The 72,089-nt window shown below is 37.2% G+C and overlaps 2 protein-coding genes and 1 long non-coding RNA gene across 4 annotated transcripts; 2 read left to right on the forward strand and 1 right to left on the reverse strand.

The window, feature by feature from the left end:
* The first annotated feature begins 9,023 nt into the window (after positions 1 to 9,023).
* Positions 9,024 to 45,439, forward strand: LOC126820440 (glycerophosphocholine cholinephosphodiesterase ENPP6). 2 transcript variants are annotated; one of them, XM_050548423.2, is made up of 8 exons: positions 9,024 to 9,094; positions 22,796 to 24,006; positions 37,908 to 38,056; positions 40,077 to 40,242; positions 40,799 to 41,094; positions 41,880 to 42,020; positions 43,669 to 43,783; positions 45,070 to 45,439. In XM_050548423.2, the coding sequence occupies exons 2-8, from the start codon at positions 23,760 to 23,762 to the stop codon at positions 45,297 to 45,299; spliced, it is 1,344 nt and encodes a 447-aa protein (XP_050404380.2). In that variant the 5' UTR covers positions 9,024 to 9,094; positions 22,796 to 23,759; the 3' UTR covers positions 45,300 to 45,439. The 2 variants fall into 2 exon arrangements, with proteins under 2 accessions (XP_050404380.2, XP_050404379.2); XM_050548422.2 differs by lacking the exon at positions 9,024 to 9,094 and adding an exon at positions 21,648 to 21,821.
* Positions 45,440 to 45,590: 151 nt separating this feature from the next.
* LOC126820453 (uncharacterized) lies at positions 45,591 to 49,160 on the reverse strand. The gene is made up of 2 exons (XM_050548453.2): positions 48,790 to 49,160; positions 45,591 to 48,252 (listed from the first exon to the last, which is right to left on the reverse strand). The coding sequence occupies exons 1-2, from the start codon at positions 48,808 to 48,810 to the stop codon at positions 47,167 to 47,169; spliced, it is 1,107 nt and encodes a 368-aa protein (XP_050404410.2). The 5' UTR covers positions 48,811 to 49,160; the 3' UTR covers positions 45,591 to 47,166.
* A 2,884-nt stretch (positions 49,161 to 52,044) lies between these two features.
* Positions 52,045 to 54,328, forward strand: LOC126820473 (uncharacterized). Its single transcript, XR_007679969.2, has 2 exons — positions 52,045 to 52,326; positions 53,161 to 54,328. It is a non-coding gene; the product is annotated as an uncharacterized LOC126820473 (long non-coding RNA).
* Positions 54,329 to 72,089: the final 17,761 nt, after the last annotated feature.

Here is a 72,089-nt window from a genome sequence, read left to right on the forward strand (position 1 = left end):
TCTAATCACCATCACATCACCACCACCGTCATCATTATTTATTAATATGTAGCCTATGTCTCTAGTTATAAGATTTTGAGATGTATTAAACCTGTTACCAAATTAAACAATATCCTAAGAGTTTTGGTGCATTGTTGTTTGTGCCCTACATCATTGACGTGTTAGCTGTTCAACATGCAATCTACTGGTGCTGGAGACCACAAGCCAAGTGACAGTTGTGCTGATATTGATATACATGTACAGAATCAAGTACTGGTAAATACACTGTTTAAAGGTTTGAAAAGAGGTGTGAAAGACATAAATCAATTGATTTTTGATAATGCAGAGATTGCAACTGTTAGAAAGCACTACTCTGAATGGATGACTCTTTATGATAAATACTTAAGCTGTCATGATGCATATTGTTTACATTTATCTAATGAAGATAGAGCCGCGTATTATGATGATTTCTTTGAAGATCGTGATGTGTATTTATCAAATTTTATGTCTTCAACTAAAAATTGGTTTGTTCAAACTGAAGGCATAGCTACACCTACAAAACCAGTATGTGCGAAAGAAAAATCTGTTCGTTCGAGTCATCGTTCTTCACATCGTAGTTCATCACATCGTAGTTCTTCACATCGTAGTGACATTTCCTCATTAAAGTTTCATGAAGAACAAAAGAATTTAGAACTCTCAGCTAAAGTGGAGGCATTAAGGCAAAGAAAAGACATTGAAGCTAAAAGACTAGAATTAGAATTTATTGAAAAGGAATTAGACTTGAAAACGGAATTAGCTATTTCACAAGGCAAATCAAAACTGTACGAACGTTATGCTCCATCGTCGAAGGATAAGGCCTCTAGTGTTGTAGGCGAAGTTAAAGAAAATACAGACTCTAATGTGAAAGTTAAAGATTCTAATGACATAATTTCTTCTGACGCATGTAATACAACATATAATGTTGACAGGACTGTTCGAGAAACTGTTAATACATGTAATGATGATAATTCTTTTGATAAACTAACAATTAGACCTACACATAAACAATGTGAATTTAATAAAGATGTTAGCCCTTTTGAAAACAGGCCTGACAGTGTTTCAGCAAACTTGGTACCTGATCAAAATTCGACGCCACATAATGCAGAAGGAGCCTTGTACTCTATGATTAAACATATCAAGAAACCTAATACAAGTATTCAACCGTTTGATGGTAATATTTTGGAGTATCAAAGATTTATTAGACAATTTAATTCTGTGATCGTAACAAATTGTGACACTTATGATGAGCGCTTGAACTTTCTTGATCAATTTACATCAGGAGAAGCAAATAAAATTGTTCGTAGTTATAGTTATCTTCGTGTTGACAAGGCGTATGATTGCGCTTTGAGTCAACTACAATCTAGATATGGTAATAGTGAACTGATAGCGAATGCTTTTATAGAAAAGGCCTTACATTGGCCAGTTATCAAGTCAGACAATCCTAAGGGTTTAGATGACTTTGCTTTATTCTTAACAGAATGTCTTCATGCAGTTAAAAGTATTGAAGCAGTAAACATTTTGGAGTACTCTGAAAATATTAAAAGAATTCTACAAAAATTACCCTATTTTATTCACGATAAGTGGAGAAACATTGTTCAGTCTACTAGAGATAAAGGACACAGTGTCCATTTTGATCAACTCGTGGAATTAATTAATACTGAAGCTCTGAAAGCTAATGATCCAACATATGGTAAAAAGGCCTTGCTGGGTGACCGGTTATTAAGTACACCAATCCGCAAATCACATGTACAAGTACATGCAAATAGACCAAAAGGATCATTTGCCATTCAACAAGTAAATTCAAGGCCCAATGAACAATCAACTTATACAAGACCTTATAACACAGACATAGCATTTACCAAGCCATGTTGTTACTGTAAGCATCCCTCGCATTCAATGTTTGTATGTAAACAATTATCATCTTTACCAGAGTCAGTGAAGAAGGACTTTGTTAAATCTAAACGTTTATGTTTTGGTTCTTTAAAACCAGGTCATATTTTGCAATACTGTAGTAAGAAAACTAAGTGCCCAAATAATGAATGTGATGAAAGTCATCATCCTGTATTACATGATAATAAGAACAATAATCAAACAAAAACTGATCAAAAACCTGTGGTAGCGAGTACTCTTAGTAACGATATGGAGGCCGGAAACCATAATGATAGCTCATGTACAATGGCAATTATACCTGTTATGGTAAAAACAAAGAATGGTCATAATGTTGTTGAAACATACGCTTTTCTAGATCCGGGATCTAACGTTTCATTTTGTACTGAAAATTTGATGCGACAGTTGTCCTGTAATGGTAAAAGAACTAAATTGACCTTTGACACTATGGGTTCTACTCATACTTTGAATTCGTTTGTTATTCATGGTATGCAAGTGTGTGATTTGACTTTATGTAATACTGTTGACTTGCCAACCATTTATACTAAAGACTGTATACCTGTTTCACATGATCATATACCAACTACTAATGACCTTAGTAAGTGGCCTCATTTAAGTGGAATTGACATTCCTGTTTTAAATGCTGAAATCGGGTTATTAATCGGCAATAACGTGCCCAATGCTTATTCACCAATAGAAGTAAAAACAGGGCCATCTGATAGTCCGCATGCTGTATTGTCGTCTGTAGGTTGGATTATTTGGAATCTAATTAGAGATTCGTCTAGTTTAGTAAATACTGTTAATAGACTTGATGTGCAAGCTGTTCAGAATTTTGAAGATTTGCGAGTATTGGTTCAACGAACAACTAAGTTTGATTTTCCGGAAAGATCGATCGACGATGTAAGGGAAAATTCACAAGAGGACAATGCTTTTATAAGAAAGGTTAATCAGACAATAAATTTTGAAAACGGACATTATACTATTGGTTTGCCTTTTCGTGACGAGTTTATTTTGTTACCTAATAACAGAGTGCAAGCAGAGTGTCGATTAAATAGTCTTCAGAACAAAATGCGCAGAGACACTAATTATTGTAATGACTATATTAAATTTATGACTAAAATTATCTGCAATGGCTATGCAGAAGTCGTACCAGATAGTCAAGTCAACAGAGATGATGGGCAAGTGTGGTATATCCCACACCATGGTGTGTATCATCCAAGAAAACCAGGCGAGTTGCGAGTTGTTTTCGATTGCGCAGCCATGTATGACGGTATATCGCTTAATCGGCAGCTACTGCAAGGTCCTGATATGACCAATACATTAACAGGTGTTTTAATTCGCTTTCGACAGGATAATACAGCTATTATGGGTGACATAGAAAAAATGTTTTACCAGGTTCGAGTACCCGAGTGTGACCGTGACTTTTTGAGGTTTCTATGGTGGCCCAATGGAGACACTAGTTGTAAGCCAAACACATATAGAATGGTTGTTCATCTATTCGGTGCTGTGTCATCCCCATCCTGTGCGATTTTAGCTTTGCGCCAAACTGCAATTGACAATTCCCATTTGTTTGATGACAATAAAGTTTCTTCAATACTTAAGAATTTTTACGTAGATGACCTACTTAAGTCATTAAAAGATTGTTTAAGTGCTGTAGAATTCGTTAAAGACATTTGCGCAATATGTGAAAATGGAGGTTTTCGCCTTACAAAATGGGTGAGTAACGAACGCAATGTGTTGCATGCTATACCCGTTAACGAGAGAGCCAAGGACATAAAAGAATTAAACCTCGACTGTGAACTTTTACCAGTAGAACACGCACTAGGCATTAGGTGGGTGGTAGAAAGTGATGTTTTGAAATTTAGTGTGAAGCTAGATAAGTTATCAGTAAGTTTTGTAATGTGTTATAGTCATATATTGTTATTATTCGATGATATTGACAGTCGACATGCATGACTGATTTATCACGTGGTTGTGCAGGTCGCAGAAAATTCCAGGCACTCATGCTATTTTATGTTTCTTTATTAAGATACTTTATTGATAATTATTGTCAGGTGCTTGATTGGTTTATTTATCCTTTTCAGTCAATCACCACCACCACCTCTACTCTAATCACCATCACATCACCACCACCGTCATCATTATTTATTAATATGTAGCCTATGTCTCTAGTCTTGAAAGATCTTCGATCAACTGTATAAGATTTTGAGATGTATTAAACCTGTTACCAAATTAAACAATATCCTAAGAGTTTTGGTGCATTGTTGTTTGTGCCCTACACTGGGCATACACCTAATGAATATCTGCAACATGTTTAATTATTCTATCTCAATTAGAAGCATGTATATTGTCTTCCAAAATGTGTGACGGGTGGACAGACGGGCGCAACCATTTTAATAATCCCCCTTTTGCTCTGAAAGGCGGGGAAACACAAAAATCTGTTATAGGGACCTTAAACACAGGATGTGCAAAATATTCTTTAAAGACTATAACAAGCTATAAACTTTCCATAACGTGTCGTTGTTTCTATTCGTGTGATGTTAACTGTCTGTAGTAAATCTACACACCACCAGGAGGATGCCGAAATGGTAGTGAATGTGTTTGGATTACCATCTACAGCTAATGATGAGGTACTAAAAGACGTGCCATCATTCTGGTAGGTTGGTTTGTAAAACGCCACGTTTACTTCTATTGCTTCAAGAAATTAATAAGGTAAACAATGTAAAAGCTAATTACCTTAAATGACATTGGATGCGGGGTCAGATCACAAAGTTAGAATTAGAGTTTGTTTCAGTAAAAGAGTTGACCTGAGCCGACTTAAATTGAGCCAAATATTTTTGGAAAAAAGATTAAATTTTGAACATGCTCAAAACAAACGCCGTGACTCGGCGATCATTTGCGACTTTTTTCAAGTTTGTAAATTTTTTGGGACATTTTCTCGCGCTGTGTTTACGTTTGCCGGCGACCTTGTGCATTTTCTAGTCGCTGTACGATCGTATCAGCGCAGTAAGGACGTCACCCGGTCTGATGGGGGCATTACAACCCAGGAGTTGCGGGGTTTAATCTCGGTGTTCGTCGAGAATGTTCAACCGGATAATCTAGCGTAGTTCCCACTTGTCAGTGGTGCAGAACGGAGGTCCTGGCAATGAACGGCGTCTGGTCGTTCGAATGAAAGAAAAACAGAGGTCCAGGAAAATGGTCCCTTGACAGTTGGAATTAGATGAATAATACACGGAAATTTACTTCATATCACGCTGCATGGTGTATGTCCGTCTTCAATAGCCCGGTTGGTGCAGAAATAATCGGACAACAAACTCGAATTACATTTCATTTTATTTCTTAACTGTAAATTATACACATTGGGTGAATCAAACTCTACTGTCATCTTAATTTCTTCTCATTTTCCGTTTTTAACATGGGTCCGTATAGGATAGTATCACCATTGTATAGGGGCTGACACTTTATTCAGGTCAAAAGTAAGTGTCAAGTAATTTTTTCAAAATGTGGCTATCCTTTAGCCAAATATAATTATTCTGGATTAGACACCTTAAAAGGTCTTAATCTGTATAACCATAAAGAGATCAACATTTCACATTCATCTGATAAATATATAGAAGGGTGTCGATCATCTTTAAAGGAATCTATAGGCTCTGTCGTCATTTTTGTAATTTTTGTTTTAAATTCATTTATTTTTTTTTCTCAGTTTCCTTCCGCCTCAAAATAATGGCTATTCACCAAAACCTTGCGGAAATGATCATGCAAACACTCATCATCAAGACCAACAAAGCCAACGTGCAATTGCAAGGAGTGGGGGGAGTTGAATAAGGAAGAATTGCTATAAACAGAAGCCCTACACGACATGTATTGAAAATATTGTTATGCGTTATTTTTTCGGGCAACTGTAAATGAAACATCTGGAAATGAATTGAAGGAACTGCCGCAGTCCTTCCATAATTACCCACTTGTAATGCATACGAAGCCATAGAAACATAACATGCTAAGTAAATCTTAAACGAAATTTACATTTACACATTAAGAACCAGTATGAGAGAGAACAAGCGCCTTAAACACAGTGATGTCTGAATTTCACAAAGTAATACAGCTTTACTGATTTAAAAATCTAACATTAACATATATTGAGTTAAATCTCACTGTAGCATATGAGGCTATGTTTAACAGTAATTGAATCTAATTCCATACATTGATCGATCTGATTTTATCTAACATAATGAAAACTTGCGTGAATCAAACTAGTCTCTATCATCCAGACAAATATTCTACGAACGTTAAAGACTAAAGGGTTCTGGGTGACCGAGACTAGAATCAAACTTTGTTTTGTTTAAAAAGTACAAGAGAACAATATAAGCTAAAATAAAGCAAACAATGTTTGTTATGTTTGTTTTATGTTTTTCAAAAAAAAAATAATATTATTGTAAAGCAAAGCAAATCTATCTTACCATTAATAAACTCCAAAAATAAGAAAAATGTTAGGCACATGAACTGGACCATGGTTATGTTCGCCATGCTGATACTCGAGAAAATGTCTTCGTCTCACGTGTAATAACGAAAATATAATAAAAATGTTAGCAACCTCGTCAAGTGGTGTCAAATAACTTTTCCTTGTGTCCAACAATATAACAATGAAAGCGGAGTAAAATGTTTGATCATGTTGAAAATATCTCTAAAGCGTGGCTCACACAAGTGCGTCACTATTCTAGTCTGCGTAACCCCTTGCGCCACGTAGCGTAGGTAAATGTGTGTTGTGAACCAAGGTAGCACAAGCCATGTGTCAGTAGTAAAGGTACAGCAGGTAGGTCGCAAAACCCGTGTCATTTTTTGAAAATGTTCAAAATTTTGCTAAAATTCGTGATACCGTATTGGTGGCGCGAATAATAGCTCCGCAGTTACATATGTATTGTTTAATGGTCGAGAGCGAGACATTAAGTAATATATTGTAACAACAAGAGGGCCGTAGGCCCGAGTGTTTTTACAATATATTACGCAATGTCTTAAGCTCGAGACCATTAAAGGATTTAAAATACAGACACTCCGCACGTGCTTTTATAGTAAAATACGTCACGCAAGTCCAATATTTCACTAGTATAAATGATGTATGATTGGCAAGTTGCCCGTACGATTATTTGAAATAATGGTACCCCAACATCAAAGAATGACGTCACATCTGTATTTTAAATATATATATATATGTATAATGAAATGAAATGAAATGAAATGGGGTTTAACGTCCTACTGTTCTGCTCCTATACTGGGCTAATGAAGACGGGCATACGCCATACAGTGTGCTATGAGGGAAATTTTGCCCGGGCAGCGGCACTATCGCCAACTCTTATATCGAATTCCAACTGCCAAGTGATCTTTTACGTGCATTCCAATGTTTTCGTTTCATCCGAAGGACTAGACAGCTGTCCTTGCCAGGCCCTTCGTCCTGCATCACTGACGCTGCGTAGTAGGATGTGACGCATAAGCTACCATAATACTTGCGCCAGGTTTGCGTACTTTTGCGACAACAATCGGCCCAAATCCACTTGGCGCGAAGCAGGGGTGACGCTATAGTTGCTTAGGTGTTATACTGTGTCACCGAGTCACACTACTTTATGCCATGGTAACGCACTCTCGTGGGAGACGGGCTTTAAAGCCTGCCAATGACAAGTGTCTAAGTTATCCGCGTGTAATACAAGTAGTATTGAATCATATTCAAATGACTTTATAATGTCGAACACACGATTTCCCTTGTAAGGTTTGGATGCACCTTGAAATAGCTAACGTGGAAGTAGCTGCTACATGCGTCTTTTCAAATTTCCTTCACCCCTTTGTATTACACAGTTCCGCCTATTATTAAATTACTATTCAGTTAAATTACATAATTACATATTGTAGTGCACGTCAAACAACTACAGACATGCTAAGGCATAAAAGTCAGCCACGCGCCCTCCCTTCTTCTGTATCATTATCCTCGTAACTCTGACTCAACATTGCCCCCCCCCCCCCCACACACACACACCTCTCACACACATAGATTTGGCAAAATGGCATTAACTCCTTGAAAAAATCAAAGCAAATTTCCTATTTTAAAGTATCTTATATGCTTTTATTATGTTTTGGTCGAATAGCATAATAGAACGTATTTGCGAATGTAAATTACACTTTTTGGCTTTCACCACAATGGTACAAAAGGTTGACTACCCCATCCACCGTTTGCTTACCACAATTATAGGATTTTTTGACGTTTTGATATTTTGTGTTACTTGTATAGCCGTTTGAAATGCATACTTTGGCTTTCACTACCGTGATACAAAAGATTGACTAACCCACCCATCCTCAGGGTCGCCTTAACGGCGCGAGGGCCAGGGTACCAAAAGATAGGGGGGAGGGGGGATCTCCCCCCGACCTCTAGAAAATTTTGAAATTTGTCAATTCCGAGAACGCTGTTTAGAGCGCCTCTAGCATTCCAAATTCCAACATAAAAGCCTTTAAAATACATTAGGGCATGGGTATACATGTATACCCCAGAAAAGGGCAGGCCAACATTTGAATACCCTGGTACCCGGGTTCCGGAGCCCCTGCCCACCCTCAACCACCATTGTAGGATTTGTTGTGGTTTTTATATTTTGTGTTACTTGTACTTTCCGGCGTGCCCCCTCTCCCACTTGTTTTTGGTGCAAGACGGAGGGCCTGACAAGAGATAACGTATAGTCGTTCGGATTGGAGAAAACCCGAGGTCCTATGAACACATTGTCGTGCACGTAAAAGATCCCTTTAGTACGGTTGAAATACGATATCCGAGTAGGCCGAAGTGCCACTATCCGGGCAAAGTTTCGATATAAGAATTGGCCATAGTGCCGCTGCCCGGGCAAACTTTCCCTCATAGCACACTGCATAGTGTATGGCCATCGTCGTTAACCCGGTCGGCACAGTAGGATGTTAAACTTCAGTTCATTTCATTTATTTTTCGTCTTTTTGTGGTGTGAGGAAGTTTGCCAGCGATTCCTTCTTTCTTTAAGTATATTGCCACCGTAGTTTTTTACCACTCTGTTGGTATACATTTACTACTAGAGTATGAAGTAGTGGAGTATATATTTTAACGACAGTCTGTTCACGTTTTCTCATTCATTCACAATTTCTCGCTTCAAGCGGTCCTGACACTCGCGTGCACCGATGTAGACAGTTGGTAAGTAAAATATATTTTATAAAGTTTTACTGCTTATATCGTGAGTTCTGTTATTAATCCTACTACGTTTAATAAATATGATCCATATCTTACTATTCGTAAGTGGGGGGTGGGTGGTCTAGGAGTCGAACGCGTGCCCGTGAAAGCACAGGATCTGTCATTGAGTCAAGTGGTGTGGTTTCGATTCCCCGATTGTTCGTGACAAGAGGTAGGTTCACCTGTCCAACCTCGTGGGTTTCCTCTTTTAGAGATTCAAAATACCACAAATGACAATCTGCGGTTTACACTATAAGAATTCCGTTTGATCACCTTTGTGTGGTAATTACGGGAAGAGAGGTAAGCTATTACTAATCTCGCTAAACTATTCTACTCGCAAAAATGTCAAAATCTTTTGAGACTAAGTAACTAGTAATACGTGATAAACAAATCAAATAAATGAAGTGAAATGGGGTTTAAAGTCCTACGGTTCTGCGCCGACTGGGCTATATGCGGGAAATGTGGCCACGGTCTACTCTTATATCGAATTCCAACTGCCAAGGGTTCTTCGCCAATGTGTACGCGGGACCCTGAGAGGGAGACCACACCGGAAAAGCCCGATGTGTACGCGGGACCCTGAGAGGAAGACCACACCGGAAAAGCCCGATAAACTTTGTCGGTCCTACCCACTGAGCCACCGTGATCAAATATCCATGGCGATTAATCACCCAATTGCTGGGACTGGCCTATACCTAATGTTATTCGAGATTTTGTTTTGTTGGGTGTTTAAAAACTCGATTTAACTCTGTTTATATAAAAATAATATGAGCAGTGATGTTTCCACTAGAAAATAGTTTTAATGGTTTAAAATAGCAACAGATTGTCACTCCATACAAAAAGGAATTGACAGAACGGTTTCCAACCAAATTAGGGGGCCGTAATTGGCGTGGTTTCAATCCAACACTTGTACGTGACAAGGAGGTAGTTTTATGTGCCCAACCCTGTGGGTTTTCGTTGTACATTCCAGATTTCTTTTCAGTGCTAGTAAAGACCCCTGTGCACTGAAATCAAATTGTACCATGTGCTAGTCCCGAAATGACCAAATTGTATGAACCAACAACTCGTTGCCTTTAAAACCAAACTTTTAATCTAAAACTGTGGACCAGATACATTATGCACTGGCACGATTATAAACTCGGATTACTCTTCAACAACCTACAAGAAATTTAACCTTAGACAAAACATATATACATATTTTATTCTTAAATATTAGTTAGCCAAGATTAGATCTATTTGTATAAATAGTGAATCATCTGTTTTTGTTAACTTGTATAAATTTAATAAATATTTATATAAAACTTGGAACAAAATGTGTCTGTGCTAGATGCCAAGACTCAGTAAAATTGCATAAAATTTTTCAACTTCATATTTCTCCTAAGTACACCTACAAATAAACATAGCAACATGAAATGAAATGCGGTTGGGTGTCTCACTTTTCTGTTCCGACTGGGCTAATGAAGACATGTCGTGCAGGCTTACACCATACACTGTGCTATGAGGGAAATTTTTGCCCGGACAACGGCACTACAGCCTACTCTTCTATTGAATGCCAATGTGTATACGGGAACTCGGTTTTCTTTCCCATCCGTACGATTAGACACTGTTCTTGTCAGGCCCTCCATCCTGCCCCACTGACACGAGGAAACCGCGCTGGAAAATCCCGAGGAACTTACTCGGCCAGCACCGGGAGCGAACCCACTGAGCCACCACTGCTCCCAATAAACGTATCTCGAGATCTCTTGTTTTATAGATCTGATCAAAATATGTATACTCTCATCTCTTGACACCATATGTATTCCTAAGTCTAATAATTGCAAAAAATCACTAACTACTGCCAGTACCAAAAATGTTAACTTCCATAAACTTACCACCAAGGGTCAGGGGAGTGATTGTCGGGCGGTAGGGAAACTGGAGTCTGAACTAAAATATCTCGATTTTTTGAAACCCGGTCGTCGCTCGTCGAGATCGTCGCTTGTCGAGTCTGGCAAGGGGGTGTGTCTAGTCTTTTGGGTGGTACGGAAATAACAAGAATCACCGGCGTATTCTGATCAGAGTAGACGTGAAAATTCTCATTCCTCGCTTTTTGAACTCGTAACCATAGAAATAACATAGCCATCTTATGTTTGTCTCCAAGTGAAATCCCTATTACAATCACTACCACGGGTGAATATCTTGGGCGTTTCCTCATAAATCTTTGCTGCAACTATAGTGATAGATGTTCGGGATCCAGTAACGTAAACCATAAAACCTGATCAAAAAAGGGGCATTTGCCCATCCAATTGACAGTAAACACACACTACTGTAAACTGGGTTTAATCATAACAATCTAACACTCGAGACTTAAATTAATAATTTGTTGTAAAAGACTGGTTCATAGTTTTGTTTCAAAAGACTTGCCGTCCACTAACATTTAATCTGGAGTGTTTGAGCTATATATGCAAATCATATGGAAAATCCCTACAATATCCCAATATTAATTTTCTGTCATAATAATTTCATGGAATTATTACGGACGTAATTGTACCAATTGTAATTTCTAGGTCGTATTCATTTTTCAACGACAAAATCATTCGAATAGTTTCGACAAACTTTTGCAGTATGTATATATAATCTAATACTGTCTGTATTTATGCAACTAAAAGACCATGAATTAAGACTATTTAGATAAGGATGGTTGATCTATTAGATAGTACAAGTTTTAGGAAGTTATAACTTAGATTATAGATAAGTTGTGTCTATGTATCTATTTAAATTTTCAAAAATATGCTTTAAAAGAAGATTATACGACTCCATATATACAACTGAGTAACTGCGACATTGTAAGCTCATACACAGTTAAATCGCAAACCGATTTCAATGTTTTAGGTCAAAAATATAGATTTCATGTACTGTTTTGTGGGCTGACAATCTCTCTTCGTTATAAAGTTTACATCTACAGATATAACCAATTGGATGCCCTGCTTCATCACCAATAAGTGTGATCTGCTTAATCACCCATAAATATGATCTGCTTAATCACCAATAAGTGTACTCAGCTTAATCACCTATTCGTGTGATCTGCTTAATCGGTCGAAATTTTAAAAAAAAAACAACATAAAATCGTCTAGACCTTGCTAATCGAAATACCATGTTATCCCAATTCAATACTTCATGTTTACCTAAAGTAAAACTGGGGTAATATATAGAATACTTATATTTAATATTATAAGTTTGGTTTATATAACCAAAGACAAACAGACCCGTGAAGTTATGAAAGTATATAGCATCGGTTATATTTTAAGTATATAGTCAGAGCGTCTTCGTCCATTTTATGTTAAAAGACGTTACTATTTAAACTACTATACTTAAATTGAATTAAGTATCATAGAAGTTCGTCTGTTATCTTTTCTTTTTTACCCATTCCGTATTAAACAGTGGATCTTAAGCTGTCTACCAGACTTAGGGTATATCTTCAGTTTAATAGGTTGTTTTCAAGTCTGTATATCTATTTATAAAAAAAAATAATCTACACGATATTGAAAAGAATGTAAAAAGACATAAGAGTTTCTCTCTGAGTATAAATTTATACAGATCAAGATAAGTTATTTTAAATTGAAAGCAAGCAAAAAAAAAAGTTTTCGTACAAGTGGAAGATAACCGGTACATGTGTACAAAAATACATTAATGGGAAATATTAGTGAAGAAAGGCGAATCATATTTATCAAATTCCACCGTTTCCCTCGACTCCCTGGATTATGCAAAACCCCAGTGGCGTGGAGTGGAGATCCGTTAACTGTGGGGTGATTGGGTGCCGTTATGATTCCAGTGGACTACGCCCCGTCCTCCCCATCCGAACTCTAATCAATTATGACATATTATCCACGGTGCTGACACGTGGCTCTACGACATTCGCCGCGCATTTTGGTACCCATCAATTTCAGAACTGATTGACTCTACAGATCAACTATCAAGCGATATGGGTTTTTTATTAAATAAAGGGAAGAACTTCACACTAAACCGCTTCAGCTCTAATAATTCTTGTCTGCGATATCACTTTAGTGGAAGCAGACGTTAAAGCACCACAGTAGCATTAGTAGAACTGATTCAATCGATATTCAACTGTAATAAAAGATTTTCCGGCGTGGTTTCCACTTGTCAGTGATGCAGGACGGAATGCCTGACAATGACAGCTGTCTAGTCGTTCGGATGGGACTATAAACCGAGGTCCCGTGTACACATTGGCGTGAACGTAAAAGATCCCTTGACAGTTGGAATTCGATATAAGAGTAGGCCGTAGTGCCGCTGTCCGGGCAACATTTCCCTCATAGCACACGGTATGGCGTAGGTACGTCTTCATTAGCCCAGTTCGGAGCCGAACAGTAGGACGTTAAACCCCATTTCATTTCATTTCATGTAATAAAGGTGTGACGCAACAAGGCTTAAGTTAAAATAGCTGTGTCCACTCGACACAAACTAGATCATTTCGGGATTAACATATTGTTCAATTTTATTTCAATAATTCGCTTGCGCGTAGGGGTCTTTAGCAGTGGGAGGAAAACGGAGGACCCGGAGAAAACCCACGAGGTTGGACAGGCAACCCTACTCCTTGTCACGTACGACCGGGGAATCGCAACCGCGCCAGTTGACCCAGTGATAGACCTTATGATACAGCGTGAACCGAGACCATTGGCTAAATACATATCTATTTTAGCCTTAGATGTTTAAAGATACATTATGGGAGATTAGATAACGAGTTGGCAGTTCTCACTATAATAGTTAAAAACTACATAATGTAAAGGCAACTTGCTGAAAATTTCAGTCAAATTGATCCACTATGAGCAGAGAACCAAGCGGATGAAAGTTCAGCTTAGCCTCGATCATCATTACTGAAGTCGATAAGACAAAACTAATAGTCTTGATTATCCATTTAATCGTTAATCACGAAGGAAAGTTTTGCAGCAAATCGGACTGCAATCCAACAAATATCGCAGGCAAGCCTTGACATCGAGAGCTGATTATGGTCTGGATAAGTTAATTAATGTCTAATTAATAGTTTTTATAACATTTCAAGCCTAAAGAAAGACCTGCAATAGGCCGATTTTGCTCTTGCATAATGTATGTTTAAGTGGATAATTATTGCCGATACAGATACATGTCAAACGGCAAGAAAAAACGTTTCGCGAATTTAATACTTTATTTCGAATTAAATCAAATGGGGTTGAGCTACTTTAACAATTTAAGACCGTTGGCTAAATACATATCTCCTTTAGATTTTTAATGTGATAATTATTGCCGCTACATGTACATTTCACATGCCAAACGGTAAGAAAAAAAACGTATCATGATTAAGAATAAGATATACTACAGCTATGTTAAGCATTAACCCATGCTTTTCATTAGATACTATTAAACCTGGCCCTGTCATAGTAATTACCAACACGTGGTGCTAACTTGTTAGTAAATATTATCATAATAAACAGTTGGGGTTTTTAAATAGGCTAAATAAGAGAGTGAAATTTCCCCGCCATATTTCCTAAATCTCAAATAGTTGTCAGATGTTTCAGAAAACACCTGAACTGAGTGGGTTGCAGAACTGTGTGAAAACGTCAATATGCAGCTTTCTGCTTTCCTGGAAAAGATCTTATCGATCAGCTGGTTTACAAATCTCAATTTTTCATGTGCTTTTATATTAGACCACCTTCATTCGTATAAAAGTTTTTAACCAAGTTAAGGCAACGTTATCCTATAGAAGAACGGCCATAAAACGTTGTTCAAATCCGGTTTGAAAATGAAATGAAATTGTGTTTAACGTCCTGTTGTTCTGCTCCGACTGGGCTAATGAAGACCGCGGTTTGAAACGGACGTAAAACTGGAAAAAAATAACAAGCAGGTGAATTAGTTTACGGGTTCACGATATGAATCAATAAGAGATAATCACGGTTTCTGGTCCAGGAACGAGGCACCAATCGCTACTCATCTTGTTCTTCTTGTTCTTGGAAAGAGAGGAGAGGGTGGTAAAGAGATGGTGGGGGAGGGGGTCGACGCCCTCATAAAAGCCAAATATAGCTCCGTCATTTCAAGTACGAATCGACATGAAACTTGGCATGCTTGTACCATCGAATTGTACAATGACGTCATAATTCCAAGATGGCTGTGATGGACGCCATACTTGGTTCTGGTTCATAGTAAGCTCGTAGATGTTAAATACATATTGGCCAATAGCTTTTAGCTGAAGAGTAAGGACAGAAATGCGCAAACTTTGAACAACTTTGTTTAAACCTGGTTTTAGGAAAATAAAGATTTTATTGAAAGGCTTTCCGTTGTTATTGTTGTTCTTGTTTTGAAATAAAACAGTGTATTCAATTCTATATGAATCAGCTTGAAAATGTTAACGCCCAGGATTTCAAATATTATAATTCAATACTCAAATCGTGTATTAAAGTTTGAAATCCCTGCAATCCAATCCGCTGTCTCTGACTAATCGGTCTTGATTTATGTCAGTCGCATGACAACTCAACGCAATAAAATCTCATTAGACCAAAAAGTTCAAAGTGGTTCCTAATTGGGTTTTTTTCAGAATTAGTTTATAGCTGTTTCTGTTTGAATGTATGTGTTGCTAATTTATCTTCTTTAACGTCATTTATACAGAAATGTACCAGGAAACCAGTTTCTCTCATTTGAGGATTCGGTTATTCGTCCTCTTTTAGGAGCAAAATATATTTTCCAACTATCTGAAACCGATTTATTGAAGTACGTCCGCATTCAGCAATCATGGCGATTAAACAGTTATTATTATTTATTCCATTTACACCCCTTTGCTAACTAAATTCCACTCAAGACAAATTAGATCTTATGGAACTAAAACATTCTTGCATACATTTTATTTTTCTTTGTTTTCGCGTCATTAAATGCCAACAACAGACCTATATTAGTGGATTTGAAAAATTCGGTTCTAGCCACGTTTATTATCACCTGACAAAAAGTAAAACAACTTCTATATCAAATAAATAGGTCAGTGGATTTGGGTGCTTGTTAAGCTAGATGTTTGAAATTTTCTCAAACTATTAAAATCTGTTAATATTGTTATAACCCAATTATTATGTCTTGTTAAAAATTGAGTAAAAGGCGCGTAAACCGTAAAATCCTCTGTAGAATCCTAATACCTTGATGCACCAGATCACACGGGGACAATTATTAATTACTGTATACATATAATAGATGATGGTGCTATTAATTTAATAACAGGATCAAAATATCAGTTTCTTTAAATTGAATGAACATGGTTTCTGAAATTGTAACCATATTTCTAACAATTAATTGAACTTGTTAGAGATTTAATTATTGTTTTATCTTTAATGATGTTTTGGTGTTTTAATTCGGTATCGTACTCCTATTATTTAAAACATCTCGGTTGCCAGGAATGCCGAGTTGGGGATGTTTGAGTACAATACTGTGGGTATGAAACCGAATACTCAGTGTTTAACAGGGGGGCGTGAATAACGAGTTTCGCAACTGGTAGACATAGTAGATTATGTATTACCATGGACCTTATAATACATTATAAGGTCCATGGTATTACGTACCCGCGATCCATACACGCAACATTTGAGCACAGTGGCCTACGGGGTCTACTTCAATGAGCACTCTTTCTTGGACACCATATACAATTTCTCTTTTAATTAGGAATTTCACGCGGATAAATTTTTGTTGTTGCACTGTTATGTTTAAACAACTTAGTAGGTGACGGCTGGTGGTTATCTTGACGCGAAATAACGTGAACAGAAAACTCATTTAAAGTGGTAGGGCGCCGCCACGGTGGCTCAATGATTATGACGTTAGCTCGCAAATTTGGGGGTCCGTTTTCGAACCTGATCTTGGCCGAGAAAGTTCATGTTGAATTTTTCGGTGTGGGTTTCCCTTGTCAGTGATGTTAGATAGATGGCCTGACAAGGGACAGCGTATAGTCGTTCGTGTACACATTGGCGTGCGCGTAAAATAACCCTTTCCAGTTGGAATTCGATTTAAGGGCAGGCCGCTGGGCCAATGTACGGGCAAAACTTTCTTCATAGCACAATGCATGGCATAGACCCGTCTTCAATAGCCCAGGCGGAACAGAACTGTAGGACGTTAAACAGCAATTCATTTCATTTTAGAGGGGTTGGATGGCCGAATGGTTAGCACGTGTGCGCTGTATCATAACATCTGGCATTGTGTCAACTGGCGGAGTTTCGATTCCCCGGTTGTACGTGACAAGGAGTAGCGTCGCCTATCCAACCGAGTGTTAGTTCGTGTCGAGTGGACGTTAAACCTCAGTTCTCTCTCTCTCATTTCATTTTATTTTGCTATGTTTATCTGTAAAGGTAATTAATGGAAATATAACGTTTAAAAACTTTATACAATTTTACAGAAACTTGACACCTAACATTCGCCATACATAGCACACTGTATGGCGTATTCCTGTCTTCATTAGCCCAACCGGAACAGAACGGTGGAACGTTAAACTCCATTTCATTTCATTTAAACTAAAATGGTATTGCATTTAGGATCCACTAGCTATTCAGAACTATTCCATTAGTTAAAATTTCATGGAAATGAAATGAAATACTTTTCTCCACCAACCGGGGCGACGATTACAAGCATAACTAAATAGTATGAGATAAAATGAAATAAAATAAAATGCTGTTTAACGTCCTTTTGTTCATATGAAATGTTCTGCTCTGACTTGGCTAATTAAGGCGGGTATACACCATACAGTGTATTAGGGGGCAATAAAGAGTTGAATTAAAATGAAACAGTAAAATATTGCCGACCCTACAATTGAAAATATCAAGTGGCTTAGAAATTTTGTTTGCGTAATATAGCCGACTGGTGCTAGCGTTCCATGAACCTTCTTTTTATTTATCAATTGAATTTACAGGACAAGTTTTAGTAGAAAAAATAGCCACTGAGCCAATGAAATCAAAGATTGGAAATGTATTCCGCTCAGCCATATCCATTCCGTTATAACCGGAGGGGGCGGGGGCGGGGGTGGGGGTGCTCCGACGAGTGATTTAACGCGTGCGCGATAGCTCATAAACTACAGATCTCAAGGGCAGCTATCTATGCAAGTCACGAGTGTCGCCTTTCTCATATGTTAATCCCCCCACACACACACACACACACCCACTTTCTCCGCCCGTTACACACGTGTGTCTTATAAAAAATAACGTCTGACACTGTAAACCCTTTGAAATGATTTATGTTTTTTGAACAGCTTCGGTGTGTTTAAAACTAATTCCATTTGAACAACTGACAGACAGACGTTGTTAATTGTCAGTCAGTTCAAATCATTTATCAATAAAACACTCGACTTTCTCGACAACATTGAATTCTCCTGATACCCGACACGATTCATTTAATAGATTAGCACAAACTCTGTCTATTTTTTTTACTCGTCTTTAAATTACTTTTTGTCTTAAGACAGCAACAGGCCTCTTGTTTGTTTTTTGTAAGAAATGAACTGATTCGTTATCAGTTCTTCAGTCACGCCAAAGTAGCTTACTTCTTCGCCAACACTTGGCGTTATTGGTACCGCAAAGATCGTAATTTTTTTTAATTTGAACGCTTCATAAAGTATGCGATATTTAATCTGTTTCTATACGCTATACCTAAATTTGACCGTGGACTATATTATTATAAGGTCCACGAATTCCCCTTTTCTATGCAACACGACATCAAATGAAGCAAATTATTGTTTCAATCATAACCATTGCTTGGTGGACTTCGTTTGGTTTTCAATTTTCTAGATTAAAGAATTGTAACGTTTCCAGAATAAATTGTTTAAAAGTTTGTAGAATAAAGAATTTATACAATTGATAGAATAAAAAATGTTAACGTTTCTAGAACCAAGAATGTTTTCAATTTCCTAAAACGAAGAATTTAAACGTTTCTAGAATATAAAAATTATACAATTTCTAGAATAAATAATTTAAACCTTTCTAGAAATAAAACTCTTATCCGTTTATATTAGACCAGTCAGTACATAAGAGAGAAAGAGAGAAATGGAGTTTAACGTCCACTCGACACAAACTAGGTCATTTCGGGACTAACGTATGGTTTAATTTTATTTCAATAATTCGCTTGAGCATAGGGGTATTTAGCAGTGGGAGGAAACCGGAGGACCCGAAGAAAACGCACGAGGTTGGACAGTACATTAGAGTAGGACGTTAAATCCATTTCATTTCATTCTTATCGTCAGATTTGTAAGTTTCTGTTTATTTTACAGTTTCTAGAAGAATTCATTTTAGTTTATCTAGAATAGAGAATTAAAAGGGTCTAGAATAAACAATTCCAAAGTCTCTAAATTAAATATTTGTAAAGGGTCTAGATTAGATTCATGAATATTTTAGTTTGTATTCACAAATCATTTTAGCTTCTTTAGGATAAAGAATTAAAGGGTTCTAGAATAAACAATTTCAAAGTCTCTAAATTGAATATTTGTAAAGTTTCTAGATCAGATTAAGGAATATGTTAGTTTGTATTCACAATTTGCCAACAAAGACATTTCATATAGAATACATTTTACCAGCAACTTAATACAAGCAACGAGTTCTATCTCGTGGCTGATATATGACCAATGTTTAAATGGTGAACTTCTGGACGGTAAACACACTTAGAACTTCACACAAAGTTGAAGATGCCACACACCCATACACTTGTGTCTAAGAGGTACCATATTTTGGCCCACGAATATTCTTATAATATACGCATTGTTTTCTTTTGATGACAGCGTATCTTTCTGAAACAAAGCAACCATTTCAAAAGTAAGTATGTGAAAGTACTTGAACCGAACTCATTTTGAAGGGTATCCCATCACGGTAGCAAAAAGTCAACTATAGTTCATGGACTATGGACCAAACAGTTATGTTAAAGTGCGCAAAAAATAAAATATTTTAGGATATCAAACTGAATAATGTAGTCATACAGACCCACAAGAAACTGTCCACGTTTTGTGGAGATTTGAAAGTAAGCCTATCTTAAACCTCGCTAAATAAATACTCTAGGGACTATTATATTTATCAAACACTATAATATTGTAAAGAAAATCAGCATGTAAAACATATTAGCAAGAGTTACATAACAAATCTTTAATTATGATAAAATTAAAATGCTCCGAAAAAAGTCAATTAGTAGGGGCGTAAACCGCTAAATAAACACTCAAGGGACTATTATATTTCATTAAACAGTATATGGCGAAAAATATCAGCATGTGAAAACATTTTTTACAAGAGTTACAGAACAAATCACTAATTACGGTAAAGTTAAAATGCTCCAAAGAAAGAGAATTAGTAGAGGCGTAGACATGAATCTATGTGTAACTGAAGTTGAAAAATACTAGCTACCAATGACAATATAACCTAGAATTTCAAGGTTGAGAAGGGAATTTTAATAATGTTGATATTTACATTATCTAGGTACAAAATGTACAAACTTATCACCGTATGGGTTTGTCTTCTCGTTAGATCAACTCTATAACACGATAAATTTATCTTGTAACGACGGCAACCCTGATAATACTACAACTAGGACTGTTTTACAGATAAAATGGAGAGAGAGAGAGAGAAATGGGGTTTAACGTCCACTCGACACAAACTAGGCCATTTCAGGACTAACAGATAAAATGGAGAGAGGGAGAGGGAGAGAGAGAGAGAAGTTAATACGCCCTCAAACAAAACTAGGTCATTTCGGGACTAAGATATGATTCAATTTAATTTCAATAATTCGCTGCTTGCGCGTGGGATTCTTTAATCGTGAAAAGAGACCGGATGTAACGGAGAAAACTTACGAGGTTGAACAGGCGACCCTTCGTCTTGCCAGGTAACTGAGTGGGACCGAAACCACTTGACTCAATGACAACCCTTATGACCTAATGGTTACCGTGTGTGTGTTGTATTATAAGGTCTGTCATTGTGTCAACTGGCGTATGGTCGCCTGTCCAACCTCGTGGGTTTCTCCGGGTCCTCCGGTTTCCTCCCACTTCCCAATGCTAATGACCCCAACGCGCAAGCGAATTATTGAAAATAATAAACAATATGTTAGTCCCAAAATGACTAGTTTATGTCAGGTTGAAGTTAAACCCCATTTCTCTGTCTCTCCATAGCTATGATGGTGGGTGTTCATTGAGTCGGATAAGTACGCACTAAATTAAATAGATAAACATGAGCACTAAATTAAAAATAAAACTATACGCACTAATTTGTTTTGTCGGTCGTTGTACAATAAACACTAGAATATTTATGATTATATAATTGTGCAATATGCATTATAATGCATATGACCGTGAACACTATCTTGTCATTATATGCATATCTGCTGCAATGTATGTATGATTAAATGAATATATTTCATGTTGTTATGAAGGGAAATATTGATGAAAATTAATTCATACACATGTTTAAGTGTCTATTTTAATCATAGATATAGTCAACTCCTAGATCATCGGGGATCACAATTTCCAAACTATTATGGTGCAGTCGTGGTTGGTCGGATTTGAATGTATCAGAATAATGTTTTCGAGCTGGACAATATTGTCTTATTCTGTAGGATTTTCCCTTTAAATTATGCATGTCATGAAATGACACGTAGTTTAACGTCTTACACCAAGACATTTAAATAATATATTATGTTTGTCATGAATTGTGTTTTACAGCTTTTATTGTTATGGCTATTAGAGGTGAGTTTATGTGTGCGCAAACAGTGTTTGGCAAACGGTAAAGAAACTCAAATTCTCTAGAGGGAAGAGAGAGAGAGAGAGAGGGAGAATTTAACGTCCACTCGACACAAACCAGTTCATTTGGGGACTAACATGTTGTTCAATTATATTTCAATAATTCGCTTGCGCGTAGGGATCTTTAGCAGTGGGAGGAAACCGGGGGTCCCGGAGAAAATCCAAGAGAATGGACAGACGACCCTACTCCATGTCACATACAACCGGGGAATCGAAACCACTCCAGTTGACCCAATGAGAGACCTTATGATACAACGCGCACGCGCTAATCATTTGGCCATCCAAAACCCCAAAAGTTGTAACACTTTGGTCCTTGTAAAAAATTTTGGTTCTTTGCAAAATTATTGCTTCACTCTGTCTATAGAGACAAATCACACGTACTTAATGAACGTGAATATATAGTTATATATAAAAAAAACAGTGATATTTTGGTTAAATCATAATCATGTCAAAATATACATCAAATTCTGGCTGTTAAATGACCTATGGTTGGTAGACCAAAAACAGATAATGTCTCCTATCTTAGTCGTGTGAAATAATTTATTCAATATATGGAGTGGAAATTAACGTCAAGCTTATCGAAGACCTGCAGAAATTAGAGGGTATAAATTAGGGTGTAAAGCGAGTTGGATCAGGGCTCATTCAGAAATTCCTAGCAGCCATTATTATTGAGAACGAGGAACCTGCACAGCCATTACAGCTTAGTAATAAAGTTGAAAAACTATTTTATGCTGTTGTCTTGTTACGATCACGAAGAAACAAACACAACAAGAAAGAAGTCCTATAGTACTACAAAGTCTCTAGAGGAGGTTAACATCGAGCACCTCGGTGACATTTTGGACCGGGTGAAAGGTGAGCGGTTCCCGTGAGCGATATTTTTACCGCTTGATGTTTGTTGAATATAACCTTTTATGTTTTAGGTAGAGGCCAACAACCGGTGCGAAACGACATGTTCAGCGGATAAATATTTACATTAAGTTGTAAATGTCGCAGTAACAACATGGACATCGCCCTCAAATAGTCGAGAGACGTAGAGAACAAGATTTGATAGTAAGGAGAGTATCCTCTTTGTGTTTAATACGGTGCGGTTAAGAGGCAATAAATTGCGAAAGACATTTTAACAGCTCAAATTAAAACAAGCGTAGGTAAAATATTAAAACTACATCAATACGCATAAAGTTGGACAAAAAAATACCTCTATATTATACGAAAATACAAGTTCATGTGTGTTTATGCGCATTCAGTGGCGCTCATTATATAAACAATCTGCTGTTGTCTTACAGTGATCACGAGGACATCATCAGTGTATGCTATGTAAAATAAAATATATAATTGAGGACGAGTCTGGTTAATTCTTTTGTATTAATATTGAGGACGAGTCTAGTTATTCCGTTTGTATTTATATTGATCACCAGATAGTGTAAATCACACGAGGTATCACCAGTGAGAAGTAAACGCGGAATCTGTGAAACAAAAAACAGCAGTCGCATATGGAATAATCTCTCATAAAGGATTAAGTAAACTGCGCATCCTTTCAAAGGGGACTTGATTAGTAAACTATAGACCAAATAGTAACCTATGTGCGGAACGAGCATGATAAAAAACACTTAGAAGATAATTCTGACTCTCGGATATAACTTGTATTTTAGGTCTAAGTGAATAAGACAATTCGGCATTGGATAAACGAGTTACTGAAAACAAACTTAAGGAACAAGTAATCAACAACGAGCATTATAATCAACCACTTAGAAGATAATTCTGACTCTCGGATATAACTTGTATTTTAGATCTACGTGAATAAGACAATTCGGCATTAGATAAACGAGTTACTGAAAACAAACTTAAATAAAACTCATTTTGAATAAAGAAAGAAACTAAAAAACAATGGCGTCTACAAAAGTTTTAGGTGTCTCTATGTGGGTGTTGATAATATGTATAAAAACAGTTATTGCCCGGGAAAACCAACAGTTATTGATGCTTCTGTTTGATGGATTTAGATGGGATTATCTCGACCAACCAGATTTACACCTTCCTGGATTCCGGAGAATACTTGAGATAGGAATTAGAACGGATTATCTAAAGCCAGTTTACCCGACCCTGTCTTATCCTAATTATTATTCTATTGCCACAGGTGAGTTTAATTCTGTTATATATTTCATAAACAATAATTATATTAACAATGTGATTGACAGGAGGACCGCACCACACATAACTAATTACACAAGACAAACCCATGGACAGGACATAATATACACAGACATTTCAAACAATAAACAACAAACGTATATATCAAATCATGCGAATGGACCATGGGGGCAGTCGTAAGCGTACTCTGCGATGCACAGCCCCCGTCATGTAGTGATAAAAAATCTCACCCCAAACAAACAATAGGGGGAAATAATTGAAGAAACACAAAAACGGTGAATCTTTCCCAAAAGTTGTATCATACTGGTGTCACTTATGGTCGACTCAGTGCTAGAATTATCAATGTCAAGACATCAAAGACAAAATTGTTTTATAGAGAGAGAAAAATGGGATTTAACGTCCACTCGACACAAACTAGGTCATTCCGGGACAAACACAAGGTTCAATTTTATTTCAATAATTCGCTTGGGCGTAGGGATCTTTAGCAGTGGGAGGAAACCGGAGGACCCGGAGAAAACCCACGAGATTGGACAGGCGACCCTTTTCATTGTCACGTACAACAGGGAAATCAAAATCACGCCAGTTAACTCAATGACAGACCTTATAATACAGCACGTGCTAACCATTCGACCATCCAACTCCCCAATATATTTTATAATTAACGATTAAAGGGTGTTTATGTAAAATTAGATACAGAGCTGACAGTTCTCGTTATAATAGTGAAAACGTGTATTCCGTTTGCTAAGTAAATGGTAGTATGGTAGTAATTATGATTTTGGGGTCCAGCTCAGTATACTGTTAGTTCGGGGATCTTAAACGTTCTCACAGTATTGTTTCAAATAAATTATATACGCTGATAAAGGTTCAAACGTTTATTAAAAATACTGACCGAATGTCTCCTGCCGTAAGTAAAGCAAACCTTATCATCAGTTCAGAAGTTTACTTGGAACTAAATTAAACATGTTAAGGGGATTATAGATAAATTTACAAACATTAACCCTATAAGCATTCTAATATGTTAAGCTAACATTTCGTGGGTATTATTTAATAATTTTTGTACCATAAATGATGCACGTATACTATATTATGTAAAATAATATGCCATACTGAACTGCGGACAAGTTCTAAGATAAAGATGACAGAGACTCTCATGATAAATTTAAAACAATTATTTTGTACAACAGAAATATCTATACTATATCAGTAGTTATAACATAGATAATGAAAGGGGAATATGTTGAAAATTTCAGTCAAATTAAATTACTTCTCTCTAAGCAAATTAATCACCTCTATTGCCATTACTACCGTCGTTTCTATAATAAACAAAGTTTCGATTGTCCACTTTTACATTAAATCATCAACCGCAAATCGTATTTAAATCTATTGAAAATCTAGAGTATTCGATAGCATCGAGAGTTGATTTTGGTTTTGGTAATTTGAAAATGGATTATGCAAGAGCTAAATCTGCCTATTGCAGTTCTTTCATTAGATCTTAAATGTCATCTAAATGATTCATTAGACATTAATTAGCTTACCAGGAACATAATCAACTCTCGATGTCATCGGATGTCTGCGATATATAGTGTTTTTAATACGTTTTGCGGTGTATGAAATAACCTTTAAAAGGGAAAATCAAGACTTTGTTTATTATCGTAACAACGGTAGTAATGACGATCGAGGCTAGCCAAAGATTAAATCACTAATATCTTGTTTCAGAGTGAAGCAATTTGACTGCAATTTTCAGTGTATTCTCTTTTCTTTATCTATTCTTAACTAATGTCCCTTTAATTAATGTCTAATTAATAATTTATTTAACATTTCAGGCATACAAAGACCTGCTATATACATGTATAGGCACATTTAGCTCTTGCATAATGTATCATTAAGGGAACAAAATGTCGGTTTGTTCATATATATCTCAAAAGTAATAAAGACTGTGTTATTTTGTAATTAAGAATGGGCTAGCCTGTACGAAACAGATAGCAGTTTTATTATTAATATATTTTTCTATGTGAAATTATAGATGGTGGTGTGGAACTTATAGAAACTAATAGGAAATTTATCGTAGTTCAAGAACAACGTCTAGTCGTTCGGTTCGTACAAAAACCGAGGTCCCGTGCACGTAAAAGAACTCCTACAAGTTGGAATTTAATTGCTGTCCAGGCAACATTTGCATAATAGCAAACTGTATGACGTATGTCCCCTCTTTATTAGCCCCATCGGTGTATACAAATATGAATTTAAACCCCATTTCATTCATTCAGTAACCGTTTGGCCGGGATGTACTAAAGATATTTGTAGATTACTTTGACTCAAATGCACATGATGTAACTTCAAGGGGAACGATCCCATATGAGTCTTAGCTGATTTAAACTCGGTTGCCAAGTGGCAAAACAAGTAAAGACAAATTTATTTTAGTTAATTGTAACTGAATTGGATACATAAGAAAAATCTTGAAACATTTTGGTGTTAATAAATAATTACAAAAACAGACATCTTCAACAAAATCAAACAGAAAATTCTTTATCTGTCTCTATAAATTATTTTTTTTTTCTGAAGCAAATGGATTTTTTTCATGGTATAAATATCAGAATATCTTGGAATTTTAACATAGCATAAATTTGATACAGACTTGTGCAGTGTTAATTTAATGGTCTAATACAATCGAGGCGTTTTCTCAAATGCAATGATGTGGTTGATATCTGGAATTACAATTATAGAAGACAGCAAAGAAATTGAGATAACTAAAAGAGAGAAATGAAATGAAATGGGGTTTAACGTCCTACTGTTCTGCTCCTAACCTGGGCTAATGAAGACGGGGCATACGCCCTACAGTGTGCTATGAGGGAAATTTTGCCCGGACAGCGGCACTACGGCCTACTCTTATATCGAATTCCAACTGCCAAGGGATCTTTTACGTGCACGCCAATGTGTACACGGGACCTTCCGAACGACTAGACAGCTTTCCTTGTCAGCCCCTCCTGCCTGCATCTGGATGAACTTTCTCGGCCAATGCAGGGATCGAACACCCGACCTCCAGGCTAGCGAGCTAGCGTCTTACCCACTTAGCCACGTGATCCCCACTAAAAGAGAGAGAGAGAGAGAGAGAGAGAGAGAGAGAGAGAGATGGGGTTTAGGTCATTTCGGGACTAACATATGGTTTAATTTTATTTCAATAATTCGCTTGCGCGTAGGGGTCTTTAGCAGTGGGAGGAAACCGGAGGACCCGGAGAAAACCCACGAGGTTGGACAGGCGACCCTACTCCATGTCACGTACAACCGGGGATTCGAAACCACGCCAGTTGACTCAATGACAGGCTTTATGATACAGCGCGCACGTGCTAACCATTCGGCCATCTAACCCCCGGAGATAACTAAAATATTACACCATATGATGATAATAGTGATTTCATGAAGCCTGATCCCGTGTGGAGCAGAAAAGTAGGACGTTAAACCCCATTTCATTTCATGAAAACTGCAATGGAAGAATATAAATCCGCTGATCGTCATTTGCATTTTTCGGAATATTTCGATTCATAGAGTGGCAAGGTTTATGTAAGAACGAAACGAAAATAAAACGGAACGAATAATTAATGATATACGCTAGGATTGTATGCAGTCTTAATAAAGTAGTAGGTTTTAGAACCCGGATGTAAATTTAGTTACCTCATTTCACCTATCTGGGTGTGGGTGGGGGTGGCGGCGAGGGTATATTTGGTATCTAGGAAACAAACTGTAATTTCGGCATCTAATTTCAATAATTCGCTGCGAGAGAAAACTCCTGGTGAAATCGTTAATTACCCTAAAATGTCCTCTAAACTGAACAAGCACTAAACCAGAAATCATTAGATGCACATCCCAAAATTTCGTAAGTGCTGCACAAGGCCTAAATTAGAAAACATTAGGTGTACAACACAGAATTTCGTTAGTGCTCCTTTTTATGTAGAACAATTCCAACACATTTAAACATACATTATGCAAGAGCTAAATCTGCCTACTGCAGGTCTTTCTTTGGGCCTGAAATGTTATCTAAATTATTAATTAGACATGAACTTATCCAGACCATAATCAACTCTCGATGGCATCGCTAGGCTGCGATGTTTATAGGATTATGTTCCGATTTGCTGTTCGACTTCCATTCATAATTAAATCAAAAAATGGATAATCGAGACTATGTTTTTTATACTGCCGACTTTAGTAATGATGATCGAGGCTAGACTAAAAATTCAACCGCTAAAAAATTTCGGTTCATAGTGGATCAATTTGACTGAAATTTTCAGCAAATTCCCTTTACAGTATTTAGTTTTTAACTATTATAGTGAGAACTGCCAACTCTTTATCTAATCTCCCATAATGTATCTTTAACTAAAAGTATTAAAGACTATGACTTGGACGTCGTTTATAAGCTTTACGTGATATGGGTAGTAACTCTGAATTTTGATCGGGTTTGCACTTAGAACATATATTTCCCCTCTCATCACTGTCCCTTGAAATGATCACGCATTTTTAAAAGACGTTTCCTAAAACCATTGAAGGGGGGGGGGGCGTATGCGTCTACGTTAGTAGTATAGAAATGGCGTAGTGGGGGTCGACTTGAAGTTAAACCCATCTCTTTATCTACTTGGATTGAAGCGTGCATTGAATTGTAAATTGCACGGTGAGAATTAGTACAAATCGTACTAACATTATAACCTCACGTATATCCTGCTTTATGTACCAAACCCGTCACCCGCGCGCGTGAAATCGCAAGGTCTGTCAATGCTTCAGGCGGTGTTGTTTCGATGTACGTGACAAGGTCGCCTGTCCAACCTGGTGGGGTTTCTACGGCTCCTCCGGTTTCATCCCACTGATAAAGACCCCTACGCACATATGAATCATATGCTAGTCCCGAAACGACCTGGTTTCTCTCTCTCTCACCCTCTCTCTCTCCATCATGAGTATGAGAACAAAGTAATTAGTATTATATTAAAGCGGGGGTTAGCATGTCAGGAAAGTGATTTTTGAAGACTAAAAGGAATGCGAAACCATTAGTTTTCTATCTCCTTAATTATTGTTGTTAAGAAACAGAGTAAATGTACCTTGAAATGAATTTATCTCGATTGCCAGTCCATGATGTTATCTCTTAACTTAGAAATCTGTCTATACACCACGATTCCTGTTTTCAAGAGCCTAGTACTAACGTTTCAAGTAAAAATGTGTAGTATTTAATGTGTAATGGAGTAGAACGGAAGATATAGTTTATGTTAAATGTTTGGTATTTATTTACAAACACTACAATATCGCTTCCATGCTTCTTAAAGTGGCTCAGCTATTTAATAGAAATATGAGCCGATAATAATGGGAGTTATAGATATAGTTTTTGTTTTTACGTTTTACAAAGTGATCGGCTTAGGAATTAAAGGTACACTAAGGAAGATTAGATAAAGAGCTGATAGTCCTCTCTATAAGAGTTAAATAATAGATAATGTAACAGGAATAGTCTGTAAATTCCAATCAAATTACTTCAGTCTAAGCCGGGAAATACTCATATTAAAAACAGTGTAGCCTCATATTAAAAACATTGTCATTCTTGCCGTTGTGACGAAAAAAACAAAAACCCCAGTCCTATCCATTTTTGTGTTTAATCATCAATGGATGTTGAACGGTAGATCGGATTCAAATCTAATGAAAATCGCCAGCATCAGATGACATCGAGAGTTGTTTATGGTCTTGTCATGTTAATAAATGTGTAATTAATAGTTATACAGTATAACATTTCAAGCCAAAAGAAAGACCTACAATAGGCAGATTTAGCTCTTTTAGCATAATGTATATTTAAATGTTTCCAGGAATGTTCATATAGAAGAATACTGGCATGATATAAAATCCAATAAGATATGAGCAGTAACGAAAGTGTCCTGCCACTCTCAGAGTATACTTAATACTATTTCCAATTATAGAGTAACGCTTTTCAGATTAGGGAGCCACGTTAGGGATTCACGGTGGCTCAGTAGGTAAGACGTTGGCTCGCTAAATTGGAGGTCCCGTGTTCGATCCCTACGTTGGCGAGAATGTTCATCGGAATTTTCCGATGTAGTTCCTCATTATCAGTGATGTAGGCCCGAGGGCCTGGCACGGTTCAACGTATAGTCGTTCGGATGGAACGAAAAACCGAGGTCCTGTGTACACATTGACAGATGGAATTCGATATAAGAGTAGGCCGTAGAGCCGCTGTCCGGGCATTATTTCTCTCGTAGCACATTGTATGACGTATGCCCATCTTAATTAGCACGGTCGGAGCAGAACAGTAGGACGTTAAACCCCATTTCTTTTCAAATGACGATATAGTGAATCTAGAGCAATCTAGAAACTATCCCGTCTTTATTAACACGGTCAGTGCAGATGGGATGCTAAATCCCATTTAATTTAAATTCTATTATGACGCCAACGAGATACCAGTCTTCTCTGATATGCCAAATCAGGACAGGAACCTCAGCGCGGGTGTTGTGTCAGAGTCTGAGTATACATACCAAATTTAAAATATAATTTTTCAAATTCTTTATACTACTATATTTAGTGTCGGCGAGACACCGGTCCGTCCTAATATAGTATATTTCCAATAAATATTAGAAGCAGGAAGAAATGATGATGGGTATTTCCCTTTAACGGGTTGAGCTGTCAGTTAAAGGTTTGACTATAATTGACAGCATGTGGTATTTATTATTCATATTTATCATGGAATATGATAGCATAGTAATCTGATCTACAGCTTTCACTCCTCATTTTAATCATATACCCATACCTTTATATATTGACATTATAAATAAATATATCATCTAGAACCAGTGGTCAAGGTACTGTGCAGAATTTGCGAAGACTGGTAATTATCATACATTTACATCGGTAGCCGCGATCGCCCAGTGAGTAAGTCGCTGGCTGACTAATGCCCCTGTCAGACCGGGTTGACGTCCTTAATGCGCTGCTGCGACCGTACGGCGACCAGAAAATGTACCATATCGTCAGCAAACGTGAACACAAACGCGAGAAAATGTACCAAAATATTAAAAATTTGTAAAAAGTCGCTTTCTCACAGCTGTCCAGGTCAGGTCGCAGAACCTTGGCGTTTGTTTTGAACATGCTCCAAACAAACGCCGTGACTCGGCGATCATTTGCGACCATGGAGACCACAGCACGATATCTGACGTTACCACCATGCATTTACCACGCTTATGGCGATCTTGAGGCGCTCTGCGACCATTTTCCGTCGCCGCAGTAGGGGGTATAACCAGGATGTACAGGGATCGATACCGGCGTTGGCCTTAAAGTTCCTGGGGAACTTTTAGTGTCTTTTGTACTTGTCAGTCGTTCGAATGGGACGAAAGCCAGGGGTTCCGTGTACACGTAAAATAACCCTTTGCAGTTGGAAATTGGCGAAAACGCCGCTATCTTGGCACACTCCCGTCTTTATTATCCCGGTTGGTGCAGAAAGATAGGATGTTAAGCCCTGGTTCAATTCGTTGCTGTTGATAGAAATTTAATATCCTTTCAATCGCTGACCAATCTGATTAAAACAAAGATCCTATTTCGTTTCGGTTTTTATGTTCAAAATTTCGTTTTACTTGTCTTTACCACACTAGGATCTGGAAGAGTTGTTATATAACCCGCGTTCTGGAGGATGGGAGGGATTAGCCAATAAAACGGTCTGTTACGGTGTGTTTTTGGCGTGAGGTGCACGGAACTATGGGTAACCCACTAGAAACATCTGCACTAATTAGTTAATCAAATGTCTGACGTCATAGGGTCAAAAGCCGCTCGTATGACCTCTGACGCAACTCAGATCTTCATGTAGGGTGGGGGATCATGTGGCTAAGTGGGTAAGACGCTGGAGGTCGGGTGTTCGATCCCTGCATTGGCCTGGAAAGTTCATCCAGATTTTCCGGCGTAGTTTCCCCTTGTCAGTGATGCAGGACGGAGGGCCTGACAAGGACAGCTGTCTAGTCGTTCCGATGGGACGAAAATCGAGGTCCCGTGTACACATTGGCGTGCACGTAAAAGATCCCTTGGCAGTTGGAATTCGATATAAGAGTAGGCCGTAGCGCCGCTGCCCGGGCAAAATTTCCCTCATAGCACACTGTATGGCGTATGCCCGTCTTTATTAGCCCAGGTTAGGAGCAGAACAGTAGGACGTTAAACCCCATTTCATTTCATTTCATTTCATTTCATGTAGGGTAGGTCATGGAAAGTAAAAAAATATGAAACGAAATATAGATTAGTATTTTAATCAGACTGGTCGCTGAAAATAATCGATTCGAAGTAATGTGAACAATAATGACCAGGATGTCTAGATTCAAATAATTTCTGAACCAATGATTATTTTGATGATAAGACAACTTTTATACCGAGTGGAGATTACACTGTAATAAAATAGCAATTGCTTTGAAGGAGGGAAGTTCACATACCTACCACATTCCTTGCGTTTAACAATTTGAAGTATGTGTATGTAATGTTGTGGGTAAAAAGATAGAATTGTTATATAATGTGCATGGTTTTATACTTATGTAAGTAAAGATGCAGTCAGCCGTTTTACCCCATATAGTCTTTGATATAATTTTCAGATCTTAAAACGTAACTTGGCGTCAGTAATCGCGTACATGAAACAATTACTATTCAAGGATGTGCATCCCAACCCAAGTAAATTACTATAATCGCCACGGGTAATGACACGGGTAAACACCCACTATCTTAGCTATGAAGAGAGAGAGAGAGAGAGAGAGAGGGAGAGAGAGAGAGAGAGGCTAAGTCATTTCGAGACTAACATATCGTTGAGGAAACCGGAGGACACACAGAAATCCCACGAGGTTGGACAGGAGCCCTACTCCTTGTCACGTACATCGAAACAACGCAGCTTGACTCATTGACAGACCTTGCGATTCCACGCGCAAGGGTGACGGGTTTGGTACACAAAGCAGGGTATGCGTAAGGTTACATGTTAGTACAGTTTGTACCACTTTTCGCCGTGGAATTTACACTTCAATGCATGCCTCAATCCAAGTAGAATTAGATCACTACAAGCGCTCCACGGAAATGACGGATTTAGTACACAAAACAGTATATGTCTAAGCTTACTTATTCCAACAGTGTGTAGGAGCCATGGTGGCTAAGTGGGTAAGATGCTGGCTCGCTAGCCTGGGGGCCGGGTGTTCGATCTCTGCATTGGCCGAGAAAGTTCATCCAGATTTTCCGGCGTGGTTCCCCCTTGTCAGTGATGCAGGACGGAGGGCCTGACAAGGACAGCTTTCTAGTCGTTCGGATGTGACGAAAAACGGAGGACCCGTGTACACATTGGCGTGCACGTAAAAGATCCCTCGAAAGTTGGAATTCGATATAAGAGTAGGCCGTAGTGCCGCTACGCTGTCCGGGCAAAATTTCCATCATAGCATATTGTAAGGCGTATGCCCGTCTTCATTAGCCCAGTTCGGAGCAGAACAGTAGGACGTTAAACCCCATTTCATTTCATTTCATTTCGAACCACAGAATAATGTCTGTAACACATGAGAAAATAGATGGATATAAGAATTAAACATGTGTGCCCCGTCTTGATTATAATCAGGTAAAGATCAGCCCACCTTTAAACCACATGTCACGTGTGGTATTTCTTGTATTCAGGATTTCCTATGATTGTTCAACTTATAAACACGCGGGTAGCGTTTAATAGCCCAAGAACAAATAAAGGAACCGTTTTTACTCGACTTAAGAAACATGATAGGGTTTAACGTCCCGGCAACACAATTATTATCTCAAATGATCATGAAATGAAAATGAAATGAAATGGGGTTTAACGTCCAGCTGCTATGCTCCGACTGTGCTAATGAAGACGGGCACACGCCATAAAGTGTGCTATGAGAGAAACTTTGACCGGGCAGCGGCGCTATGACAGACTCTTATATCGAATTACATCTACCAAGGGATCTTTTACGTGCACGCACGCCAATGTGTCAAATGATCATGAATCGTTTCTACACTTTAAAGATGCCTAATGTAAGATTTAGATAAAGCGCTGATAGTTCTTGCTATAATAGTTAATAACATAGATAATGAAAAGAAAATATGTTGAAAATTTCGGTCAAATAGCTTCATTCTAAATGGAGTTATCACCGCTTGAAGGACAGTGTAATCCCAATTGTCATTGCTACCGTTGTTGCGATAATAAACAAAGTCTGGATTATCTATTTTTATTTAAATTAGTAACTGGCAATCGTGTTAAAATCCGCTTAAAATCAAAACCACCCGATGACCAGAGAGTTGATTATGGGCTTGGCGTGTGCATAAATGGCTAAATAAATGATCTATAGAAGAATTGGGGCCAAACGAGATATCTACATTATGCAGATTTAGCTATTACATAATACATCTTTAATTTGGATTTGTCATATAAATTAGTAACATTTGATAGTTTGTGACATGAACATAGATAATTGGTTCAGTTTGGTAGTTTGTGATCTCAGTCAAAATAATTTCAGTTCAGTAGCCTTTGATACGATACGAGTTCGGTTGTTTTTGATTTGAACATTGGTTGTTAGTCTCGTTTGATAGGTTGTGATCGTGCTCCGGGGGTCGGTTTCGTTTGGTAGGTTGTGATCTTGCTCCGGGGGACTAGTCTCGTTTGGTAGGTTGTGATCTTAAGCTAAGGGACTAGTCTCGTTTGGTAGGTTGTGATTTTAAGCCAGGGGCCGGTTTCGTTTGGTAGGTTGTGATCTTGCCCTGGGGGACTAGTCTCTTTGGTTAGGTTGTGATCTTGAGCCAGGGGCCGGTTTCGTTTGGTAGGTTGTGATCTTGCCCTGGGGGACTAGTCTCTTTGGTTAGGTTGTGATCTTAAGCCAGGGGCCAGTTTCGTTTGGTAGGTTGTGATCTTGCCCTGGGGGACTAGTCTCGTTGGTTAGGTTGTGATCTTGAGCTAGGGGACTAGTCTGGTTTGATGGACTGTGGTCTTGCTCTAAGGGACTAGTCTCGTTTGGTAGGTTGTGATCTTAAGCCAGGGGCCAGTTTCGTTTGGTAGGTTGTGATCTTGCTCCGGGGGACTAGCCGCGTTTGGTAGGTTGTGATCTTGAGCCAGGGGCCAGTTTCGTTTGGTAGGTTGTGATCTTGCTCCGGGGGACTAGCCGCGTTTGGTAGGTTGTGATCTTGAGCCAGGGGCCGGTTTCGTTTGGTAGGTTGTGATCTTACTCCGGGGGACTAGTCTCGTTTGGTAGGTTGTGATCTTGCTCCGGGGGACTAGCCGCGTTTGGTAGGTTGTGATCTTGAGCCAGGGGCCGGTTTCGTTTGGTAGGTTGTGATCTTACTCCGGGGGACTAGTCTCGTTTGGTAGGTTGTGATCTTGAGCTAGGGGACTGGTCTGGTTTGATGGACTGTGGTCTTGCTCTAGGGGACTAGTCTCGTTCGGTAGTATCTATGCATATGTTTGGGTCAATTTAGAGAATGTTTAATCTGGTTGCCGTTTCAAGGAAAAACTATGGAAGACATCGTTTGTAAATTTTGAGAAATACGAAGAAAACGAAAAACAAAAAGGAGACAATAGGTATCAGCTATACAGAAGCAAATAAAATGGTAATCTTCCAGGAATTGCCATAACATGTCCAACAGATACAAATCATTTAGAAACAGATAGGACAGGATCTATTGAAGTCTAAATAATTTAAAATATAATGCTCCCCAAAACATAAATAGTATTTATTTGGCTACGAAATGAAAAGAAATGAAATGGTGTTTAACGTACTTCTGCTCCTATACTGGTCTAATGAAGACAGGCATACGCCATGCAGTGTGCTATGAGGAAAAATTTTGCCCGGAGAGCGGCACTATGGCTTACTCTTAAATCGAATTCCAACTGCCAAGGGATCTTTTACGTGCACGCCAATGAACTTTCTCGGTCAATGCAGGGTTCGAATAATATGTTGTTACGACAACATAACATCTGTATCATCACTATAAATATGGTGAACTGTTTCGAATGACATAATTTTATCTTTGTGCTGCGAATAACTGCTGGGGGGAGGGGTTGGGTGCCGAATGGTTAGCACGCGCGCGCTGTATCATACGGTATGTCATTGAGTCAACTGACGGGGTTTCGATTCCCCTGTTGTACGTGACAAGGAGTAGGGTCGCCTGTCCAGCCTCGTGGGTTTTCTCCGGGTCCTCCGGTTTCCTCCCACTGCTAAAGACCCCTACGCCGCAAGCGAATTATTGAAATAAAAAAATTAAACCATATGTTAGTCCCGAAATGATCTAGTTTGTGTCGAGTGGACGTTAAACCCCATTGATCTCTCTCTCTCTCTCGCTAATAACTGCGTGACGAGTTAAGAAACGGCAAAATATGAACCGTCTATTAAACGCGACCCCGATTACAGCACACAAGGCGTGGTTGTTTATAAATAAATAGATAAACAAATAACCGAGATAAATATATAAATAACAACATGATGGCAGGAAGGAATCTACTGTTTTACAAACTCCCAATTCCGGTTTTCTCATTTGATGGTTTCCTGAAAACATGACTTATACATTTGTTTTATATTGTCATCTATATAACATCACCAGACATACACTAAATTATTAATTCATTTAATTTGTTGGTTAACAGCTTATATCATAGAAAATGTAACATCCTGAGGGAATTTTTGTAATTTCCTTGACGTTATTATGAAGGCCTATTAAATGTGTTTGTAAGGATTTGTAGACAAGGCAAGAATTGTGGATTATTAAACACCGGCTGTAGATTTTTTACACTTCATTCGATTCGTATTTCAAACCGGACTTATTAAAAGCGGAAATATTTCGTGGATATGATCAGAAATATGTATACCATTTTGCTAAAAACCATAATTTTATTAGTGAAATGAAATGGGGTTTAACGTCCTACTGTTCTGCTCCGACTGAACAAATGAATTCGGGCATACGCTATACAATGTGCTATGAGGGAAATTGTAGACCGGACAGCGGCACTATGGTCTACTCTTTTTCGGGCACGTTAATGTGTACACTTGACCGCAATTTTTCGTCCATTCCTAACGACTATAATTATGTTGTCCTTTGCCCTCTGTCCTGCATCACTTGCGAGCCATAATGTGATTAGTAATCTATATGAAATTGTGCTGAAAACCATGGTGTGGTTAGCGATTTGTAAAATATTTTTTGGGAGCCATTGTGTGATAAGTAATTTGTATAATATTTTGTAAGGAGCCATAGTGTGATAAGTAATTTGTATAATATTTTGTTGAGAGCCATAATGCTATAAGTGAAAGGAAATGAAATGGGGTTTAACGCCCTATTGTTCTGCTCCGACTGGACTAATGAAGACGGGCATACGTCATAAGTGTGCTATGATGAGGGGAATTTTGCCCGGGCAGCGGCACTATGGCGTACTCTTATATCGAATTCCAACTCCCAAGGGATCTTTTACGTGCACGCCAATGTATACACGTGACCTCGGTTATCCATCCCTTCCGATAGCTGTCCTTGTCAGGCCCTCCGTCCAGGCTAGGAGTCAGCGTCTTACCCACTTAGCCATCGTCACTCCCCCATAATGCGATTAGCAATTTGTATGAAATATTGTTGGGAGCCATAACGTGATTATAATATTTTGATGAGAACCATAATGTGATTAGAAATTTGTATAATATTTTGTAAGGAGCCATAGTGTGATAAGTAATTTGTATAATATTTTGTCATAATGTGATACTGTGATTAGAAATTTGTATAATATTTTGTTGGGAGCCATAATGTGATTATAATATTGGGAGCAATAATGTGATTATGATATTTTATTGGGAGCAGTAATGTGATTAGAAATCTGTATAATATTTAATTGAGAACCATAATGTGATTAGTTATTTGTATGATATGTCATTGAAGGGTTATATACAGAGAATCATGGTATGATCAGTAATTATATGTATGATGAAGTAGAAAAAGAATCATTCCTGATCGGGACAAATCCAGAACAATATCATTCTTACTGGTGGAATCAGGCAGAACCCGTCTGGATTTCAGCTGAAAAACAGGTAAATAGACACTCACATGTATGTCAACTTCACCAATGTTTAACGTCCGACTGGACTATAATGAAGATGGGCATACGCCATACAGTGTGCTATTAGGTAAATTTTGTCCGGACAGCGGCACTATGGCTTAGTCTTATATCGAATTCCAACTGTCCAGGGATCTTTTGCGTACATGCCAATGTATGCACGGGACCTCAGTTTTCATGCCATCCGAACGACTAGACAGTTGTCCTTGTCGGGCCCTCCCTATGAACTTTCTCGGCCAATGCAAGGATCGAACACCCGATCTCAAGGCTAGCCAGCATCTTCCCCACTTAGCCACCGTGGCCCCCTTATCCTATACTAATTGTAATATACATACATAATAGAGAAAAATCCCTGCCCATAGAAATATATAAATAGTCTATATATCTCTATTCCACCTACCACATATTCATGACGTTATTGTATCTTATGACGTTCCGAAGAAAAATGCAAACTCCAAAATATCGTATACCTTTGCAATTAGTATGTATGTTTGATTTCATAGTTCATTTATCTGATCTGGTTCTCCACAAAATATATTTTAACTACCAGGATCAATTAGCTTAAAGTGGTGAAACTGTACTTTCGACCCCCTTTTTGTCAGAAGAAATTGTCTACAGTGGCAGGAAACGTGTTTATCTCCAAATCACGGCGTGTGGAAAGGAAGCCAGTGAGATGATGTTATCACCCGCCTACGCACCATGCCAATATTTAATTGTATCAGATTTTTTTAATGATAGGTAGTCAACTACCTTTTTCGCTGACTGAAAGGACTTTTAGATTCCTACTTAACGTCCACTCAACGCAAGCGTGCTCATTTCGGGATTTGCCGGAACCTGTATAGAAATATGCACAATGGATTACTTCTTTTCTAATTGGCACCAACATATAGATGACTATTCTTCTAATCCTACTGAAAACCATTTCCCAATTTAATAGTCGGACCTTAATAGACTATTGGAACATTATATTAGTACATCCAATTACTTTTTGAATTGTTTCAATATCATCTAGTAATTGAACTGGAATATACAGGTCACAATTCTATGGAATACAAATGGAATACAATTACTGCTTATTACTGAGCGACGTTTCGACTAGGCTTCTCTAGTCATTATCAAGCAATGATAAAATATGAGACAATATATACATGTACACATCAATACTTGGTTAATGCTGGCCAACCAGAGATACCTTTCTAATTACATGTAATGAAAAATAAATGAGTAGTATTTACACTCGATACTATCGTGATTTAGAAGGACAGGATTTGAACTGTTAAGTGCATTGAATTTTAATAACAGCAGCCCTGAAAAACAAAATTATAGTCAATTATTAATTATTATAATTTCCTACCTTTCGAAATCACTATAACATCCAGTGTAAATACTTCTCACCGATTCAATAGTCGGCCTTCAGGGGACCATTGATAATTTGTGCAGTCTTTGTTCTAAGGGTTTTTTCGTATATTAGTGGAATCACTTACATCAACATGCATATAATATCAACATTTTTCGTTGATAATGCTAATCAAATTTCACCTTTTTAGGGTGTTGTGATTATTAAAACCTGATCAAATCATTGTAAATACTCCACCCAACAAGCTATCTATTAATCAATCTGTGTTAATTTTAGGTAAAGTGGTCGTTTATAACATTAATCAAATTCCATCTTCTTTCAGCATTTGTCATTATTAAAACCTAATCAAATCATTGTATATACCCCACAACAAGTTATCCATTAAATATTTTCTTATTTTATCATTGCTTGATATTGACTAGAGAAGCCTAGTCGAAACGTCGCTCAGTAATAAGCAGTACTTGTTTTCCATAGAATTGTGACCTGTATAATTACTTTTTGGTTACCGTGCCTAAGAAATATCTCAACTTCAAACCGGAACCCTACATAAAGAAGTTATATGACATAAGTCTGCTACAGAATAAGGCTGTGTGTATTTTGGTTATAATATAAAAATTATATTGTTGTTATTTTATAGAAGTTAAACAGTTATATGTACTTTTGGCCTGGCTGTGAAGTTACCATTCGAGATGTTAAGCCAACCCAATGTAGACCATATAATGGCCCGCCTAGTTTAGATGATTTTAAAAGAGTTATGTCGGACATCATGCGGAAATTTGTTAATAACGAAGCAGATTTAGGCGGTAATATATTTCTCATTTCAATTTCAGTGAATACTTACGAATTCTTATTTTAGGACTATCTTACGATTCAATTATTTTTATTAATTCGTTTAAGCGTAGGTGTCATTAGCACTTGGGGGCGGTCGAGGTTAGACAGACAGTCCTACTCCCTATCACGTACAAGCAGGGAATCTAAAACACGCCACTTGACTCAATGGCAGATCTTATGATCTAAAGTCTCCTGTATGGCTATATAATAAAATGGGGGTTAACGTCCACTCGACACAAACTAGGTCATTTCATGACTAACACATGTTGCAATTTTATTTCAATAATTCGCTTGCGAGTAGGGGTCTTTAGCAGTGGGAGGAAACCGGAGGACCCGAAGAAAACCCACGAGGTTGGACAGGCGACCCTACTCCTTGTCACGTACCACGCCAGTTGACTCAATGACAGACCGTATGATACAGCACGCACGTGCTGACCATTCGGCCATGCACCCCACCCCTGTATTCCCTCTCTTTCCGCATTTTAAAATCTGGTAAAGATATCATTATTATGTTTTCTCTATTTTCAGGCGTATACTATGAACTGACCGATAAATTAGGACATGATTACGGTCCCAAGAGTAAACCATTGAACGATAATATACAGGCTTTAGATGCTGAATTATTTAAACTAACAGAAGACATAGTGAAAATGGGATTAAATGACAGATTAAATATCATGATATTTTCTGATCACGGTATGGCAGATATGACCAATAGAACTTTAATAAATATGGCTAGCATATTGAACCGGAATGATTATGACGTTATTCTAGAAAACGGACCACTATCAAGTGTTTGGCCAAAACCTGGAAAACACAGAGAGGTGAGTTTCACGAAAATAGTTACTGCTATTTGATTTTACGACAAACGCAATTGAACCCTCGTCCAATTCAGTTGGCCAGAAAATTATTATCGCTCTTCTATTGATGTCCCAACTAGAGAGTGTACAAACGAAATGAAATGAGGTTAAACGTTCTACTCCGACTGGATTAATCCTACTGGGCTAATGAAGACTGGAATATGCCATACAGTTTGCTATGGGGGAACTGTGTCTGGACAGCGGCGCAATGGTCTACCCTTGAACCATATGATTCAATTTTATTTCAATAATTCGCTAGTGTGTAGGGGTCTTTAGCAGTGGTAGGAAACCGGAGGACCCGAAGGACCCGGAAAACCCCCACAAGGTTGGACAGGCGACCCTATTCCTTGTCACGTACAAGCGGGGAATCGATACGACGCCACTTGACCCAATGACAGACCTTATGATCAAACGCGCACGCGTTAATCATTCGGCCACCCAACCATGGGCTTCACCACTGTGAACGCTGATTGTTCCAGTGAGTGATACGCTGACTAATTAACTACATGTAACATGGTGGTCCCAGGTTCGATTCCGTTGTTCGCCGAAAAACTTCCTTGGGATATTTCAGCGTTGTACGTTATACTCCTTCGCAGCACCTACAGACAATGTAGGTTGGAATAATCTTGGCTACTTAATAAAGAGTAGATTATCACCTTTATCACATCTTACTCAAAATCGGAATTGTATTTGACTGGAGATGGGAGGCTATAACGTGTCACCATGACGACATTTTTTGTTTGTTTCAGGTTTATCACAAGTTAAGACAATTTCACCGTAAAATGCATGTTTATGAACGTGAAGATTTACCGGAACGATATCATTATAAACATAATGCACGTGTAGCACCAATAACAATGATAGCAGAGAAGCCTTATTATATATTAACGGTAGGAATTTACAAATTTGTGGCAATTATTTTAAACTGATGTTAAGGGTGACAGCATTTGTGGCAATTACTTTAAACTGATTTTAAGGGTAGCAGCTTGGAATTATAACCAATAGAAACTAATGTAAACAGTGAGAAAAATATCAAGACTTGAACATGCTACACAATAAATGCCCAACCACTCACTACTCTTTCAAACTGCCATCAAAGCGGTTTATTAAAGATACATTATGGGAGAATCGATAACGAGTTGGCAGTTCTCACAATAATAGTTAAAAACTAGATAATGTAAAGGCATTTTGCTGAAAATTCCATTCAAATTGCTCCACTATGAACCGAGAACAAAGCTATTGAATTTCCGCCTAGCCTTGATCATCATTACTAAAGTTAGTACGCTAAACAGCATAGTCTCGATTATCCATTTAATCGTTAAATCGTGAAGGAAAGTTATGCAGTAAATCGGCTCATAATCCTATAAAGATCGCAGGCTAGCGTTGCCATCTAGAGTTGATTATGGTCTGGATAAGTTAATTAATGTCTAAATAATAATTTAGATAACATTTCAGGCCTAAAGAAAGACCTGCAATAGGCAGATTTAGCTCTTGTATAATGTATCTTTAATTAACAGTGAAATAAATATCAAAACTTGAACAGTCTGCACAATAAATGTTCAACCCCTCACTACTCTTTCAAGCTGGCATCAGAGCGGTTTATCAATTAACTGCAAAACGTTGTTTTTTTTCTGAATAAAACTTATACAGTTACTAAAAGTTCTTTTCGCCAAGAATTATAAACATTTTCCAGTCCAAGCCTCATGGAATAAGCAAAGATTAAAATGTACCACAGGGGTAAGGAAGAGTTTAAAGGCCCTAGCATTTGCTTAAGAAGAAAATTTATACAAAAGAGGATTTTGAAAGACTCATAAATACTACCCACGGCGTTTTAGTTCACTAAAGGCATGGTTGTGACGAGTTTTATTTCGAAGATCTAAGATATGAATAAAGTTTATACAATAATTTGAATCTGGGAACAAAACTTGTCACCTTTATCAGCTGACCAATTCTCTTGGTAATCCATGTAGTTAAAAGTGTGAAATGTTCTGGGTTCTTTTAATTGACCAATATTAACGAATCTGGCCAGTTGTGTGTTAGGAGCCCTACTATTCGAGTTTGTAGAAGATACTTCTATATCCTTGCCTTTGGCTCGCTAAGCTGGAGGACCCGTGTTCGATCCCCACGGCAGCCGAGGACGTTCATCGGGATTTCCGGCGTGGTTCCTCCTTGTCAGTGGTGCAGGACAAAAATCGAGGTCCCGTGTAAACTTTGGCATGCACGTTAAAGATCTCTTGGCAGTTAGAATTCGATATGAGAGTAGGCCGTAGCGCCGCTGTTCGGGCAAAATTTTCCCTCATAGCCCACTGTATGGCACATGCCCGTCTTCATTAGCCCAGTAGTTGTACGTTAAACCCCATGACATTTCCATTTCCTTGCATTAAATCCTCCTTGTTCTTAGTCAGGAGACACAAGGAAATATATTTCGTTATTATAGAATAAAATAAACAGAACGTTGACGACACCAATAACTCAATAGGCTAGCGTTCTTTTATAAATTGGCTAAAATATCAAAATAAAATTGTGCTTTCTTTACAGCCGGTAAAACCGAATTATCCATCACGAAAATCAGATTTTCAGCCGAGAATGGGAGTGCATGGTTATGATGATACCGATATTGATATGAGAGGGATATTTCTAGGTTTTGGGCCATGTAAGTTTTCAGATACATTCGCCTAAATGTATTAGGTAGTAGATGCCAACGTGTGCATAGACTAGCATAACAGTTAAAGGGCGATAACCCTATTATCTAAACCTTTTGGGGTAAGACTACTAATGTTTCACCAAAGACTTCAATAATGTAAAGTTCGTGCATATAATCATTTCATGGATATTCCATGGAATGTATGTCACAATCAGCTGTCAAATTATTCTTAAAGAGCTTTGAATGGCTGGATACATAACCTATTTCCACCGCAAACGCATTATACTCACAAAAACAGGAATAATTTACTATCTAACTCGGATTTACCTATGAATAACTTAACTTTAATTAACTGAATGGCTGCTTGTGTATTTTTATACAGAAGATTTTATATATATATATATATATATCCAAAAAATATTAGCACAACCATAACGCTGCAATACTTTATTGAAAGGATATCGAGAATATGGCATTTCATTAATTGTCTACTTAAAGTTACCTTCCGCGTACTAACGGGGTGATTTGATGATGTATTTGGACTAAAAACCTAATCAACTAATTAATCTATAAATATTTTGCTTCAATTTCCTCTTAAAACATTGTATTCGCGAGGAAATAACCCAAGATATAAAAATATCTAAAATATGTATTTTTAAAAGCCATGTTTGTCATGTAACTTGATTGAGGGAGGGTCCGTTTTCAAAAGTTATTTGTCGTTACTTACTGTCCATTTGTCATACATATTGAAGCCTAAGTAAATTCTTGGATTATCTTCTGCTAACTTCTTTTTCCGCTGTTTTAATGAAAGTCATTTGTAAGTTTAATCCTCCCAATATTCGCAAAATCGCCTAACCATTCAATCAAAAATAGCAAGCGCTCCCTAAGTCAAGCTGACAAACAATAAGCCGTCGGGTTGCCAGATGGTGATGCCCTGGCATTTTGGCCCTGGCTTACCTCAATGGTGTTTTCAGGGGATCCGGTATTTTTATCGTAAGATTGGGCGTTTCTACTTTCCAATTAATATCACATTTGCAATACGTTTATTGGTAATAACTACCCTATAAATACTTTCGTAAGAACGTATCTTTAAAACAGATACAGAATTGCGGTATTTCTGGAGTTAGTCGCACTCTCCATTAATAGACGTGATGTAGCACAAAGCGACATTATGCACCATAGAATTAATGGACGCCATTTTTAGGTTGGCCAAAATATCTCTAAATACGGCTCCGCTGTGTTTTATTTGCATACTAGTATTATTTAACTTACACTATACTTGGTTGTTCTTTCAGCATTTAAAGCTCATTACCGAGGACCAGGAATAGAAAATATACATCTCTATCAGATTATGTGTCGTATATTGGGTCTTATACCAGAATCTCATAATGGTACATGGTCTACGATTAGTGGATTAGTCACAGATAAACTGCCACCTGCAGTAGGAGGGGCGAGCACTCTAACCTTGACTTACCTAATACCAATATCTTTACTTGTTTTAATCTGTACAACACTCTGTTTTTAAATCATTAGACAGGATCTCAGTTTAAACCACCGCGCTGTACGTGTAGGTAAGATTGATGCCCTTAATCCGATGCCACTTTATTTATTATATAGAGTTCCAAAGCTAATAATTTTAGATATTCGTAATGGTGCAATTTTAGTAATTTGCAGGTACAGATACACAGTGCGCGCCTCCCCGCCTATTGATATTGTTCATAACCTTCATTATAATGTGAACACCTCTCAGGATTAACATTGCTTACAAGATTCCTCATTTGTTATAAATTGTTCTTATACATTTGTAAACAATATATTTGCAATAAAATATTTATTACAACATTATCATTATATTGTCCTCATCAGTTTGTTTGTCAATTCTTTATAAACTTGATATATCCCTATTCTTTTTTATTTATTTATACGCACTACACGTTCACAAAATCTTTTTGACATTTAACCATAGAATACACCCATATTAAGCCACATATGCCACAAACTGAATTTTTAAGCTGACTTGTTCTTGGAGAATTCGCAAAAAAAGGCCACACAATAGTTTGCATCCCTACCGACCTTCCATGCAGTATTCAATTTCTCACATAAATGGAACGGAATTATCTCACTGTTTTAACGCCATATTTGTAAAGTCAACTTGGTCTCGGAGACCTTACAAGTAAGGGCCATCCAATCCAAATAGTTTGCACACTCAGACACGGCACGATTTTAGTACCCCCCCCCCCCCACACACACACACACACACATACCAACACTCTCGCGTTAAAAAAAAAATCCTACACCCTCCTCTGAGACTTTGGTTAGTACCTCCGCCTTCAGTATGTTTATAGATTTCATGTATGAATGCCAATATTTGTTTGTATTTCATGTATAGGGATGCCAATATTATATTTCATGTGTAGAGATGCAATATATTTCATGTGCAGAGTGGCCAATATATTTTATGTAAAGATGTCAATATATGTCAAGTGTTGTCAATTATATAAAGCTGTTCTAAATAATAATATTTTAAATTAACTGCACTTACTTTATTTTCTTGCTAGATAAACATGTATAATGAACTGTTTCAATGGCATTTAGTAATTGAACTAGAGTATACAGGTCACAATTCTATGGAATACAATTACTGCTTTTTACTGAGCGACGTTTCGACTAGGCTTCTCTAGTCATTATCAAGCTATGCTCAGTAAAAAGCAGTAATTGTATTCCATAGAATTGTGACCTGTATGTATAATGAACTTTGAATTTGTACATTTTTATTGTATATTTCATACCTATTTTTGTTGTGTTGTTTAGATTAATTGTCGTTAGAAATAAAAAAAATAAATACATGTTCTACCCTTTCAAGAATATAATTTGGCCAATAAACCAAACTATGGGGCGGTTTTAGTATAAAACATCATTATAGTTCATGGGAAGGGCGGAGCACATCAATCTTGTAGGGCTTAAACTGTTTTTAAAAGCAATAATACAGTACCACCGACCCTATATGGACAATCAAAATGCATAAATTAGAAATATAAGACAAAAGAAATAAGATATAAATCAAATTTGAATATTGGTTTAGCTTATGATTGAGATTTGATCATTTCATATAACACTTGACCTGTCTTTGAACACAGACTAAATGGCTGTAGCAAAGGAAAACATAAATAACGCCATATAGATGAAACTACATGTATTAAGTTGTTCTGTTATATGAACTGGCCGTTAAATTAATCACTGTCATATTCCAAACACCTCCTGGTCCGAGATAGCGATTCAATTTGTCTTTTAGGTTTTGTTATTGGTAATTTAACAGTATCCGCATATGCACTGCCTACGCTATCTCGGCGAATATTCTAGGCATTCGAGACTCAGTATATTATGATGCACTTCTATGCATACCTGTACGGTCTTGGTCTGCGCCATCTGGACGAATAATACATATTCTGGGCATTCGGGGCTCCATTACTACGCGTGTTAGAAATTTGAGCAGGAATAATCCACTTTCTTCTATGCATCTCGGGAATATGGCGAGATGGTCTGTACGGTACACCATTTTTACCCCGAATTAAAACGCGTTCAGAATACGGCACACTACGTCCTGGCTTAAACACACGGACGACAACAGTTGGTTGTGAAATAAAAGCTTTCACAGGAAAGTCATAAATATTCAACACGCCGCCCATGATGGCCCCCCTTCGTCGCCGTCTGCTATTATGACGATGGCGATGTCGGTGATGTTTGACATCCAAGGTGATGTTCGATATAGTGGGTGAGCTCCGAGATTTAGCACGGGTTAGCTTCCGCATACTTCGTTTACGGTGTCTTCTTTTCAATCTGGCATATCTGCGTCTCTGTTGTCTCCGGATCTTTCTAAAGTTGCGTGCTGTGGTTAGTAGGAGTGGAGCTTTGTCCGACCCTTTAACTAATAACGTTGCAACAAAGTTTCCCTTTGATGTCACGCGGCTAATAATGGTGGGGTGTGAAATAAACAATGGTACACCATACTTAGTCGACTCGTGGTCAGATGAGTTTTCTTCTTGCTTTCTACTTGGTAATTCGCTCTTGTTGTGCATATTGGATATTGGCCGATTTACGCTTGTAATATTCTTTGGCTCCGCTTCCTTGTGTCTTTGGCGTCTTCTTCTCTTTTTATTCCGTCTTTTTTGATTTGGGATTATACCTTCTGGTTGTCGATATAATACTCGTTGACGACCTCCATGTATTTTCCAAACCAACTGTCTAAATTTATTCATGGCATCTTCAAAAGAACGGATATTTTCATCTTTGGTAGCGTTTAGGGCAACACGTTTCGTCCATTCTGTGTCCAGTTTATAGTTCGGGTCAGTCTGTGCCTTAGAGTAAGTGGGGTGAAAACTTACAGATCTTCTATTGCGCAGTTTCGATGCTTTGCGTCCTCCTAGCTGTGGTACAAGTAACAATAACACTAGATAAACAAGTGTTGTCTTCATTTTTACCTGTGCAGGAATAAAACAAATAAACTCAGTTATTTGGTTACTTCATGGAAATCGTCCATTTAATGCAGTGATTCTCAACGAATGTGCCGCGGCACACCTGTGTGCCGCGAGATCTTCCTAAATGTGCCGCGAAATTTTGAAAGGCACACTAAAAAAAATGCGAAAAACCACGTGATCCCAAATGAGTATTCACCGGTGTCTGCTGGTAAGTTCATAGTTGTATTTTTCTTTATTTAGTTTAGTAACTCTATGTGTCTATGCCTAGCCTGTGTCTACGGTTGCATGCCGGCTATGACTTTCCATGTTTTTATTTTTCAAAATTCAAATATTTGTCATATGTATTTAGCCAGGTGTGCCGCTATTTTTCCATGTGTTCCAAGGTGTGCCGTTGGCAAAAAAGGTTGAGAACCACTTTTTTAATGTAACGTAGATATGAAAGAGTGACTCAAAAACATGAGTATAATAACATGCCGTCATAATTCAATTATTGTTAGGTTTTGTGGATGTATAAATATGTCGCGAAGAAAGCTAACTTACCCTATCATCTATTCCATACATTGGGTTTTATATCCAACCATGATGTTAAGAAACCATTGAACTTCCTCAATCTTTTCAAATCAAAATAACATCAGAATATTAGTAAGTTTTTCATTTCGCAATTTAAAACACATTCCAAATTAATTTGATTTTCTTCGCTCGTTTTTTGCGTCCTTATAACGTGTTTCTAGTTCACATTTAAAAAAATACAATACAATACCAACTACACCTAATGGTTTAGTATGTTCCAGTTTATACTCCGAAATTCATTTTTTTTAATTTGTTATCTATATTCTATCACAGTCAGCAACACACTAGCTTAAGAGATATGGATATAATCCTGCACCTTGCCTACTGCACAATCAAAGTATGTGAATATTGTCTAACATAAGCCTACTAATCACTGTGTATTCATATTAGATTATTGATACATAACGTGCATTGAATATATTAAAATACCCGAGAGCTAATGTACAATAGTTGTACAAAATTCCACTTCTATTTATTGCTATGTTGAATGAAACTACGGCAGACATATAGTAATATAATACTCATTAATACATAAACAGTCATAGAAAGTGGACAACACTCGGTATAATACGACACACCTGGTATATGACACAAACCTTGTTTTTTATATCTTATTTAAAGTGGTTCGTTTATGAATTCACCTAAAGCCATGCAATCTATTGCATACCTTCAATATGACAATGATTGATAATACGAACCCTTAACTCTAACTAGCGTAGTGCTTTAAAGTAGTTCTACTTGTAGTTCCACTTTTAATAACCTGGTGTAACATTATGTACAATAATACATAAAGAGCCACGGCGATAAACTAAATTATTATAGGTTTCCCTTTAAAGATATTTCAAAAATGGATGGAAGGGGGGTTACACATAAGCCTAGCCAGATCCAGTTAATAACGGAATGAAAATGTAGTTGTAGCTCTACTTTTAATATCGCCGTTTCACATTTCCTATAGTGATACCTAAAAGTAAGTGCAGGAGAACAGCAAATTAGTCCCATATCGCATGCCACCTTCCTTTATAGATCAAACTGTTGTTTTCTTTTATATAATTGTTAAATTATGACACTATTGCCACCGAATAACATTACCGATCCGAAATTCTTTTATTCATTTTTAGAATTTTGAATGTTTTTCAGGAATTTTTTAACAAAGAATTTTTTCTATTAAAGATAATTAGGAGGTGTGCCTGGAATGTAATATTAAAGCGGAGCAATTCAATATTTATTTTAATGTTGAAATAGTCACAAGACAAAGCATTAAAACAACAAATGGTAATATTTGAGGGAGAATTAGTTGCCCTAAATATTAATTTATATTTTTAGGATCATTCTTACAATACTATTGACTCCATACGGTTAAAATCCAACACACATTATATATACGCCCATATTTCACCATCTTCCGTCATTTGTACGTATGTTCCCAACAGCCCAGGGTTTAATTTTGCAACGAAAAATGAACACACAGGTCATACACATGTTCCCATCTTTTCTAACAAACTCTCCTTTTTGAATACCAAATTAGGAAAGCTAAACCAGTAAATACAGTACTTACTAGCTATATAGGCCAATAATAATTAGTAAAAATGACAAATAGATATAAAAATGGTGTAAGCAGGGGCGGATCTAGGAATTTTGAAAAGGGGGGACGCCGCAAAATGAGGGCACTGACCGCGGAGACGCGGCACGCCGCTGAGAGGGGTCCCCAAGAAAATTATCCGTCATTTCCTGCATCTGTAGGCATACCAAGAGCTATTTGGCTGATATTTTCGTCTAAGTAAACGTTCGGAAATCGTTGAAAAAGAGCCTTAAAATCGAGCAAAAAAGCCAGTTGAACACGCGACTCAAAAATTGTCAAGGCGAGCGAGGCATTATGATGGGAAAAAAGACGAATCTATTCCCTAGCCACTTCACTATTCAAGTCTTATAACTTGTACTGTCCACACATGAAACAATGCTACATCAAGTTACACTAATGCGCGTCGGTGATGGGCATGAGTGTATAGTGTATACGCCGCCGATTCCATGCACAAGATGCTATCATTGATGTCTGTCTATAGTCACTCTATAGGATTAGGGCAGCGTCAGCTAAACAACAAGAATTCGTTTGAAAGTGGAAGCATTAATTAGACCATACTGGTGTGTTTGAGTCGATGGTTTGAGTCATTTGGGATGCCTGCAACGGGTTGGGAACGGACATATTTGGGTCTGAGAAAAGGCACTTTCAGCAGTAAAAAAGGGCACTGTTGAAAATTAGGGGGGCGGGGCGCTCGCGATCCGCTTCTGACATAAAATCAAAGATTTATTCTAGTAAAAACGCCCAGTTGGGTTATTTACAAATATTCTAACCGAACTGACAAAAATAATTTATACTTCTAGCCTGTCCATCCCACCCTGTATCTCTCCAGTAAAACCGATTGCCAGGTACCAAAATAAAATAGATATTTTGCAGTATAATGAAAATTTGTGTTTTTGACAAGAAATGGGAAGACCTGATTTGTCGGCAAATGCGATTGATGCATCTGAAAGACATTCCTGATATATTTTAATCCAGTTTTAGATTTCGTTCCGCTCCGAGAATCCGACCACTGTATTAAGTGCAAGAGAACTGTTCTACTCATAACAAACAAATCAGATAATGTAAGATGTAACTCTAAAAAAAGTAACTATAACTGGCGGGGTGCATCGTAAGCGCCCAGGGCGCTGTACAGACCGGGCCTGCAGCGATACAGAATTCATTTAAAAGGATAACAAACCCACAAAAAGAAAAGAAATCTGTCAATTGGAGGAGATATTTTTAAAAAGTTCGGTGCTATTTGTAGAACTGAAGCCAAGAATATATATGCAGCCCTCGGGTATGTTCATGACTTGTGCCATCACTCCAAATACGGCTGATTACATAAATTAAGTAATGCGCTGCTTAATGCAATTCTTTCACCCGCGCCGGCCGTGGCCTACCTGAATGACTGTTAACAAAATCACTTATGGATGTGCCTGCTATATTAGAATGGTCAGTATTTATTGACTCGATTATATAAAAAGATTACTTAAAACACAATAAATGAAAACCTAATCATTCCGTTTCGATAACTCTTCCGTTTTACGTCAATAAAGAAATAAAGTGAAATACTCGGGTTGAGTAGATCCACATCAAAAAATAAGATTGATCAGTACTGTTAAGAAAGTACAATTGGGAATTGGACCCGGTCACTTTCAAGTCGGAGAGAAATTATGTTTTATTTTTTATGTACCGGTATTTTAATTATGCTAAATTTTTAAAAATGTAAATTAAGATATATAGATTTCGCATAATACTGTCTTTTAAACGGAGTGATTAGAATATTTTGTCAAACAATATTGTGCATAATTTTGCACCTATTTATTGCTTGCTGGTAATATTACTGACCATTCATTGAATACATGATTACATGTACAATATTATTATGGGTAAATAGACAGCAGTTAATCACTACTAGTGGCACTAGAAAATATTTAAATAGCATAATGGTGAGTTTTGTTTCAAAGATATAAAAATTATCTGAATATTAAAGTGAGTTTGTTTAAAGGAGCTAAATCTTTAACTCTATAATATAATATTATTACATTCGACATTAAAAACACGAATTTGTATTCAATATTGGTCCATTTCAATCAATTTTGTTTCTGTTATCTTGCAGTGAAAATATGGGATCCTAATATCCACTATTTAAGACAAAATGTACATTTCAAAATCAGTACACAAGTTTCGGTCGCCATTCGACTCGCCATTTGTAATGAACAAAGACAAACATATTCTACAAAACAATCAAAGTAATTCAAAAACGACAAAATATTAATTAAAAAACATGTAGAATGGACTTGATAGACATAAAAGACTGTCGTTCAGTTTTTACTGTTCGCGTATTTCACTGAACATAATTGATTTAAAATTGCAATTGGGTAAGACGCTGGCTCGCTAGCCTGGAGGTCGGGGGTTCGATCCTTGCATTGGCCAAGAAAGTTTATCCAGATTTTCTAGCGTGGTTCCTCCTTGTCAGTGGTGCAGGATGGAGGGCCTGACAAGAACAGCTGCGTAGTCGTTCGGATGGGACAAAAAAAAAACCCAAGGTAGCGTGTACACATTGGCATGCACGTAAAAGATCCCTTGACAGTTGAAATTCGATATGAGAGTAGGCCATAGTGTCGCTCTCTGGGCAAAATTTCCCTCATAGCACACTGTATGGCATATGCCCGTCTTCATTAGCCCTGTTCTGAGCAGAAAATTAGGACATTTTAAAACCCCATTTCATTTCATTTCAAATTATATACATTAAACGTTTGATGTTCTTGTATTTATTATAGGAATCTAATGATGTTAAAACTTTTCATCAGTGTATAGTATGTAATGAGATGTTCCAGTATTACGATGACTTAGAAATGCACAATAAGATACATGTAAAACAAGAGGATACTAAAGAAGACTGTGATGTTGTAAATTTTGAAGCAGGAAAAAATGAGGTCAACACATTTCATGAGTGTAAATTGTGTCATGAAACATTCAAATGCTATATTGAATTAGAGAAACACTGTACGATGCATGTTAAAGATAAGGGGTTCATTCAAAATATTTCAGTTTTTGAAGCAAATAAATTAAGCGAGAAATGTAGACACCAGATAAATAAGAATGTTAATTTTAAATGTGACTTTTGTGTTAAGACATTTGTACACAAAGTTAATCTAGAGAGGCACATGGAAATTCATAATGGTGAAAAAACTTACAAATGTAATATTTGTGGTAGTGCATTTATACACAAAAGTAAACACGAAAGGCACATGAGAATTCATACTGGAGAAAGGCCGTTTATATGTGATCTTTGTAGTAAAGCATTTATAAATAAATGGAAGCTCCAAGTCCATATTAGGACACACACTGGAGGAAAACCATATAAATGTGATATTTGTGATAAATCGTTTACCCAGCGCGGCGATCTACAGAAACACATCCGAACGCATACCGACAAAAAGCCTAAAAAATGTGAAGTTTGTGGTATGGCATTTATTGACCATAGTCAACTAAGCAAACACAGGAGTACCCATACCGGAAGTACCTTTGATTGTGATGTTTGTGGTAAATCGTTCTATCAAAATTGTGATCTACAAAGACAGTAAACTCAGTGCACACAAGAGAACTCATACTGTGTAGTTTCGCATTTAGTGAAAAGGGTAGTCTACTCAGACACATCAGAAGTCAACACGCCGAAAAACTTTATAAGTGTGATTTTTGTATTAAGACATTTAATGATGAAGAAAAGCTGCAGAGACACCAAAGAACTCATACGGGTAAAAAACCATTTGGATGTAATATTTGCGATAAATCATTTGACAACAGACTTCGTTTAAATGCTCATATGGTAATTCATACTAAAGAAAAACCATTCGAATGTGAAGTCTGCGGAAAACTATTCACCATCAAGCAAACACTAAAATCACACATGCGACTACATTCTGGAATTAAACCTTTTAAATGTGATGTTTGTGACAAGTCTTTTTTTAATAACAGTTCTCGAAAAAAACACCTGCGAATACATACCATCAAGCAAACACTAAAATCACACATGCGACTACATTCTGGAATTAAACCTTTTAAATGTGATGTTTGTGACAAGTCTTTTTTTAATAACAGTTCTCGAAAAAAACACCTGCGAATACATACCGGAGAAGAACTATTTAGATGTGATTTTTGCACAAAGACATTTATAAGCACAGGTAGTCTACAGAGACACATAAGAACCCATATAGGAAAGAAACCTTTTAAATGTGATGTTTGTTTGAAAGCATTCACTGAAAAGAGTCAGGTGACGAGACACAGTAAAATTCATACCAAAGAAAGACCTTCTTATGAAATGAAATGAAATGAAATGTTGTTTAATGGCACGTCAGCTCCAACCGGGCTATATTGCGCCAAACATATGGTGAATTTAACGAGACAAATTAAAACAATATCACAGGGATGTATTCATATATGTAAATAAAAAATGAAATGAAATGTTGTTTAATGGCACGTCAGCTCCAACCGGGCTATATTGCGCCAAACATATGGTGAATCTAACGAGACAAATTAAAACAATATCACATAATTGAATTTATATATGTAAATAAAAACAAATATCACAGAAAATATATAATTAAAAATAAATATAACAAATCTTTTACATATATAAATATTTAAAACAATATACATGATTAAATATATACAATTAAAATTGAGAATAAAAGTTTGTCTCTTTTAAAAATGTTAGCACTTTATCATATAGCTCCGGTTGAGCAAATAGCTGACGTAATGACTGGCAACGGTAGTATTTAGATCTAATATACTTGAGATGTTTGCACTCAATCAAGATGTGGCTCACTGTCAAAGGAACATGACAGTGAACACATGTAAATAAAAACAAATATCACAGAAAATATAATTAAAAATAAATATATCAATACCTTTACATATATAAATATTTAAAACATAATATATGATAAATATATACAATTAAAATTTTGAATAAAAGTTTGTCTCTTTTAAAAATGCTAGCAATTTATCATAAAGCTCCGGTTGAGCAAATAGCTGACGTGCTGACTGGCAACGGTAATATTTAGATCTAATACGTTTGAGATGATTGCACTCAATCAAGATGTGTTTTACTGTCAAAGGAACATGGCAGTGGACACATTCTTGTTGAGGCTCTCGCTTCAAAATGAAAATATGAGTTAAAAAGGTATGACCAATGCGAGAGCGACACAAAACAACTTCATCTCTCCTGCTGGTTCTATAGGAGCTTGGCCAGTCTCCTAAGACAGGCTTAATGTGATGAAGTTTGTTTGTGTCTGCAAGATCCCAAGACCGTTGCCAGCGGTCAAATATAAAAAGGTTTATGGGACCTTCTTATGTATGTGGTGTTTGTAGCAAGACTTTTAAGGAGAATAGTACTCTACAGAAGCACATGAGACAACATACAGAATAGTACTCTACAGAAGCACATGAGACAACATACAGAATAGTACTCTACAGAAGCACATGAGACAACATACAGAATGTGGGAAAAGATGCCTAGCAAGATGAAATGAAATGTTGTTTTATGGAACATCAGCTCCAACCGGGCTATATTGCGCCACCGTCTTCATTAGCCTAGGTTAATAGTAGAACAGTAGGACGTTAAACCACATTTCATTTATATTGCGCCATTTATAGTGATTATTTCGAGACAGGCTAAATTATATCACAGAACAAAATACATGCATAAATAAAAACAATATCACAATAATTAACATTAAAAATATGCATATAAATAATTAAATACAAAAATGAAATGATATATAAATACAAATTAAAATTTATGATAAAAACCTAACACTTTACCATATAAACCCGGTTAGGCAAACAATTGATGTAATGATTGACAACGGTAAAAATGCGATCTGACATCTTTGAGATGCTTGCACTCAATCAGAATGTGCTTAACTGTCAAAGGAACATGACAGTGGTCACATTCTGGTTGAGACTCTCGCTTTAATATGAAAATGTGAGTTAAAAAACTTAGTTCCAGAATCTGAATTAACTTGGAGGGTTGATACATGTACTTTAACCTATATTAGTGGGTTACTACTATAAAAACTGGAACACCTGTATAATCTGGATATGAATTTATTCAACCAGCAACAACATTAAAATTAACTAACAATTAAATTGTGATACAAAGATAAAAATGGTTGGAGTGCCCAAGTTTAGATTTGTCGTTGATTCCATGAAGTAGTTAGGTTTTAGAACGTTAAATACTGTGTGATTCAACATGGTGCCCGAGGGGTTTAATAAGAAATAGGTACGACTATTTAGACTGTAATGCCTTGGAAATCGGAAGTTGGAGGCGACTAATATGTGTCTCTCTTTTGTGGACCGATGTGAGATTGTCCGTTGTGTTAACTGGACGAGTAGGCCTATTCGGAATAGTATAAATAAAAACGCCCAACACGTGAGTCCAATCAGTCTGAAGAGTTCAATACGAACGAAACTAGTCACTGACACTCGGGATAACCAGGTCTTAATAGCCACCTTATCTCTCTTATATTAACAATTAAATTGGCAGAACAATGTGATGTGTATCGAAGGTCAAACAGCTCTTTATTCAGTTGTATACAAAAATTAACATTTGCATATTGAAATCAATTTTTGTTTTACAAATATAAAGATAAAATTTATTTTAGAAAATCAGAAAGTGACGTTTACATTTGAACAGAGAAATGTTTTTCGTTATATGTTTTGATTTTCTAAAATAAACAGAGCGGAAATATAGAGAAAACGTCTACATGTACTGTAGCTATTATTCATTGTTTATATAACTTGTCATCATAAAATAAATAATATTGTTTTATGTTTCACAGACTCAATGTCATTCAGGTTGACCGTCGTCATTAGCCCAGTTGGAGCAAAACAGTAGGATGTTAAACCCCATTTCATTTCATTTCATAGGCCAGTTGATAACATAAAGGGTTTGGATGGCCGAATGGTTAATTTTCGGTCAATTGTTTTTTGTTGACCTTTTTTTCAAACTCACAGGGAACGTTCATTGGGTTTGAGTGATAGTATAGAAAAAAGGGGGTTTAACTTCCACTTGATACAAACTAGGTCATTTCATGAATAATGTACATGTATGGTTAAAATTTATTTCAATAATTTGCTTGCATGTACAGTACTAGTCTAGTGGAAGTATGAAATTAGTTCTTGGTGGGTGTTTTTTTCCGTTCAATAATCGCGGTGTTTTCTGATTGGCACTCCGCAAAAATATACAGTACTAGTCTAGTGAAAGTATGAAATTAGTCCTTGGTCATTTTTTTCCGCTCAAGAATCGCGGGTTTTTGAGTTGAAAAAAAACGCGGCGGAAATATTTAAAAAGTCGGCGGATTATAGTCCGCGAAAATATAAAAAACGCGACGGATTATAGTCCTCGAAAATATGAAAAACACGGCGGATTATAGGCCACAATAATATAAAAACGCGGTGGATTATAGTCCGCAAAAATTAAATATAGTCGGTCCGCAGGAACGTCTAATGCTCAGATGAATTTTGTCCATACATGTATTGCTACAGTGGTATTGGAACAATAACGCAGGTTAACTGTTCGCCTGTTGTGCCCCGTGACTTACTGTATATACCCTTCGCAAATTGCTTATAAAAATTAACTAAGGCCTATCGATACATGTATATCGTAAACTATCCTTCATTCCTAGTTTTCACCAGTTTTCGAGTCGTGAATCATACATTGTACATGTATCACAAACAAAAATACCTCACATGCATGTAGCTATATTGGGTGTCCACTGTTAATTTTACAAGGGGCAATGAAACCATGTTTTGTGAATTCCCATAAGCCAGTGGAACATTGGACACCGCTTGTACATCGGTATTGCAATCGTGATATTACAATCGTGAATAATATCACAAAGCACGTACATGTAGGTATTGTGGATGTCAACACTTAATTCGACAATTACACCGTGTTATGTGAATTCTGATAGCAGTGGCTGAGGCAATGAAACCAGGTCTCGTGAATTCTGTTAGCATTCTCGGAAAATTGGCGACAGCTTGTCTGTAAATATACTTAGAAAGTGCCATTCTTTATTCCCAATGTACATCGGTATTGCAATCGTGAATAATAGCACGAAGCACATACATTGAGGTATTGTGGATGTCAACGCTTAATCCGACAAGCAAACTGTGTTTCGTGAATTCTGATAGCAGTCGGCCAGTGACTGACAATGTATTCAGGAGGTAGTAATGAGCGCCTCAGATTTATTAAAAATAATTTAAGGATTTTTTTGAATAAGTACATGTAACATAAATATATATTTATGGGAAGGGTATCGCTGCCAATATTAAATGTTCTGCTACACTATCTTTTCCATTGATTATATGTAAAGAGTACAATGTACAAAGTCCTAATACCTCTAAAGCAAGAGTTAAATGTAAAACGTCAATTGTTAAGTGTCAAATGACATGTTTTGTGTGAAAATGCTTTTTTTTAATTTTTGACGTGTCAACATTTTACATTTCTCTTATTACATTTGCGCTCGCCTACATCCCATTTGTCCTTCACGCTTTCTACATATGTAGGATATCACAGAAACCTGGCACACTGTAAGTCAGAACAAGGATATTCACTACACTATAACAGGAAATTAGCTAAGCACACAATAATAAATTTACTTACCTTGACACTTTGGAATTCCAGGTATCATGTTACATATTAGTGAAAGGCACGTTCATTTCTATTTGTAAATATGTAAAATACACGTAGTTTTCTTGTACAATCGTATTTTCATACTTCAAATCCAATAAAATGAAATGTTGTTTAATGGCACGTCAGCTCCAACCGGGCTAACGAGACAAATTAAAACAATATCACATAATTGAATTTATATATGTAAATAAAAACAAATATCACAGAAAATATATAATTAAAAATAAATATAACAAATCTTTTACATATATAAATATTTAAAACAATATACATGATTAAATATATACAATTAAAATTGAGAATAAAAGTTTGTCTCTTTTAAAAATGTTAGCACTTTATCATATAGCTCCGGTTGAGCAAATAGCTGACGTAATGACTGGCAACGGTAGTATTTAGATCTAATATACTTGAGATGTTGGCACTCAATCAAGATGTGGCTCACTGTCAAAGGAACATGACAGTGAACACATTCCGGTTGAGGCTCTCGCTTCAAAATGAAAATATGAGTTAAAAAAGTATGACCAATGCGAGAGCGACACAAAACAACTTCATCTCTCCTGTTAGACCTGTAGGAGCTTGGCCATTCTCCAAGGAGAGGCTTTATGTGATGAAGTTTGTTTGTGCCTGCAAGATCCCAAGACCGTTGCCAGCGGTCATAAATAAAATTATTTATACAGGATTTAAAATCCGTGTATGGCGTTAAAAATTCGAATAATGGAAGATCTAAGGCAGACTTGGCAGCCAAATCTGCTTGATCATTCCCTTTTATATCCATGTGACTGGGGAGCCAGCAAAGGACAATGTCCTTGCTGATGAACTCGTTTGATAGTAACAGACCATAAATGTCTGCTACTAATGGGTGTTCAAGTTGTTTATTATTTATTGCTTGTAGTGAGGACAAAGAATCAGTAAAAATTATATATTTTAAATCAGATGTTGATTGAATGAACTCCAAAGCCTGAAGAATGGCCTGGAGTTCAGCTGTAAAGATGGAAGCAGCAGGTGGAAGGCGGACAGAAATGGTCTCAGATGGTGTCACGGTAGCCGAAGCTACCCGATCACCATCTTTCGAACCATCTGTATAAATTGGAGCATAATCACCATATTTAGACCTCAGCCCTCGAAAGAGACTGAAACACCGTAGAGCTAGTATCTCTCTTTTTATGTTGTGTAAGATGGAAATCAATCTTTGGGGGAGATATAGCCCACGGTGGAGTCCTAAAGAAAGGGGTATTCGCAATACTGTCCAGGCTGATACCAGCCTCAGACAAAAGGGGTTGTATGCGAATACCGAAAGGTGGAATAACTTTAGTCTTAAGCAGATATAGATGCTCATGATATGGTCTAAATATGGTGTTAAATGAAATATGATTTGGTAAAGATGCTATTTTCGTAGCATACTGCAGGGCCAGTTTATCACGTCTGTTGTGCAGTGAGGGCTCATGCGCCTCGACGTATAAACTTTCCACTGGAGATGTACGAAATGCTCCTAAACTGATTCTAAGACCTTGGTTGTGTATGGTGTCGAGTTCTTTGAGATAAGACTCGCGGGCAGACCCATACACAATACACCCATAATCGAGTTTTGATCTTATTAAAGCTCGATATAATCGGAGCAAGACCTTGCGGTCTGCTCCCCTCAAATCCAATAAATATCACAGACTAACGATGACATCGGAGTTGATTATGGTTTGGTGGATTAGTTAATTTGCCTAATTACTAACTTAAATAATATTTAAGGCCTAAAGAAAGACCCGCAATAGGCAGATTTAGTTCTTGCATAATGCACGTTTAAGTGACTGCTTGTGCGTGGGGGGATATGGGTATTCAATGTTAAAATACGAGTCTTGATACAAAAAATCCAAACTGCTACCTATAATTGTTCTTTCAAATATGTAAATAATTTTCTGGCACATTCAAACTCCCTGAAAAAGTTGGATGGAACTAAAATGTATTGCCATGATTGCGGGGGGGGGGGGGTGATATTCAATGTTAAAATGCGGGTCTTAATCCGAAATTGTCGATACCATGCTATCTATCACTAAAAGCACGTCCATTGCTGCTTAAAAATATAAATATAATTTACTGGCACATTCAGATTAGCATACCTTGAAAAACATCGAGTGGTACGTAAAAATACTGGTTTAAATACGAAATTCCAGATACCATGTTACGTATCACTGATTGCTCTTTTCAAATATGGAAATATTTTTTGCCACATTCATATTTGCATAACTTTACAAAATAAGATTAAAATTGAATTGAAGGAAGGATGGGGAGGGTAGGCTAAACTAAAGATACAGGGCTTATTCAAAGATTCTCTATGTCTAAAAAATGTATAGTCATTCCTCTCTTTAAATATATTATTTATTTGTTGGGCACAATGCTTATAATATATTGGGGTTTTTTAATGGAACAAAATTAATTAGGCTATAGTCAACTCTGTTTACAGGAAGACCGTCAAAATACGGGTATTTATACGAAATTCCAATTATTGTGTTATAAATTACTGGAAAGTATGTTTCTTTGAATCTATCAATTATTTCCTGACACATTAAGGATTACGCACGGTCGTTTAGATAGTTTCTTATAGTGTGCCAGCTTGATTTACTGTTATCGTGCAATGAATATCCCTGTAGTGTGCTGGTTTATAGTATGCCAGGTTTCCGTATGTTAATAAGTCATCCTACATTTGCATTTGAATGTTGATGCTGTGCGAAAGATGCTATGTAGAAGGCCTGGAGGACAAATGAGATGCTGCAGAGCGCAGATGTAAAATGTAGACACGTCAATAAAAGCATTTTCTAACAAAACATTTGTCATTTAACCCTTGCCTTAGAGGTATTTGTTTTTAAATTTAAAAAAGAGAACAGATTATTTTTGAGTTTGTCTAATTTATCCTGTGGGAGACGAAGTTCCATTTGGAATTTGATACCTTGACAATGGAACTTCGTCTCCCACAGGATAAATTAGACAAACTCAAAAATAATCTGTTCTCTTTTTTAAATTTAAAAACAAATTCCAAAGTCACCCTGCGAGACGTACAGAGTTTGATAGGTCTCCTAAATTATGCTTGCTACGTGGTATCCCCTGGCAGAGCATTTTTACGGCGTATCATAAACTTGGCCATTGGCTTAAAACGTCCCCATCATAGACGTAGCCTTACCGCTGAAGCCAAAGCTGATATGCGAGCCTGGCTTGAATTTTTAAAAACATTTAATGGCAAAGCGTTGATATTGTCTGAAATTTGGAACACCTCCCAGTCCCTGCACTTCTATACCGATTCAAGTAATTTGGGTTTTGGGGGAATATGTGGATCGAAATGGTTTTGGGGTACCTGGTATGCATCCCATTTACACCATCATATTACCATTCGTGAGCTCTTTCCGATTGTGTTGGCAGTAGAATTATATGCTCCTATTTTGAAAGACTCCTGTGTCAATATTTATTCAGATAACTTGTCAGTGGTTCACTTTTTGAATAAGCAGACATCAAAAGACAAAGTAATTATGCGATTAGTTCGTCGATTTATGATTTCAATTCTGAAGTATAATATAATGTTCCGCTTGTCCCATATACCAGGTAAACTTAATCATGCATTATGCAAGAGCTAAATCTGCCTATTGCAGGTCTTTCTTTAGGCCTGAAATGTTTTCTAAAGTATTAATTAGACATTAATTAACTGATCCAGGCCTTAATCAACTCTCGATGGCATCAGATTTCACCGATATTAAATAGATTAGAATGGTTCAGCGATACTTTGATTTAATCAAATATGGAAGACCGCAACTTAGCTTCGATCAACCAGTACGGTGGTTGAAATTATTGCACACGTCTGTCAAACCTTCAAAGGTTAATATCTTCGCTTGCAATCGAGTAATTTGAATGAAATTTTCAAATTATTCAGTTTACATCATCTACTTTCGAACTATTATAGCAAGAATGGCTAGTTCTTTATCTAAATCTTACATAATGTATCTTTAACCATGCTGCTGATCTTCTTTCTCGTACACAGGTCCAGTTATTTCAAACATTGTATCCCACAATGAACCCTAGTGCTACTCCTGTACCACACAGTCTCTTGATCATCTAAACTCACCTGCCACCCCACATCCGGGTAATTATCACAGCTGAAGCAGCTACAATCACACATTTTCAGTCAGCACTAGCTCCCTCCTCACAATATTTATATCACCGTTATATCACTCTATGAAGATTTCGTGACTCGGTATTTTCCTAATTCTCTAATTTTTCCGGTCAATATAGAACATCTTTTGCTTTTTATAGCCAGCTCCTATAAAAATGGGCGAGCTCCTGCCACAGTCTCAACGCATTTGTCAGCCATCTCATATTTCCAGCAAATCCTTCACTATCCCGACCAGCTTAATAATTTTTTAATTAAAAAAAAAAGATGCAAGGTTACAGCAAATTAAAACCTCAATGTGATCAACGACTCCCTATTACTCCATTAATTTTGTCCTCCTTGGTCGAATCTTTGCGTTTTTGTAATTACTCAGCATTTCTCCAAACCATGCCTAAAGCGATAATTTCATATTTTCTAAGAAAGTCAAAACATAATTATTTCTATGACTTTTGCTCAATAGGTTGTCAACTCACTATTATACGATCAAAGGTATTATTCTCCCACTTAAAAATACTTTGACCCCGGAAATAATAACACAATTACCTCCTTTGTTTTTCTATTCCCTCCATGGTATAGCTATCTTCAAACGTTTGAATTTGAAGTTAAAAATGATATTTTTTGACAATTTCTCAACTGGACAATAGTGAATTATAGGATTATTCTTTAACAAGGTAGGACTGTTTATAGATACCATCTATTCTAAGGCTTTAATTTTATACATTTTAAAAATATAACTTCAAAATATGAAATTGCAACTTTAAAGCCATGTTTTTGATTGTCTTTTATGCCTTCCTTCGCGTCGGTGAATTTACTTTTACTAATAAAGTCGCTACTCTTAATTTACAATACGATGATATCCATTTTGTTCCCAACCCCACACCAAGCCATGGAAATCTCATTAAAGCATTTTAAACATGGTTTTGCCTAATGCTAACCCATGGAATCTCATTGAAGCATTTTAAACATAGTGCAGGTAAGCCCTGCCCGGTTTTACCTAATGCTAAGAATATTTTGATGTGTCATGTTCGGGCGATGCAAAATTACTTTGCCCTTAGGGGCCGCTTCAAGGGGCCTTTATTTTCCTTCCTAGACAAAACTCCAGTTTCTCGACACTTTTTTTACCACTCAACTTCAGACCTGTTTAAAATGGGGTGGCTTTGAGGCACATAATTATAAAGGCCATATTTTTCTAATAGACGGGGCCACAACAGCGGCTATGAAGGGGATGGATGATAATAGCATCAAACAACTTGGGAGGTGGCGATCCTCTGCTTTTAAAAAATATTTTCGTATTCCTATTAGTACATCTTATTGAACCGATGTCCTATTACACTTTTGTGCCACATAGTCCAAGTTGCAGTGTCCACCCCCGCTGTAAGCAAGAGCAGCAGCTGGGAAAGGTTACTGTGTGCTCTTTACTTAAATTACAACACCCCCATCACCAGCTGTAAGCAAGAGCAGCAGCTGGAATTCTGTTTGGTTTTACCTTTGTATATATGTTGCCAATATTTACGATGTTCCATTTATACATATACCTTCGTTCATATTGTACATCTCATTTATAATATTAGTTAGGTGTCTTTGTTACTATGTCATAACTCGACACTTGTTGACTGACAGGGTGTTCTGTCATAGTTATACCTTTGTGCTTTGTATATAATCCCATTTCTTATTCGCAGCGGAACTTATGTTTGTTAAAATAGTGTTTTAGTCCAATTGTATTGGTTTAAATAGTATATTCTAGTCTAGTTGTGGTTATGCGCTGAAGTCATTATCACAACCTACCATAGTTTTCGACTTTCTAACCTCAATTTTTGTGGTTTTCTAGTCATATAGAATAGATAGTCCTATTAGTTTTGTCTGTATTTAGCCTCGCAATAATGACGTAATCGATGGGGGGATTGGTCCCGTCACTGCAGGTTAGTTAACTCCCCTGTGCGCCGCTCCCAATCTATGGCGGGATATACTGTACCCCATCTTTGGGAAGCCTAATATTTATGTAATTAAGCAATGTCAATATACCTCATTACATATTAGTGTTTTAAGTTTGTGCATAATATGTTGTTGTTAGATTATTATTGTTATATATGTAATACTCCTTTTATCATTTATTTGTAATAAATGGCCATTTCAATCTCAAACAGGGTTATACATTTGTTGCCGGAAGGAGCTTGGCTGTTTTGGGGTGTAGTCTGTCGTCATGTCCTCGTAAAAGTGACATTTATGCAAAAGCGTGAAATGGGCTTTGCGGGGGAGATAACTCTGTTTAGGTTAAACAGAGGGTGCTCTTACACTGCCTAAAAGAGCATGGTTTGTCTGGTGACATTTGTAAGGTTTAAATTTCTAATTATTCACCCACTCTCGGGATATACTGTACCCCATCTTTGGGAAGCCTAATATTTATGTAATTAAGCAATGTCAATATACCTCATTACACATTAGTGTTTTAAGTTTGTACCATAATATGTTGTTAGATTATTATTATTATATATGTAAGAGTCCTTTTGTCATTTATTTGTAATAAATGGCCATTTCAATCTCAAACAGGGTTATACATTTGTTACCGGAAGGAGCTTAGCTCTTTTGGGTTGTAGTCTGTCGTCATGTCCTCGTAAAGGTACATTTATCTAAATAATTAATAATGGTCAATACAGAGTGTATTCCAGGCTACAAAAATATGTGCATTGAGCAATCTTGCTGGTTAGATTGGTACAAATAATACACAGTCCACACTAATTAGTCCACCTGCACCACAGTAATGTACAGGATATGCCTATTCTGTCTTGCTAAAGCACCCATGGTAGTGTCCTAAATTTCCTAAAGTGCATTCTGAATGATAGTTGTGTGTTTCAGTTTAGCATGATATGCTTATCCGACAAGAAAATATATTATTTATTTATCTTAAGATAAATTTGGTTCAAGCCCCAAAATATTAAGAAAAAAAGTAAAGAAACCAACACGTGACCAGAACACAAAAGAATGTGTACACGGGACCTCGTTTTTTTTTTGTCACATCCGAACGACTAGACAGCTGTCCTTGTCAGGCCCTCCGTCCTGCATCAATGACAAGGGGAACCACGCCGGGAAATCGAGATGAACTTTCTCGGCAAATGCAGGGATCGAACACCCGACCACCAGGCTAGCGAGCCAGCGTCTTACCCACTTAGCCACCGTGACCCCCATGCGTAAAAGAAAAGTTACACGTAGGGAGGACTCCTTAGAGAAGAAAGTAGCCTACAAAGACTCGAAAACTAGAAAATATTACTGAATCTACTGAACAAAAGTTAAGGAAATCAGAGAAGTAATTGAAACAAAAGACTGAGATTCTCGGAAAGAAAAGACAAAAGCATAGCCAAGACATTTTGAGCTTAAGACAGTTAAATAATTATGTTAAAATCCTGAAAAAACACATGGATGGTGTTAATGTAGTGCTTGAAGAAAGGTACCGCGAACATAGAGTTCTGGAGGAAGAACATAGCATTCTACAAAAGCAAAACAAGGAGTTAGAAAAAGTGTAGAGTATTTGCAAGGATTAATAAACGATACTGATGAAATTATTGTTTGTGATCCACCAGTAAATATTTATTCAAATACATTAATTGAATGTGTTATGAATCTTACTACCTTAAAGATAACAACAAAAAAATGTTGGGCCTGTTATACAGGAAGTGGCTACACTTTTGGGAAAACGAGTGAATCGTCTTCCGTCTCGCCAGACTTGACAATATTGTGGATATAAAAGTGTCAGTGTCACAAAAGCAAGTACCACAAACTGTTGTGAAAGAAAAAGATACCACCCTTTACACTGATGAAACAAGGAAGTATGGACATACTTATCACACCTACATTTTAACTGATAAGAGTCAGTATTCTTATCTTTTGGGCCTTAGAGTAATGGTGAACAAAAGTGCACAATGCATATTGGATGTGTTGAAAGAAATCCTATTTGACATCTCCGCTCATTGTAAGGAGCTATCCGAAGAAAAAACTTCAGTGTTGGGTAAGAACTATTATGCAATATAACAAATACAATGACCGATAGAGCCACCACAGAAAAAGCATTCAATACCTTGTTCGAGAGCTACAAAGAAGAGGTCTTGCCAAAGGTAATTATAATGAACTATCAGTCCAGGAAAAATTTCACTGTGGGAGAATTAACAATTTCTTCTGCGAATTGCATCTTCTTTGTGGGATGGCTGATGCATGCGAGGCTGGAATGAAAAAATATGAAACTGGCTACTGAGAGTGGCACATTAAGACTACTCCGCTCTTGTTGTAAATCGTTTACTCGAGGAGATCAACAAATGGAGTGTATTTGCCTTTAACTACGTATTTAAGTCAAAAGAAAGAAAAAACAAATTTTAAGATCCAAACATAAGAGATTTAATATGATATTCATGATGGATCAAACTGTCTATTGCCACAAGGAAAACATTTTTATTATTTCTTGACAAAGTGCACGGCTTTACAAACACCTTACTTAAACCTGTACATTTGGACATTCACGAAGATCTCTACTTATCTGGATGCAAAATGATATCTATATTTGTGACAGCCCCCCTTGGTGAATTATCGAAGCACCCAGTCACATTTTAGATAGTGGCATGTTTGGATAGAGCGAGCAGTGATATTGATTGCACTTCTAAATTTATTAATGGTGTACCCCGTTTGAAAATGAATGAATGAATGAATGAAAGAATGAAATATGGTTTTATGGCACGTCAGCTCCAAACGGGCTATATTGCGCCAAGAATATGGTGAATCTAACGAGACAAATTAAATCGATATCACATAAAGGAATTTATATATGTAAATAAAAACAAATATCACAGAAAATATATTAATTAAGAATAAATCTAACAAATCTTTTACATATATAAATATTTAAAAAGATATACATGATTAAATATATACAATTAAAATTGATAATAAAGGTTTGTCTCTTTTAAAAATGTTAGCACTTTGTCATATAGCCCCGGTTGAGCAAATAGCTGACGTACTGACTGGCAACGGTAGTATTTAGATCTAATGTACTTGAGATGTTTGCACTCAATCAAGATGTGTTTCACTGTCAAAGGAACGTGACAGTGAACAAATTCCGGTTGAGTCTCTCGCTTCAAAATGAAAATATGAGTTAAAAAGGTATGACCAATGCGAGAGCGACACAAAACAACTTCATCCCTCCTGTTGGTTCTATAGGAGTTGGGCCAATCTCCTAGGAGAGGCTTAATGTGATGAAGCCGTTTGAAAATACCAGTATTGAAATGAAATGTTGTTTAATGGCACGTCAGCTCCAACCGGGCTATATTGTGCCAAACATATGGTGAATCTATCGAGACAAATTAAAACAATATCCCATAACTGAATTTATACATGTAAATAAAAACAAATATCACAGAAAATATATTAATTAAAAATAAATATAACAAATCTTTTACATATATAGTTAAAACGATATACATGATTAAATATAATATATACAATTAAAATTGAAAATAAAAGTTTGTCTCTTTTAAAAATGTTAGTACTTTATCATATAGCTCCGGTTGAGCAAATAGCTGACGTAATGACTGGCAACGGTAATATTTAGATCGAATATACTTGAGATGTTTGCACTCAATCAAGATGTGTTTTACTGTCAAAGGAACATGACAGTGAACACATTCCGGTTGAGGCTCTCGCTTCAAAATGAAAATATGAGTTAAAAAGGTATGACCAATGCGAGAGCGACACAAAACAACTTCATCCCTCCTGTTGGTTCTATAGGAGTTGGGCCAATCTCCTAGGAGAGGCTTAATGTGATGAAGTTTATTTGTGCCTGCAAGACCCCAAGACCGTTGCCAGCGGTCATAAATAAAATAATTTATACATGATTTAAAATCTTTATATGGTATTAAAAAAGGTGATTGGGGAAGATCTAAAGCAGCTTTGGCAGCAAAATCTGCTTGATCATTCCCCCTTATATCAACGTGACTGGGGAGCCAGCAAAAGACAACGTCTTTGCTGCTCAACTAGTTAGATAGTAGCAGACGATAAACATCTGCTACTAATGGGTTTTCAAGCTGTTTATTGTTAATTGCTTGAAGCGAGGACAGAGAATCAGTAAAGATGATATACTTTAAAGATGAAGAGGATTGTATGAACTCCAAGGACTGAAGAATGGCCTGGAGCTCAGCTGTAAATATTGAAGCAGCAGGTGGAAGACACACAGAAATGGTCTCAGATGGCGTCACGGTAGCCGAAGCTACCCGATCGCCATCCTTAGAACCATCTGTGTAAATCGGAGCATAATCACCATACTTAGACCTTAACTCTCTAAAGAAAGATTGGAACACCGTAGAGCTAGTATCTCTCTTTTTATGTTGAGTAAGATCGAAATCGATCTTTGGGGGAGATATAGCCCACGGTGGAGTCCTAAAGACAGGGGTATTCGCAATACTGTCAAGGCTGATACCAGCCTCAGACAAAAGGGGTTGTATGCGAATACCGAATGATGGAATAACATTAGTCTTCACCAGATACAAATGCTCATGAAGAGGTCTAAATATGGTGTTAAATGAAATGTGATTCGGAAGTGGTGCTATTTTCGTAGCATACTGCAGGGCCAGTTTATCACGTCTGTTGTGCATTGAGGGCTCATGCGCCTCGACGTATAAACTGTCCACTGGAGATGTACGAAATGCTCCTAAACTGATTCTAAGTCCCTGGTTGTGTATGGTGTCGAGCTCTTTGAGATAAGACTCGTGAGCAGACCCATACACAATGCACCCATAATCGAGTTTTGATCTTATCAGTGCTCGATATAATCTGAGCAAGACCTTACGGTCTGCTCCCCAGTCAGTATTTGATAAGACTCTCAATATGTTGAGGGCTTTCAGACATTTCTTTTTTAGGTTTTTAATGTGGGGGATAAATGATAATTTTTTATCAAATATCAACCCCAGAAATTTGGTTTCATCCACAACTGGAAGGCGGTTGCCATCCAAGAATAGTTCTGGATCGGGATGCAAACCTCGTTTCTGACAGAAATGCATGCAGACAGTCTGCCCATTGTTGAAGTGAATTCAAACAAAGCTGCAACTTACGTTCGATTATCCGCATGTCGGTAGAACCATAGCACATCTGAAAGTCATCAACATTAAGAGCGCCGTTTGTACCTGGTTTAAGGCACGCTGGGATAGTATTAATTTTTATTGCAAATAATGTTGGAGATAAAATACTTCCCTGGAGAACCCCCATTTCCTGAGGAAATGGGTCAGAGAAGATTGATCCCAGTCGTACCTTAAATGACCTATCTTCCAGGAAATTTTTAATGAAGATAGGTAAGCGACCTCGTAGGCCGAGGTTATGGAGGTCGCGCATGATACCATGTTTCCACGTGGTATCATATGCTTTCTCCAGATCAAAAAATATTGCAACTAAATGTTGCTTCTGGATGAAAGCGTCCCTGACGAACGTTTCAAATCGAACGAGATGATCAAGAGTGCTCCTTTGGGACCGAAATCCACATTGGAGGTCAGTAATAAGGTTGTTGGTTTTGCAAATACAGCTAGTTAAAGCGATCGGACGATAGTTGGTAGGATTCGTATGATCTTTACCCGGTTTAGGGATAGGAATTATTGTGGCTTCATGCCACGAAGGAGGGAAATTCCCATCAACCCAAATCCGGTTAAAAAGATCCAGTAAAATAAGAAGTGTTGGATAAGGTATATGTTTTAAAATTTGGTAGTGTATCTCATCTGGACCAGTTGCAGTGTCCCGAGCTCGCTTTAACGAATCACGGAGCTCTGCAATGGAAAAACGATCATTATAGCATTCATCATTACGGGACTTGAAATTACGTCGCCTTTTCTCCTGTTGTTGTTTAATGCCTCTAAAGGCAATGGAGGAGAAATTGGATGATGAATTAAATGAAATTGTACTGGCCAGAGAGTTAGCAATATCAGGAAATGTTGTTAAGGTGGTATTATCAACATTGAGATGGTTAACTGATAATGCACTACTTTTACCTTTAATCCTACGAATCCTATCCCATACCGACTTAGATGTGGTACGGGAATTGATCCTTGAGACGTAACCTTGCCATGAAGATTTCTTTGCTTGACGTATGGTTCTACGAGCCTTCGCCCGGACCATTTGGTATGCCGAAATATTCTCCATGGAAGGGTGGTTCTTTAGTCGTCTCAGGATACGATCACGCTCTTTCAGAGCGGATTTGCAATCTTCGTTATACCATGGAATCGCCTGCTCAGCTACATCTTGAAGAATTGAAGTAAATAAGGCCATGGGTTCATCTGCATCTTCTAACTCCTTTGTATCAAAAGAGAAGAGACACAAAGATTCAAAAATAGCCCAATCAGCCTTATGCAACTTCCACCTCTGCGGTCTTTCGACCGGAGAGGGACCATTATTATCTATCAAGATTGGGAAGTGATCACTACCACACAGATCTTTTTTTACCCTCCATGTAAAATCCTGAAACAGGATCGGAGAGCAAATGGTAAGATCTAGGGAAGAAAAAGAATCTGTGACAGGATGTAGATAAGTAGGCGAGTCATCATTTAACAAACACAAATTATTAAGGTTAATGAAGTCCGCTATTTGTTTACCTCTGTTGTTATCATCTGGACTACCCCAGAGTGAATGATGACCATTGAAATCTCCCATAATAATATACGGGAGGGGGAGTTGTGCAACAAGGTCATCAAGATCTCTGGGATTAAGATGTAAACTTGGTGGAAGATATACAGAGCAGAGTGTTATAGGAATATGCAACGTCACCCTAACTACAACTGCCTGTAAAGGCGAGTTGAGGGTGACTTGGCTCTGAGGGATATCTCCATTAAGAATAATAGAAACACCCC

The sequence above is a fragment of the Patella vulgata genome, chromosome 5, assembly GCF_932274485.2.
Source record: "Patella vulgata chromosome 5, xgPatVulg1.2, whole genome shotgun sequence".
Lineage (NCBI taxonomy): Eukaryota > Metazoa > Mollusca > Gastropoda > Patellidae > Patella > Patella vulgata.

Coding starts and splice junctions, on each gene's coding strand:
- LOC126820453 (XM_050548453.2), bottom strand. CDS start 48,810: ATGTATGGAATAGATGATAGG. Junction 48,253..48,789: donor TGTATGGAATAGATGATAGG/GTAAGTTAGCTT, acceptor ATTCCTGCACAG/GTAAAAATGAAGACAACACT.
- LOC126820440 (XM_050548423.2), top strand. CDS start 23,760: ATGGCGTCTACAAAAGTTTTAGGTGTCTCTATGTGGGTGTTGATAATA. Junction 41,095..41,879: donor AACCTGGAAAACACAGAGAG/GTGAGTTTCACG, acceptor TGTTTGTTTCAG/GTTTATCACAAGTTAAGACA. Junction 42,021..43,668: donor AGCCTTATTATATATTAACG/GTAGGAATTTAC, acceptor CTTTCTTTACAG/CCGGTAAAACCGAATTATCC.